This window comes from Miniopterus natalensis, chromosome 9 (assembly GCF_054644295.1).
Source record: "Miniopterus natalensis isolate mMinNat1 chromosome 9, mMinNat1.hap1, whole genome shotgun sequence".
In the NCBI taxonomy this organism is placed as follows: Eukaryota; Metazoa; Chordata; class Mammalia; order Chiroptera; family Miniopteridae; genus Miniopterus; species Miniopterus natalensis.
This window is the reverse complement of record NC_142089.1, coordinates 13377222-13449310: the sequence shown is the minus strand read 5'-3', so window position 1 is coordinate 13449310 and position 72089 is coordinate 13377222. Positions and strand designations below refer to the sequence as shown.

The window sequence follows — 72089 nt, the reverse complement described above, 5'->3', positions numbered from 1 at the left end:
AGGGGCACAAAGCAGCCTTCTAGGGGTGTTGGATTCAGCAGGGGTTAGATCCAGCTCAGTGGTGTGCCACTGAGGAGGACAATAAGCCCCGTATTGTAGCACTTGCCAATTTCCATGGTGTAAATATTCCTTTAGTGACTGATTTCAGGCGACTAACAACTTAAAAGCCCGTTTGCAAAATTCCTGAATATTTAACAATCATCCCACCACTAATCACAGATGTACATGGCTGTGGATAAAAACTCATCAGATATACTTAAGATTTGTGCATCTTATTATGTGTCAGCTTTAGGTCAATGTTTTTAAAAACACACGGAGAAAAATCTGTGTCACCAACACTTGCTGGCACAGAAGACAAGCGTGAAAAGCATGAGCATTCTCAGTCAAAGCTGGATTTTGAATGGAAAGAAATTTATTTTCATATACATTTTATTTCATATAAATTTATTTTCATATAAATATTCCTTGTATGTATGCACAAGAGTGAAATATATGATAGGCATCTGAGTCTAATAAAGGAGTTCTTTTATTAATAAAAATTCTAAATGATAAGAAAGCATTGTCTTGGTTTATTTGACAGTATTTTTATTTCCTGTGGTATATAAAATAGTGGCATGTCTATATCCAATGGTGTTGTAGATTTCTTGAAATACAGTAATTTTTTTTTTTTTTCAGTTTTATGACTATTCTCCATAGTTGGTTAGAACACTAAACTAAGAATGAAGAGATGAGTTCTAGGTCTGGATTTGCTGCTGTGTGACCTTGGGCAAGTCAGTTATCCTCTCTGAGCTTCAGTTTCCCTACTTGTAAAACACAGATAACAATACTATCGACCTCATAGGGCTGATGGGAAGGTTGCAGGGGATACAGTGTGTAGTATGGTTTAGCGCCGTTATAATAGGAGCAAAGCACCAAACAACCCTAATCGTTGTTGTCATTAGACTCTCCAAGTCTCCATCTACCAAATGGTCCCAAGTCCCAGATTTGTTGGAAAGATCCACTGAATTAATAAAAGTACTATGGAAACAAAAGTGCTCTGCTAACGAAAAGAATTGTTAAGAATAGTCTAAAGCCCTGGCCTGTTTGGCTCAGTGGTTAGAGAGTCAGCCTTCAGACTAACAGGTCCCGGGTTCTATTCCGGCCAAGGGCACATCCCTTGGTTGCAGGCTTGATCCCCGGCCCTGGTCAGGAATGAGTGGGAGGCAACCAATCGATCTCTCTCTCTCTCTCTGTCCTCTCTCTCCCTCTCTCTCCCCCTCTCCCCCCTCTTTCTAGAAAGGCAATGGAAAAAAATATCTTCTGACGAGGATTTAAAAAAAAGAACAATCTAAAGATTGTGGGCAATAGCCCTGGCCAGTGTGGCTCAGTTGGTGGGGCATCGTCCTGAGCACCGAAAGGTTTTGGTTCAATTCCCGGTCAGGGCGCATGCTCGGGTTTTGGACTCAATCCCTGATAGGGGGCGTGCAGGAGGCCCCTGGTCAATGTTTCCTTCTCACATCTATGTTTCTCTCCCTCTCTCCCTCTCCCTTTCTTTCTCTCTAAAAGTCAATAAAAATAAAATAAAAAATGAAAAGATGTGGGCAATAGACATGAAACACACCAGGGCAACAAGACCATGGCTGGACCCATCACCCGAGGGCAAGAGTGGAAAGGGAACCATGAAAACATGCATCAAGGCTCAAACCCCACTTCCACACGTGGAAACATCTGTCAATCTGTGGTTAGGCCTTCCGTCCCAGCCTGGCCTCTTGGTCATTTCAGAAGGGAGAAGTGGCCATGGGAACAGCCTCCTTGTCTGTAAAGGGCTGACCTAGGGGCTCGGACAGAGGGTCAGGGAGAGGTGCCTGGAGCTGAACTGAAAACGCTCCCAGAGAGTCACCTCCCGCAGTCCTGCCCAGTGCCCAGCTGTACTGTGGCAAGACCATGCGGCCTCAGGGCTAAGGACGTGGACTTCACAGCCAGAAGAAGCTGCGTTTCAATCCCAGCTCTGTCCCCTCACTAGCCCAGTGGCCTCGGGCACTCTGCTCTTTGAACCTCAGGTTCTCCTGCTGAGAAATGGGCATAATAATAACCTACTTTCGAGGTTGTTGGGAGAATTAAATTAGATAACGTATGTAAAGCACTTAGTAGGCCTAGCACATTGTAGGTGCCTCAGAGAACATCCCTTTGACATGGTGTCAGCACTGGGGAGGCAAAATCAGGTCCACCAACCCCCATGCCCCTGAAGAATCAGGTGGAACCAACAGGGAAATTCATGTTTCATGTGATGTCGTTTGGCTAATAGAGAGAAAGCGGGAGGTGCTGGGGAAGGACACATGGTACTGTCACCCCATTTGCGGATGCCAGGAGCTTTCCTGGAAGAGCCGAATCTCATCAGATGGGTAAAAGTTAGCTCAGCAGTGGAGGGTGGGAAGGGCATTCCTGGCAGGTATGACCACAGGAGCAAAGCCAGGCGGCAGGAAGGGACCAGCTGCCCTACACAAAGGGCTCATGCTCCAAAGACAAAGCTCTCGTCCTCAGGTTGGGAGTCCCAGGGAAACCACTGCTCTTTCCTCCTCTGAGCCAATGTTCACACCCAGCTGGCAGTGAAATGGGCTGTTGCTGCTCCCTCTAGAGTTAGAGAGTGAGCTTCCCAGCCCCAGAAGCATTCAAGCACTGCCACAGGGCCAGTCCCAGGCCTCTCGCCTCAAATACATTCCCTCTGTTGCAGGGGCTGATGCCTGCTGGCTGCGTTTCCCAGGCTCCCTGGCCAGCAGGAAACACCCTGGTCTTCTTTGTCCCTCAATAACACTGGCTCTTCCTCTCCTCCAGGCTTCAGCTCACTGGCCCCCTCCAGTGCTCCACTGCCCCACCCGCATCCCCACCATGAACCGTCTCACTGGTTTCCCAGTTGATCATCTGGCTCTGACCACTGGAAAGTCACCTCCAGGGACCAGGACCTGGCCTGTCATATTTGCTGCTATACTCCCAGACCCTTGAGAAGGGCTTGGCAAAGCTGCTTATTTCAGGAATGAATGAGCAGCACTTTACAGTTTACAGGGTGTTCTCATGTCCACAACACACACTCAGTCCACACCAGCGTGTAAGGCAGGTGGTTTCTCCCCGTTCTTGAAGGTGAACAAACTGATAGCAGTCAGGGGACCGGCCTGGCATCACATACACCTTGTCCCTCGACACGACATCATAAATCCTGTCCCTGGTAACACATTCCCTGGCCTGTTCCTCCCCTTGTATGAGTCCCTGTCCTGTGGCCCAGTGGCTGCTGTCATCAATGTCATTTAGGAGCTAACAATTCCCCACAGGGCATTCGGAGTCTGCATGGGCCATTCCTCACCTCTCTGGGCTTCGGTTTTTCCATCTGTAAAATGGGGATCGTAATAATCCTCATAGCTTGCTGCCGAGTCAGAGTCCAATAAACAGAGACTATTGTTAATGCTATCTTATTTACATACATGTATGTTAAAACATTTCCAACCCAAAAGTAAAACCTCAGTACATTCTTGTTATAAAAAATTAAAACATTGCAAATAAAGCCAAAGAGCGCCTGGCAACCGCTGCTGGTTTGGTGAGTCATTTCTAGACCTTTCCCCCCTCATCTGGAGAGATAAATGGGGGGCATTAAAATAAGCAGCAGCATCCCACGTTTTCCCTCCTGCCTCCTACCCTGACCTTCACTGGTTTGTGATGGGAGCTGGCAAGCAAGATCCCCATTTTGCAGATGGAAAAACTGAAGTTCCAAAAAGTAAATGACACCTGCCCGAGGTCACACAGGAGGAAGGGGTGGGCCACATCCCAAAGCAGGACTTTTGACTCCGATTTGGCTGAAGACATGTCTTCTGGGATGAACTGCCCACTCAGGGCAGACTGCTTGGCATAGCCTCATGCTTTTCATTCATTCATTCATTCGTTCGTTCGTTCGTTCGTTCATAGCTAAGGCCTCCTGCTCGGGGAGAGTTCAGAACAGTGGCCTGAAGCCACTTACATTCCAGAAGGGGGATGGGAAGTCTAGAGCTGCTCCCGAACTTGCAAGTCACCTTCCTGCCAGATAGATTCAGGCAAGAAGAGGACAGGATCTTCATGTCTGCGCTGTTTGCAGCTTTACGGACAGACAGACATATCTTTTGTTACTTCAAAGAAATAACGCAAAGCCAGGAAAGCCCAATGAGAAACGGGGGACTGAGGGCTTTTCGACGTGGCTCCCAGGCTCGCTGGGATCTCAGGCTGTGAGATGGTAGAAGGGGAGGCGTGGACCTGTCAGCAGCTCAGGCCCCATTTAAAAGGCCCCCGAACCCAGAGGTCGTTTCCTCCTGCACAGTGGGTGTATTTATTTTATATTTCTGGCCAAACGGAGGGGAGAAACCCAGGCTACGGAGCGGAGGGGCCGAGACGGAAAAAGGGGGAAAAAGAAAACAACGTGAAGTGGTGTTTTACGAGCGGCACTAAATCCCCTCGCACAGTGAATCACAGGCCGCCAACGAGGAAGACTCCGCGAGGCCTAGGGACCCAGTCGGGAGCTGCAGGAAAGCAGTCAGGGTGGGCAGAAGTGCACGTGTGCCTGTACACACGCAGACACGCACGCGCACACTCACATATATACATACACAAACACACACTCACACATACACCCACACACATACATACACTCACACACACTCACATATACAAACTCACACCCACACATATACATATGCACAGTCACACACATATACATACACACGCAGTCTCACACACACATATACATACACTCACACACACTCACATATACACAAACTCATGCTCACACACATACACATGCACATACACATATACAAACTCACACATACAGCCCGGCTGGGCCTGGCTCAGCGGTTAAGCATTGACCTAGGATCCAGGCGATCAGGGTTCAATTCCCAGTCAGGGCACATGCCTGGGTTGAGGGCTGTGGCCGATCAATGACTCTCTCATCATTGATGTTTCTCTCTCTCTCTCCCTCTCCTTTCCTCTCTCTGAAATCAATAAAGATATATTTTTTTAAAAAAACAAAAAACTCACACATACATACACACACACATGCACACGCACACAACACTAATTTCTTTTCATCGGGGCGGGAGCGGGGGACTGGTGAGCACCTTGACCAACCATCAGAATCATCAACAGGTGCTCCGCGTTTTCCAAAATTGCCAGCCCCGCCCGGCTGCGGGAGGAGATGCTTTTCCCGCACCTGGTGGTAGAAGGCCTGTGATGCCTGCACGCACTGAGCAGTGCCTGCTACACATCTTGGCAAGTGGGCCGCATTTGTTCCCGCGTCATGTTCCCATTAGCAGGGACCTTGGGAGGGCCTGTGCCAGGGGTGGGAGGGAAAAGGGAGCGAGGAGCTGGAGCGGGAGCACAGGGAGGGGCACATCAGGGTCCCAGCCCAGACGCAGGCGCCCGCGGGGCTGGGAGGGAGGGGCTGCCACGGGTCAGGCCCCTGCAACTGAGGGAGCAGGTGTGGGGCCTGAGTCACTCGGTCACCCAGATGGGCAACAGAAAGGAAAGCGGGATGCGGATGAGAGCGGGGACAAGGGGGACAGCACCCTCACCCCTGAGTGGGGGAGCGGGAAAGCGCAGGTCTGTCCCCAGAAGGACGGTGGGGGCGGCCTGGAAAGATGCCCGTGTCCACTCAGTCGTGCAGAGCAGCTTGGTCGCAAACTGGGTGACTCGGGTCTCGCTGCTGACCCCTCTGAGCCTCAGCTTCCTCCTCTGGGAGCCTGGGGATCCCATCTCCCCACAGGGCAGTGGCTCAGTCTGTCGCTACCCACTGCACCTTCGCCCCCCGCCGCCCCTCCTCACCTCGGAGCCTCCACGGCTGGGCAACAGCCAACAGTTTCTACAAACTGCCTCTCCTTCCAGAACAAACACGCCAGGAGCCACAGCCTAAGTGTCTTTCGGGTCCGCCGCCTGACCTGGGGAGGCCCGGCCTGGTCTCCTCCAGGCCCAGTTGCGCAAAACAGGCCGCAGCTGACGGGGGTCTGGCGCGTTTGTTCCGAGGCAGGTGAGCCCGGTAACGGGGAGCCTCCGCGCCCCTGCCCTCCCGCCGGGAGCTCATCGGCCCCTGCGCGCCGCACCAGGGGCTGTCGCCGGACCTGGGGCTGACATCCAGCAGCGGCCACTGCTGAGCCAGGCGGGCCGCTGGCGTGTGGCCGCGCCCACGGGAGCACGTTTCTCATCTGCCCAGAAACACCACCCAGGGAAGGACGGGTGCTGGGGAGCGCGGCCAGGCTTGCCCGGCCACCACGGGTCAAGGGACCTGGGTCCGTGTTTACGCAGCTCAGCCACCCTGAGCAGGTGGTGGCCAAGGTCTGGCTCCCAGCCCCTCCCTAGCAGGAGAATGCCTGTCCCCAGCCCCACCGCACACCTCCACCTCCACAGGGCACGCAGGCGCCCAGACTGTGTCTCCACCTGACAGGGCTGCTGCCGTCGATGGGAGTTGCGGGTATAGGCTCAGGTGGGGAGAGAAGGGAATGGTGATCCACTAGGTTTGTAAAGCCGCGTGTGTGTGTGTGTGTGTATTTGGAGGACAACTTGGGAAATTTGAAAATCAATTTATTATTAGATGATAGTAGGAAATGATTGTTGATTTCCTTAGGTATTGGGATATATAGGAGAATCCATATTCTTAGAAGACAGATTATTCAGGGAGATGTGTCGTGGTGTTTACAACTGACTCTGAAATGTTTCAGCCAAAATACAGAGGTAGAGACGGAGATGTGAAGAGATATACAATATAGAAAAGTAAAACAAATATGGCCAACAGCTATTACACTGAGATGGTCGGTGTACAGATATATGTTGGACTATTCCTGCCTCTTTTCTGTATGTTTGAGATCTTTCATAATAAAAACATTTAAATAATAATAATTTTTTTTTAATTGATCTTTATTGATTTCAGAGAGAGGAAGGAAGAGGGAGAGAGAAACATCAATGATGAGAGAGTCATGGATCGGCTGCCTCCTGCAGGCCCCACACTGGGGATCGAGCCCGCAACCCGGGCATGTGCCCTGACCGGGAATCGAACCGCAATCTCCTGGATCCTAGGTCGATGCTCAACCGCTGAGCCACACCGGCCGGGCAATAGGGACCCTGCCTCCTTTGGGAGTGGGGGGTCCTCGCAGGGTGACACCTTAGAGCCACGCAGAAGCCAATGCCCCAAGAAGGGCGGACCATCACCCCCGGAGCAGTGACAATGCAGCTCACGGCACCCACCCCCTCACTCTCAGGTTACTCCTTTTGGGGTGAGGGCTCCAGAGGAAGATATTCTTTGCTGTATTTTGCATAATAAAAAATGGAAATAGCCTAACTGTGCATTGGGAGGGGGTTGGAGGCATAAATCTCACAGCTGGCTGTCTGCACGTCCTGACACGAAGGTATGGCCATGCCATTCTGAGCGAGCAAGCAAGCTACAGAATAATACGTACAATCTGATGTTTTTAAAAGAAAACACTAGGCATTCAAGATCATGGTGTATTTCCAGAGAAGGATCTGGAAGGGGTCCACCACACGGACCCCAGAGGTGACTTCTGGAGAGTGAGAGTAGGTGGGGGAGAAAGTTTATTATACCACAGTGAGGCCCAGGGACAGGAAGGGCCCAAAGTCTGGGTGAGTTTGGCCAGGGACTTGCTGGGGAAAGGGGGAGGGGAAGGGCCAGGCCTGCCGTTGGCGGGGTTCCTGGCCCTGCCACTTGCAGGTGGCGAGGACCGAGCCTTGAAGCCCTGTCCACTTCACACGGTCAGCAAAAGGTGGGTCGGGCCCAAGACCCCAGTCACAGCTGGGACCCATGGCCCCAGGGCTCACCGCATCCCCAGCATCGTTGGGGCCTGGACGGAGGTGTCACACGGCCCGAGAGCCACACCTTAGAATTCTGAGAATACGAAGTGGCCCAACACCCGAGGAGACACGCCCATGTTAGCAGTGGCAGATCTGGGGCGTGAAATTGCGGGCAATTTTTATTTCCTTCTTTGCACTTTCCCACAGTTTCCAAATTTTTATTCAGTGAATATGCATCACTTATGATTAGAAAAAAAATTAATGTACGTTTTTTTCTCAAGGACATATCACAGAAAGTATTTCCATCAGTGAGTAAAATGTTTGACCCTTGTTAAACCAAGAAGAGGGAATGGAAGAAGGCAGAGGGAAGGAAACCAGCGTTGGCTAGGTGCCTACTTCTGTGGAGAGCGTGGGGCCAGGAACGCTGCCTCCGTGATCTCTTTAATCCTGACGACTGCCCTGGGAGTTTGGTGCTATAATACCCATTTTACAGATGGGGATGCTGAGGCATGTAGAGGGAAAGTGACTTGCTTTTTCCACTTACCATGAGGTCTTTCCACAGGTGGCAAAAATGCAATTTCAAAACCAGTTTGGTTTAAAAACATCCAAAGGACCTGTGGTCCAGGGCCCCTTAGAGAAGAGTCGCTGGGTCTTCATGGTAAAGCTGTCCCTCCAGACATCACGTACTATAGCCCAGAACAGTGGCTGATGACTACTGTTTGCCATTTTATTTATTTTAAGTTTATCTTTATTGTTGAAAGTATTACAAATGTCCCCTTTTGCCATTTTTTTTTTTTCTTTTTACGACAGAAGATTGTTTTATGTTCTATGTACAAAGTTTCGTCTGGTGGCATTAATGCCTAATGTAGAGAAAAGTGAAGTGGACTCCGTCTGCCATTTGGTTGCCAGTAGCACTGAAAATTGGCACAGTCTTTTGGAAGCAATAGGTGACAGTGGAGCAAGAGCTGTAAACAGATCGAGATCTTTCAACTCAGGAATTCCATTCCCAGGGATATATTTCTAAAAACGACTTCAGCAGAAACAGGAAGCTACATGGGTAAAGATGTTCGTGTCAGTATTAACGACAATAGCAAATAACTTATAATGCAGCAGTGTGATGGGAGGTGCTACTAAAAGTGACCTTGTACAATGGATAGTTTGTCCATACGGGGTAGCCAGCCTCCGAGGCCCCCATGATCTTTGCCTCCTGACAGTCACACCCTTGTGACATTCCCTCTCAACACTGAATAGCTGACTTGGAGGGGAACAGGACACTGTCAACGTGACCGCGTGTGACTTCCAAGGAGAGGTCATAAAAGATTTTGCAGCTTCCACCTCGGTCTCTTGCTCACTCATTCTGGGGTAAGGCAGCCACCATCTCGCAGGCAAATTCAAGCCACACTGCGGAGGCCCGCGTGGGGACACTGAAGCCCGCTCCGTCAGCCGTGTGAATGAGCCGCCTTGGAAACAGACACCCCAGCCACAGTCGAGCTCGCGGGTGACGGCAGGCCCGCCTGACATCTCCAGCGCCATCTCATGAGGAGCCCAGCTAAGCTGCTCCTGAAATTCTTAACCCAGAGAAATTATGAGAGGCGATCAATGTTACTGTTTTAAGTCACTCGGTTTGGGGGTTATTTGTTCCACAGCCAAGAACCAATGCCCCACACAATGAATGGACGCCACGCAGTAACGAAAGTGAGTAAACTGCTGTTACAACAATATGGGTGAATCTCACCATCGTAATGTTAAGCAAAAGAAGCCAGATACCCTTGAGGACATTTTTTTGTGACTTTATTGATACAAAAGTCAAAAAACACTCAAAATGAATGTATGCTGTCAGGGTAGTGGTGCCCTTTAGGAGGGGAGGTTAGGGACTGGGAGCTGTCAGGAGGAGCCTCCAGGTGCTCATAACGCTCTACAGCTTGATCTGTTTAGTTTAGATCATGTGTGGGTTTCGTTTGCAAAAACTCGTGAAGCTGTACATTTATGATTTGTATGCTAGTCTGCACGCACACTATGTTTCAACACAAAATACTTTAAAATGATCGTTTTACACGCACTGTAGAAAATCTAGACACCTATGATCATCTCTGGTTCATGAAAAGGGCGGAACCTCTGGAGAGCCCGTAGGATGATTCGCAGGCCTGTAATCTGCACCCTGCTCTGGCCACAGTGGGCCAGCGGTTGGGCGTCGTCCTGTGCACCAGAAGGTCACGGGTTCGGGACACATGCCTGGGGTTCAGGCTGATCCCAGCAGAGGGGCATTCGGAGGCAGCCAATCAATGTTTCTCTCTCTCCCCCTCTCCCTTCCTCCCTCTCTCAAGTCAGTAAAAAATATATATTTAAAAATAAAATAAAATGCACACACTCAGGGAAGGCAGGATGGAAAAAAATTGAAATGTTTGTATTGGGAAGCAGGAATTCCAGGTCATTTAAAAATCTTTAAGTATTTCGTTTAAGAATGTATCACACCGTTCTGTCGGTGAGAATGAAAAAGAGGGCTAGAGGTATAGTGCGTTTCCACAGGGTGTCTAACCAGAAACAAAAATACAGTCCTCCGAGGAGTAAGCGTTTCACTCACCTACGGTTCGGCCACCCAAACAGCTTCCCAGAGATTCTGCAGATTGTTCGGGTGTGGTTTCTCCCCAGGATCGGTATGGAAACTACAGTTTCCGTGCAAGCAGAAAAGTGGAGGCCAGCGCCCAAGGTCCCCCTGGCTGGAGGGAAGCCACCCAAGCAGAGAGAGAAGGTGTCGGCGACATGGTGGCAAACAGGGCAGTAAGTGTCCACTGGCTGTGGAGGGAGAAGGGAGTTTGGGTCAGGAGGATCCAAACAGAATCTGAACAGAAGCATCACCCTCAACTCCCCAAACGGCTGCAGGCTCAGAAGGACGTGGAGAGGATCCCCTAATAGCTCACCAGAGTGGATCCCACGTTGTTCTGGGCAGCACTTAAACATCCCAATATTCAGAAATTGTCCCGAAGACACAGAATCTGTTTGCAGCCCCCCCACAGGCCGTCGGCTCAGCTCACAATCTGTCAGCGGCTCCCCTACTTGTCTCCCCACAGCACGGCCTTAAAAGGTGTCCCTGATCTGACCCCCAACTCCAAGCTCAATCCACGCACCCGAGCCTGGGTCACCCCCGGCCTCCAGGGCAAGGTCCCAGCGTATCCCTCACCTGGGAACTCCCGTCACTGACTGATCTGTGGCGGCGAAGGGCTTTCTAAGTTTCAGAGCTGTGGAAGAAACCACAGAGGAAATGTTTGACGGTTCTGTGCTACAGAAAAACGAAAAATTCCGGTGCGATTAAAAAATACAGGCAAAATTAAAAGACAGACAGCTGGAAAAAGCATTTGCAGCTAATACCACAGACAGATGGTTAGAACCCTTAATTTATAAAGAACCCACATAAATCAATAAAAAACACACACAACGATGCCGATGGATAAAGGGGCAAAAGGCATAATTAAAAGCAAATATAAGTGGCCAAGAAACATTTGGGGGAAAGAAAAGAGTGCTTAGTCTCTCTAAGGACCAAAGAAACGCAAAAGAGCAATCAGGTAACATCGGGTCAGCAAAGAGACTGCTCCCCGCCTGCTGAGGCACAGAGAGGTGACACCCACAGGCCCTGGGGGTGCGAAAGGGCGCCATACGCCTCAGCAGCTGCTTAACGACGTTCACCAAAAGCCTGAAAAATGTTCCTGCTTTTTGTCCACCTATTTTTTTAAACCATCTCCTTAAAAACTTTCTTGCAAATAATTTGGTGATATTTTTCAATCTTCAGATGTCCATACTCTGGGCTCCCATTCGGGATTATTTCCCAAGACCGAGACGCTGAAACGCGCCCGGGGTGTATGTGATGCATGTGCGGAGACGGCCACTGCACCCTGAGTAATGACAAAAAGCTGGAAACAACCGAAAGGCCCGTCGCCAGGGAAGAGGTGAGTCAATCACGATGCGCCCCTGCGAGAATCAAGAATTCTACATGAGGAGGGAAAATGCTTATCATATAATAGATTTGTAATGGAAAGAAAGCTCTAAAATTCGTAAAGAAAAAAAAAAAATCCTAGCCAATAGGCTGACAAACACAAATGGGTTGCCTCTGGGTGGTGAATTTGGGGGGAATTTGTGTGTGCGCTTCTTTACTCTTTTCTGTACTTTCCAAATTTTCTACAATGAGCAGAATTACTCTGATGAACAGTTTTTAAAAACTGTAAAAAAACACACAAAACTCTCCTCCTTGCTACATTGTGGATATTCCTAGGGACAAGCAAAAGCCACCATTCCCTTTATGAACTAGCACAAGGTTGGCTCAATAAATACTTGTGAGTGAATGACTGAATAGAGCTTTTAAATCTTTTGTGAATTGTTTCTGACCTTCTGCTTTTATTGCCTGTTTATTAGTGTTTATGTCTTTTCTCCCTTGCGATCCTGGAAGTTCCCAGAAGGCAGAAATCACACATCTCCATTTATTCACATCCAGCCAGTGCCTTGCACCCAGGAGGTTGCTCAACAGTGTTACTTTTTAATGAATTAGGCATCTCATTTGGTTAAGTGTGTTTTAACATGAGATAAAGATTGTTAAACCCATTCTTTATGAGGTCAGGGAACTTCCTGAAAGCCAAGGAGAGGGGGTCAAGATGTGGATCCAGTGGCCACTCTCCCCCTACCTGGTGTTCATTGCATGTTTGTGCCAAACCTGCTGTCTGATCCTGAGAACACTATCCTAGGAGTCCCCATTCCCCAACTGCCTACCTACCTGCCCTTGGGCAGGTCACTCACCCTTAGTTCCTTCATTGATGAGCAACGGTGCTGGAGTGTTTCTAGCTAGCCGTCACCAAGATTTCTAAAAAGCACCTGACAAGGAAAGTTGATTTAGAATATCACATTGAAAAGTCTCTTTAGAATATTGCAGAATTTTTCTTTAAAAAACACACAACTCTACCAATAATCAAATCAATGCTGTGCACCAGTAAATTGGGCTCTACTTCACTTTATTTACATTTTTGTTTTTATCCCCAATTTTTAAAATAATTAAAATAGGCAACCTTGAGGTTCTGGCAAGCACCATGGAATTCTTGGAGCATCAGCAGAGATTAGGAAGAACCCCTCTGCAATAAACTATTTAAGACAAGGAGATGACATCATTGAAACAGCGGTTTCCAATGAAGGAAGGGAGTGGAGAGGGACCTGGGCTTTGCTTCTACGGCCCCTTTCTTGATCTGGAAACTTCCAGTCCATCCACAGCCGGAAGTGTTTCGCTGGCTTACAGTGACCTCTGCAGACAGCAGGGAGTTGCATGTCTCAGCCTACGCGGTGCAGAGGGCCCTTCTGCTCCGCCTGGCCTCTGAGGGTCCCCTCTCACCAAACAGAACCCCGTCTGGCCAAGCAGGATCCCCCCATTACACAGAAAGAGCGCCAGTGCCCTTGGCTTGAATCACCTGAACTTCCCGTTAGAAAAGTCTTCGTGGGGAGCTCCGGGCTGCTCCACTGCTGGGCCACGAAAGCAGCCTTCCAGAGTCTCCACGGAGCCCCTTCCAGCACAGGGGAGGTGACAGCATGGAAGCCAGTGTCCTGGTGGTTAAACTCTGCAGCCGATGGCCTCACAGTTCTTTGGGCCTGTTATTGAACTTCTCTGAGCTTAAGTTTCCTTATCTAAAAAGGGGGGAGGGGGGTGTAAAAGTTATTCCTACCTCAATAGATTGCTGACAAGATTAAAAGACCTGAAACATTCATATATTTTAAAACTATATTTATAATATAAATATAAGCTTAGTACACATTAACTGACACACAGTGTCTAATGAAAATTATTTATTCTTATTTGACTGAGGAAACCAGAGAAAGAGGGAACACCTGGAGACACTGAAGTCTATCCGTTTACACGAAATGGGATCCGAAAGGCGTCACTGGCTTTCCCTTCTTTTCACCAAAGGACCCCCAACGCCAGCGGGGCTCACTTGGTGCCGCTCCTCCCTCCAGGGAAGTCTGCAGAGGGGACCTTGTTCCCTAGAGACAGTTTCCGCCCGCTTTCCAGGCGGCTCTTGGTCTGGCCCCGGGGCGACCCGCTGGGGGCGCGCGTGGCCCACCTGCGGGCGGTGCACCTGCGGGAGCTCGGGCCCGCACCTGCGCGGCGGCGGCGCTGAGGGGCTGCGCGCCCGCTGGGCCCGGAGGCGCCACCGCGCCCGACCGCGGGCGGCCCCTCGCTCCCCCTCCACCCAACTGCCACCGGCCCCGGCGGCTCCCCCCGCTGCCCGCGAGAACCAGGGTGCGCAGAGGCGCGCAGGGGCCGCAGGGGCCGGGCGCACGCCGCTCCGGGGGGAGCCACAGCCCACGGGCGTCGCGCTCGCAAAGCCAGTCCCGCGCCCCGCCCCTCCAAAAAAAAAAAAAAGGGGGGGTGCGAACCGGGTGTGTGTGTGTTGGGGGGAGGGGTGCCGGCCCTGCCGCTGGCCGGCGGCGGGAGCGAAGGTGTCGCTGAGAGCTGCGCCCGGGCGCGTCGGTTCGACACAGGAAGGAGGGAAGGAGGCCGAGGCGCCCGCACAGCGCGAGCACCCCAGCGATCTGATAAAGAGGAAGGAAGCGCGCGACGCCGCGGAACCCAGCCCGCAGCTCCCCAAACGGACGGGCCCTGCAGCTGCCAGCGCCCAGGCTGCGGCCGCGGGGCTGGGAGGACCGGCGCCCCCTGCTGGTCGCTGCGGAACCGCCCCATCCTAGCCGTGAAAGCGAGCACGGGCTGCGGCGACCAGGACAGGCAGAGCCTCCTGCAGCGGACGGCGGTTAGGCCAGCCTGGGGGGTGCAGCCTTGGGTGCGCTTGGGCCCTCTCGGCCTTCGGCGCCTGCAGGATAACCTGCCCCAGAGGACAAACACAAGGATGTGTTTGCTCCCGCTGCAGCTCTGCTTGCCTGGCAGTCCAGTCCCCGCGGCGGTCAGTCGGGGGTCAGAGAGCAGGTCCACCCTAATGAGAAAAGCAGCCGGACTTCTAAGGATCGCAGTGCAGGCTCTGTACTGCTGCAGGGCTCTGATCTTGCCTCTGCTACTAGCTGTGTGACCACAAGCAAGTTCTTGCCCTCCCATGCCTCAGTTTCCTGATCCCTGAAGTGGGAAGCATAGTCTCTCTCAGGATTGTTAAGAGACCGAGTTATGCGTCGAGTGCTTAGAATAGTTTCTGGCTTTTGCACGTTTGTTAAAATGTTTCAATTTCAGTTTAGGTTGTGGGCTTGTTGCATTTGCTATAACCGGTTCCTTATTCTGGGGATTTTCTTGCTTTCAATCATATCTTTCTAGTTTAATTCCACTGTGCTCGGAGAACATGCTTTGTATGATTTCATTCCTTTGAAATCTGTTGATGAATGCTTTATGGGCCTGCATATGGTCTGCTTGCTAACAGTTCCGTGAGCACTTGAAAAGTATGTGCGCTCTGCAGTTGTTGGATACAGTGTTCCAATGTCAAGTTAAATTGGTTAACTGCGTTTTTCAAATCTGCTATTCCCCGCTGGGGGGGCGGGGTCCTGCTTGGTGGATCAGTTACTGAGAGCTGTGTTCAAATATCCAATTATGATGATGTATTTGTCTAAATCCCCTCTTAGCCTAACTTTTGCTGTATGTATTCAAGACTGTGTTAACTAGATGCATATAAATTTAGGGCTATTGCCTTCCTAGTGAACAAAGCTTTCATCATTATAAAAGGACGTTATGAATGTACTATATAATGTCCCTCTCCAGGAATACTTCTTGCCTCGAAGCCTGCTTTGGATGATAAACACTTAACATCTTTCTTTCGTTTACCGTCAATGAATAGCCTATGCCATCCTTTACTTCAACCTTTCTGCGTCCTTATAAAGTTTGTTTCTTGTGGATGTCATATGCTGGGTTTAGCTTTTTTCTTTTTTTTTAATCCAGTTTGACACTCTGACTTGTCATAGAATTGTTTAGTGCACTTACACTTATATAATTACTAATGGTGTGGGGTTTATATCGAACCTTTTGTTTTTTCTCCAATTTGCCCTATCCTTAGTTCACCTAGTCCGCTTGCCCTGCTTTCTTTTGGAGTCATTAGATATTTTTTTAAATTCCATTTCCCCCGAAATCTTAGATTTTTAATTATGGAGTCTTATAATTCTTAGTAGTTATCCTAGAATTACAATACTTATGATTTCCTATAGTTTTCTTAAATCAGTACTTTTACTTGCCAAATAATGTAAGGATCACACAAGTACTTAGCTCCGCGTGCCTTCCTCCCACCCTTCCACCAGTGTCATGCATTCCACATTATATATTTTGTAACAATGTATGTCTTCAAGACATTATTGTTGTTTAAATAGCCAATATTTTCATATTTGCTTATCTACATACTTACCCTTTCCAGTGTTCATTCTTCCTTCCAGTTCTATACTTCCATCCGGGTCACTTTCCTTTGGGCTAAAATACTTCCTTTAGTATTTTTTGTAGCACAGGCCTGCTGGGGCCAAATTCTCACAGCTTTTGTCTGTCTGAAAATGCCTTTATTTTGCCTTCACTTTTGAGAATGTTTTCACTTAAGTATGGAATCCTAGGTCGACAGATTTTTTTTCAGCACTTTGAAGATTCCCGTTTTCTGGCTCCCAACGTTTCTACCGAAAAGCCAGACATTGGTTTTATTGTTACTACAAAAGTTATGAGGCCTTTTTCTCTCTGGCTGTCTTTAGAATTTTCTCTGGTTTTCAGCAATTTCACTATGATATTGTCAGGTTTGTTTTTATTCCATATGGACTTTGCTTTTTTCAATTTGTGGGTTGATATGTCAACAATTCTGGAAAAATCTCAGCCACTATTTCATCAATTATCACTTCTGCCCCAATTCCTTTCTGCCCGGGACTTCAATTACACATATCTTAAGACTGTGTTCCATGTGTTTATTCCGCTCTTTTCTTGTAGTATGTGTTGTTGTTTTTTGCAATCTTTTTACTATCTTCACTTCAGTTTGGATTTTTTCAGTTGACCTGTCTTCAAGCACTCACCGTCTTCTGCTGGGTCCATTCCTTAAACCCATACAATGAACTCTTCATTTCAGACTTGTGCTTTTAAGCTCTTTCTAAAAAGAAAGCTTTATTGATATATAATTTACAAACTGCAGAGAATTTGCCCATTTTAGGTGAACAAAACGAAATTATTTTTAGTAAGTGTATAGTGTTAAACAACCATTAGCACAATTCTTTTTTTGCTTTTTCCCTTTTAAGAATATATTTTGGGTGACACTTAATTTGAACTTTAACTCAAACACATCACTAACTGTGCCAATCAACCTGTCAATACACTGATTTATCCAAAACTTCAGCAGGGCAGAATTGCCCCCTTGCACGTTTGTTTTTTTATATAATATATATGCCATGCGGGTCACCCTTTCAAACTATGCACGTTAGCAGTTTTTAGTATATTCACAAAGTTGTGCAACCATGGTTATTTAATTCCAGAACATGTCCACCACTCCAAAAAGCAAGCCCATCCTCACTAGCAGTCACTCCCCATTCTTCCCTCCCCCAGCTCCTGGCAGCCACCACTGTACTGTTTCTCTCTATATACTTGCCTCTTCTGGACATTTCACATAAATGGAATCATACAATATGTGCCCTTTTGTGTCTGGCCCCTTTCACTGAGCAGAATGTTCTCAAGGCCCATTCACATTATAGATTGTATCTACTTTTTTTGGCTGAATTCCATTTTTTGGATATATCACTTTGTTTACCCATTCATGAGTTAATGGATATTTGGGCTGTTTCCACATTTTTGGCTATTACAAATGATGCCACGAGCATCCATGTACGAGATGTATGGATGTAAGTTTTTAATTCTCCTGGATATAAACCTAGGAGAGGAATTGCTGGATGTTTTAACCTTTTGAGGAACTGCCAAACTGCTTTCCCAATCAGCTGCACCATTTTACATTCCCACCAGCAACATGAGTTCTAATTTCTCCACATTCATTGCCAATGCTTGTAATTGGTCGTCTTGGTTACAGCCATCCTAGAGGGTGTCTTCGTGTGTGTGTGTGTGTGGTTCTGACATTTCCATGACGACCAGTAATGATAAGCTTCTTTGGTGTTTATTAGTCATTTGTATACCTTCTTTGGAGAACTATCCAAATCCCTGCTCATTTTTAAATTGGGGTGGCTTTTTATTATTGAGTTGTAAGAACTCTGTATGATACTAGACCCTTATCTACAATCCATATTTAGAACAGTTCCGTCATCCCCAAAAGACCCCTCATGCCTGTTTGCAGTCAATTCCCACTCTCATCCTGTGCCAAGCAACCCCAAGGCTGCTGTTTGGGGAAGCCCCTCCCTCTCCTGAAATTTTGTCTCCTAAATATTGTGATTGTGGGAGATTTCACTCTGCCTTTCTGAAGCCCTTGGCTTAGTTTCTAGCATGTCATGTACAGCTCTGGAGTTCAGCAAATGTCCTGTAAGAAAACCAGTCATGTATTTGGGGTGTCTCAGGTTTCCAGTGTGCCCTATAACCAAAGAACTTGTGGTTTTCCTTTCTCCAGTAGAGGTCCTCTGCATGGCCCAAACCCAAACCTCAGTTCCAGGCCCAGAATCAGCAAATGCCTCCAGGGAAGAAAATGGCCAGGCAGTTTGCCTCATATGACTTCCTCCTCTGAAATTCCAGTTCAGTTAGTCTTTACTGCTTCTAGTTTCCTGGTGTTTAAAAATATTATTTTGTTTTAAATCACTTTTTCCCCTGGTAGGTTGCAGCAGGAGTGTTGTGTTGCTGTGGCCTACTATATCCTAGCCCTTAATTACTATAAGCTTTTAAGTCTTTGTATCTTCAGGCAAGTCTCCTTTCCCTCCCCTCCCCCCAAATATGTTATTTGGCAACATAATTCTTCCATATGAATTTTTAAAATCCATTTATCTAGTTCCCTCCCCCCCAAAAAAAACCCTATTTAGATTTTGTTGGAAAATACATTGAATTTATAAATTACTTGAGACAGAATTGAAATTCTTATGCTTTTAAGTTACACATCCATGAACATGGTATATGTATCCATTTAACAGATTCCTATTTGGTCCTTTAATATTTTGTGCTTTCCTTCATAAAGGAACTGTACATTCTTTGTTAGACAGCCCTAAGTATCTTAGAGTTTATCTTTTTAAAACACTTATTTTTTAGGGTAATATATTTGTTACAAATATTAAAAGTTCAAAAAAGTATACATGGACACTTTCCCATCCATTTTCCTCAGTCACCCAGTTTTCCTCCAGAAGAAACCAATGTTACTAGTTTATCCATTAATTTTAACATGGTAAACATTAGTATGTAGTTATATGATTCTTGTTCCTCATTCTTGTATCTAGTAATCTGGCTGAATTTTCTTATTTCTAATAGTAGGCTGTTCTGGATTTTTCTGTATGTGCACTCATCTGCAAAAATCAATCATTTGGTCAATTCTTTTCAGTGATTTTATCACACTGAATAGGATGCCTCTAATAAAGCAGCTATGGAAAATAGCTGGAAATATCTATGATAGAGGGCAATCCTGTCTTGTTCCTGACTTTAATAAAAGGGCTTCTGTTTCATATTTATACATCAAATTTGCTGTAGGCTCTTGGCAGATATCTCTTTCAGATTAAAATTTTTTTTTTTTACCTCTGGTCCTATTTTGCTAAGAATGAGTATCATGAAAGTTTTTATGAAGTTATTTTATGCACCTATTGAAATATGGTTTTTCCTTTAATGTATTAATTGTGCTAAATCACCCGCTTGTGGGGGGGAAAAAAAAGTCTCAAATAAAACACTTTTACCCCAAGTTGTTATTTATTTTCATGAAGGGACAGAAAAAAGAACCTTTAATGATAGTGAAAATATACTTTATTTTAATACAATAGCTGCCAGCAATATACTGGATCCAGAGACAAAAGAAAATACAAGCATTCTATAATAAGCTTTCATTTACCCTTTCAAGTAATTCTAAAGAAAATACTCCAATTCTGCTCAACATTATGACTTGGGTAGTTGAAATTTTTTTCCCATGATAAAAATATAATTTTGAAAGCCCCAATCTTGATAAATTTGTAAAGAATGGAATAAAAAAAAGCCTATATCGTATATCAATTAATGAATGCTTTCCTCGCTTTGAATCAAATACTATTATAACCGGTGTAGAAATTGGTTGATCAATAAACTTGATGAAATGTGTATCAAAATGTTAATGAAAAAATACATTTTTATTTCTTATTATTTTTACCTTGTAGATGTCTTCTAAATGGATATTTTAAATGCAGAGAAATAAAAGCTATCTACATGCAACTCTAGAGAGAAGTAAAACTGCCTAATTCTAGAGTTGATCAACTTAGGGTAAGAATAAATGTCAGAAATCTCTTAATTGTATACAAATTGTTCAAGGGCTTAAAGATAAGTTATGTAAGCCAAAGTTACCAAGAAATAAAATCTTATATGAATTCTATCACAACAATCCTAGTAAAAGATAACAGAACTATATAGAAAAATCTGCATTTACTTTTTTTTTAAAAAAAAAGAAGTCATCAACTGAAATTGTAGAGAGCTTTCCAACGTGGAACACAAAAACTGTTCCCTTGGAAAATCATGAGAGCTTCCATTCAGACTAATCTTGTTAGTTTAAATGAAGGGGAAAATGATTCAGTAGTTGCAGAAATAATACCAGACATTTCTGTTATATCAACCCATACACTATATGAATTTCATGCCATGAAAATTTTTATTACCAAATTTAAGCTATGATCTTTCTACAAATATAAGATGGGGTAAAAGAGTATTTGTTGGGATCATCCTATTTACTGGCTTTTGTCTATTTGATAATTTCAATTTCATTTGACTAACTTCCCTTATAAAATGAGGTCTTTCTACAGAGAAAAAAAATCATTCTGCCTTCATTGAAATCATAACAGACCTACCTTCCTTGGACATAGAGAGGGACAGGCAGGTGGAATCATAGGATAAATTTTTTTGTAGAAAGAAAATATCCAAGGTCAAAATATTTCACAATTGAGTTTCAGAATGAATTTTTCATCACTCTGTTTTAAGGAATGTTGCTCTTTCCTCATTAGCCCTCTGCTCCACACCACTTAGTCCACCATTCACCGGAAAGAACTGACACCCCTTCTTTGGATCTTTTTCACACTTTAAGCTCTGAGGCAAGGTTCAGCATCACCTGAATGCCAAGTTACCACTGTTTAAAAGTAGGTGAAAAGTGATGGCTGGCTGTGTACTGGTGCAGATCTGACATTTTTACCCACTGAAGCTACTGCTACAGAATGTCTCAATAGATAACCTGATAGTACTTCTTCCTGGAACCAGATAAATCAGCACCCAATCTTAATTACATAAAGGTGGGTGCTCAAACTCCTGATCCGCAATAAGGAGTTTTAAGGAAGGCAAAGCAAAAAAAAAAAAAAATCTCCCTGAGCCAAATGGATACAATATGGAGCTTTGTTTATCTTTGTATACTAATTACTGGTAGGTTAAAAAAAATGCAGAATGCTTATAAAAATCAGGCTGCTTCCATAAAGCCAGTGCTTACTAAATGTCAGCATATCTAAGGGAGGAAATCATTGCCATTTTAAAGCAATATACTTAAAATTTCCAAAAACAGCCTATGAGAAATAGCACTTCTTAAACAAGTTAGGTATAAAAAATTACCAAAAATGTATTATAGTCATAACCCCATCTTTGGAGTACTTAGAAAGTCCAATTTTAAAAAATGAATACATAGCAAACTTTTGTTTTATTTTCACCAAGTTCACCCTCCCTTGTTAGAGCTCATATAATTCCTGGTTTAGGACTTCAATTTAAAAACAAACAAGCATGCAGAGTGCTATTCCTCAGTGTGGCTGTAGAAAAATTTAATGGAAGGAAACACAATGACAGACATTAGGAAACATTGCAGTAAATACGCACTCACCATAACAACTATAGTTTAGTCCAAAAGGAGCAAGCCATCCTTTACCCAAAGTCCAACAGTGAATGGAGGTGGAATGGAAAAGCTGCTAATCTGTGTTTTATCTTATTTTCAATACAGGAGAGATAATGCATTCTTTAGATTACCCACATTAAATATGCTTTAGAAACAAAACTCTATTTGCTATTTTGACAAACCCACCCTACATTCCTTAGGTTAATTTCTGTGTTAATTTTTTCCTTACTAATCATTGTACTGCTATAGCTAAATCAGTATCAGTTTATGTAGTGTTGCTCAAAAGATCTATACACAGCGAGGTCTATGCCTACCTAAAAAGGAGCTTTTTAAAATCAAGGAGAAAGCAATAATGTTCCAAATGAATGGCACTGGGCAAAATACATACAGCAAACACCACATTTAAACAGAATATAAGGTGCCCATTGGTTTATCTTATATGGATAAAACGCTCAAAAAAGATTGAGAATATTATCCCTCCCTTTAAACTTTCAGCTTCTACATAGTGTCAGGTGTTATCATTGGTATAAAGGATAAATGCTTTTAGGAAAAGTAAAAATCCATGTACAAAGTAGAATAGCAAAATCTGTAGTGACTTTCTGCAGAGGCTCTCCTCTCGCGGTGACACCCTTGAGTACATCACCAGGATAGACTAAACTGAAACAGAGTATTTTGATACAGTAGCAATCCTCTCATATACTCTTACTAAATATTATAAAATTCCAAAAATACATAAATATTCCTTGTACCATGCATTATGCACCAGTTTGGGGCTGACTGATGAGGTCATGGTTACTTTTTGACAGTTAAACATTGCACCTCAAAAGTCCTGCCATCTACACACAGTGAACGGACACAATGGTGAGGGCTCTAGAGAGAGAGCAAACTACCTCTAAAGTAAAATGTTTGGGATGAAGTGTCTCCAAATTAGAAGAGAGGAGGATATGGGGTAGGGGAGGTAGGCAGGGTAAAATAATTTTAAAATAATACTGCTTAGGAGTGTATGCTTAAAGATAACTACTATACCTTATCTATCCTTTATCCTAATCTTGAGTAACTGCCATGTTCATGCAAAATAAAATTTCTATTTTATAGGAGGAAGAGCAGTCTGTTAGGAAAAGCATATTCTTAATCAGGAAAAGATGTGAAGACATCTCTCTCATAAGTGCTGTTTTACTTGGTAAGTCTTTTGGCTACATCACTATACGCAATTTCAACCTCCTTGTCACTGGGACAGGTGTTGGTGAACTCGTCCCTACTGTAAGCATTGGTTAAGTATCTCCAGATGCCAGTCATTCTTTTTGGAATGTCAAAATTGCGGTATTTTTTGGCCACCACCTGAAATACAAAAAGATCAAAAGTTAACATTTCCTTTTCATGTTAACCAAAAATATATCTGATTTTAAGGAAAACTGATTTTGTGAACCTCTGAGAACGCCTTCCGTTTGGAAGAAAGCTTAACGTCCTCTATGCCATTCTCATCAATGTCGTCAGAGAGGGGGAGAATGAAGTTAGAAGTGACCTTCATTCTAACCAGAATTTTAGATGACGATAAGGACTGCAAGCCACACCAGAGATTCGGAAGAGTGACGCTGACTGCAAACGCCTGCCCTGGCCATCCAGAGATACACCTTAAAACACACACTATTTCAGATCTCTATTTTTCTTGATCTTAATCTTTATTGCACAACTAGTGTTCATTACTATTCTATTTAGCAGTGTCTCACACAATAAATGCTCAATACACATTTTTGCCTTGAATAGAAAAAGCCAGGTGATCACAGAACAGAATTTGGTGATATGTTAGTGTAGCAAACTCCAATTCAAAGTTACCTGTTACATCTGTGAATTTTTATGCAGTCACAGAAAAAGAGAATATTCCTCTTTTTCATACACCTCAATTTTCCATTTAATTGTTTCACCTATGGCCTAAACAGCATTAAAATCCACTGGCAGATTCCCAGTCATGTCAGAAGAGTGATGTGACACCACATCCCACAGGCCTACCTTGACAATGTGCAGTTTGGGCAGCAGGTTGCAATCAGCCAATGTCATTTCATTGCCATCCAGAAATTTACGTGTGGAAAACTTAATGTCCTCCATACTGTTCTCATCAATTTCATCAGGGAGAGGAGAATTCAGATACTCATCCAGTTTCTGCAGTGTTTTCAAGAGGCCCCTCTCCAATGCTGAAAGAAAGATGGGAACACTGTAAGAAGGAAAACCCCCGGGCCCCCAAGTAGAAACATGACTCTTTCAGTCACTCACTGTCAAATGCTCACTCTGACACTAGGCACACGGAACAAAATAGACAAGGTTCCTGTTCTCCTGGCCTTACTTATATGGGGCAGGGGGTGAGACAAACAAATTTGTTCAAATAAATATAAAAACAAGCATGACAGTTTCAGATAGTGGTATCTGTAAAATCTTAATAACTAAATAGCCCACATATGATGAACACATTAGGGCCTAGTATAGTTGATGTTTAAACTGGAAAAAAAAACAAACCTCCCTCCCTTGTTAATACTGAAATAGGCCAATTAATAACCCTACAATGGCCTCTAAGTGTTCAAGTGAGAGGAACAATCACATTATTTCTCACTTTAAATCAAAATCTAGAAATGATTAAGCTTATCGAGGAAGGTATGTTGAAAGCCAAGGTAGGCCAAAAGCTAGGCCTCGTGTGCCAAACAATTAGCCAAGCTGAGAATGCATGCAAAGGAAAACTGAAGTTCTGCTGCCCATGGATCAAGGCATAATTCTGACTTTCAAGTCTTATTTAAGAAATCCATTTCGTAAAGTTATAGCTGCCATAAATCATGCCTCCTCTTATGGATCTGGGCAAAGGAAATTGAAAACTTCTGGAAAGGATTCATTTACCATTCTGGATGCCGTTAAGAACAGTCATGAGTCATGGGACAAGGTCAAAAATATCACCACTAACAGGAGCTGGGAGGAGGCTGATTCCAGCCCTCATGCATGACACTGAGGGTTCAGGACTTCAGTGGAGGAAGTAACTGCAGATGTGGTGGAAACAGCGAGAACTAAAATGAGAAGTAGAGCCTAAAGATGTAACTGAATCACTGCAATCTCATGATAAAACTTAAACGGATGAGGGGTAGCTTCTAACAGATGAGCAAAGAAAGTGGTTTCTTCAGATGAGATCTACTTCAGGTGAAGATGCTGTGGAGATTGTCCAAGTGACAATAAAGGATTTAGAATAGTGTGTGAACTTAGTTGATAGCAGCAGCGGCAGGGCTTGAGAGCACTGACTAATTTTGAAAGAAGTTCTACTGTGGGTAAAATGCTATCAAAGAGCATCAGGTGCTGCAGAGAAATCATTCAAGAAAGGAAGACTCAACCAACACAGCAGACTCACTGTTGTCTTCTTTTAGGAAATCGCCACCGCCACCCCGCCCTTCAGCAACCACCACCCTGACGGGTGGCAGCCATCAACACGGAGCCAAGACCCTCCGCCAGCAAAAAGGTCACAACTCCTAAAAGACTTGCACACTTAACAGACTACAGTATAAACGTAACTTTTCTATGCAACTTATTTATTATTTTTTAAATATATTTTTATTGATTCCAGAAAGAGAAAAGGAGAGGGAGACCGATAGAAACATCAATGATGAGAGAGTCATTGATCGGCTGCGTCCCGCACGCCTCCAACTGGGGATCGAGCCCGCAACCCGGGCATGTGCCCTGACCGGGGATCGAACCCCGATCGCCTGGATCCTAGGCGATGCTCAACTGCTGAGCCATGCCCGGCCGGGCGATTACTATTACATTTTAAAAGCTTTACATTTTTTGCCCGGCCGGGCGTGGCTCAGCAGTTGAGCATCGCCTAGGATCCAGGCGATCGGGGTTCGATCCCCAGTCAGGGCACATGCCCGGGTTGCGGGCTGCAGCTGATCAATGACTCTCTCATCATTGATGTTTCTATCTCTCTCTCTCCCTCTCCTTTCCTCTCTCTGAAATCAATAAAGATATATTTAAAAAAATATATTTAAAAAAATAAAAAATAAATAAAAGCTTTACATTTTAAAACTCAGGGCTGGTTTACATTAAACTAATAGTCTACTAACTCAAGAACTTATTCCTTCTAATTCTTGTTACTAAATTCAGGCCTAGCGCTTACTTCCCCCACCGTGCTGCGCTGTGGGGTAAAGCCCGCATCTTGCACTTCTTCTGCACCTCCCCTAAGCCACAGCACTTTCCCCACGCACACATCGGACACTTGGTCAACATCTGGTCCAGGCTGAGAAAGGACAATAATTAAGTAGAGAAGTGTTGATTTCTTAAATGTACGGGTATGGTTCAAAAGGAAATTAGGTAAAAATGTAGAACAGACACTTTTAAAGTCAGATGAGTGACAATATTTGTACTTGACTCTTGTATCTTTATGGAAAGCTGAGAGTGAGGTCGGTACTGCATATTGCTCTAGAACATAACAGCCACTTTAAAAATGCAAAGAACTGGTAATATTTCTTACTTAGGTGAATATCAAACAAACTGGAATGTGTTATGTCAAGTGACAGACAATATCAGGATGAAAGAGCTACCTATTTTATTAATAAAAAGTCACTCTAGCCACAGCCAGGATCAAGCTAGTTTGTTTCTTAGAGGAAACAGTTAAGCATTGGAACCCAGTAAAACAAAGTTGAGAAGTTAGGGAAGGTCAATTGAAACTAAAGGAGTGACGGGGAATCAAGCCATTAAAAAACAAAAGAGAAAAAATCCAAGGGCAGTAAATGCAACCTTTCCTTAATTATGTACAAGCTGTTGATAACGCATATAGTCAACTGAAATGTGACGTTTGTAAATTAACAAGAAAATGGAATGAGAGAACTAGTTAGGTTAGTAAGGAGACCAAGGCATGACAGGAAACTTCATGGTTGTGCTTTAAAGCGGAAAAAAAAGAAAAGAACAGTAGAATCTCAGGACTATAGACCAGCAAACGTAAGGATTCAGTATGCTTCTTATCAAAAGCTGTAAATACAGAATAAATACATATTAGTATCAGGATGCGGTTTTTGGTATGATTACAATGAACAGAAGCCTGGCCGGTAAGGAAGATAGTATTGCCTGAATTCCAACCCTGAAATAATGCCTGAAATGGACGTGAGTGGTATGTCAAGTTTGAGCCAGTTCGTAGTAATCTTCAACCTGTTCTAAATCAATCCTTTTTCTGAATTAATTCTCAAATGTATCCAATAGAAAAATAAAATATCCTAAACTCACAAGGTTTATACCATACGATGCTTATAATCCCAGATGTAAGACATGAACTAAAGTTAAGCTGACAAAACATTGCAATTACTGTTCTTTCTATCATTTTGGACTTAGCACAGCACCTGCAGTGAAGTTGAATTGCTGTACCTGACTAGAGTGTTAGGTGATTTTTCACAGTTAGAAGTGTCAGAATAAAGGGTATATTAGTGAACACAAAGAAAGCTGAGTTAGTTTGATACAATTTTTATGTGTCAATATAAGAATGGCCAACAAAACAAAGAAAAATATAAGTACCAAAAGGTACCAACGAGCAAGATTCAATAAACATAACAAGTTTTGAAGATAAACCATCAGAAAGGAATTTGAGGTTGGTTGAGACAGAGAAAATGTGAAGATTAACCACTAGAAGGCAGTAGCAGGCCACCAGAAAGTAGCTCCTCGCCTTTCGTACTTAAGTAGCACTGTTCCTCTCCAAGTAATACTCGATCCTAACAAGGTCTTTCGAGTTCTCAAAAAAAATGAGTAAGTACAACAGAAGCCATACGGTCAGTTTTAAGTTAATTATGAAAATCAAAACACCCTTTTTTGCCTCTGAGAACCCAGTTAAATTTAAAGGATTAACACACATGCACACACCAGGATCAGGAGTGTGGAGAAATGAATACATTCACATTAGTGGGAATATTAACTGGTACAGACTTTTGGAGAGAAAAACCTTTTTAACCTATTTGGAATCTAGTACAAAGGCATTCACTGGCAGCATTGTTCATAATAAAAAAACTGGTGACAATCTAAGTGCCTACCAACAGGGAAATGGTTAAATAAAAATCTGTGTTATTAAGTATTAAGCAGCATTTCTAAAAAATGAAGTAGATCTATACTTGGAAGAATTTCCACCACATAATGTGTGAAAAAGGCAACTGCATAATGTAAATATATAAATACACATTTACGTACAATGCAAAATTACATAGAAAAAAGGATGCATAGTGTTGGGGAAGAGGTTACATAATGTAATTAAAGAGCACCGACATTTTATTAAGTTTGTATTTATGCTATTTTAACTTGTGTAATAAGCAGGCATTATTCTGTTACCTGTATAATTCAAATGAGTAAATACAAGGCAGAAGCCATTCAATGTAACAAGCCCATATCTGTTGTAGAAAAACAATACAATTTACAAAGAAGAAAACAAAAATTATGAGCACTTACATGGATAAAACTATATTTTAAAGCTACTGCTAGTTTTAATAAAGGGCAATCTTACATAAACAATTTTTAAAGGCTAGGAAACACATGAGAGGAAAGCAGGGAGAGGTAGTGAGTATTTAAAGATGATTAAATATATAATGTGGTTTCATAGCTACAATGATGAAAAACCATCCTGATTCCCAACACTTTTCCAGAGAGGAAAAGAGGAAGGGAAGGAGAATGAATCTTGAATAAAAAGGAACTAGTTAGAACTTATAAATTCCACTCCTCCATTTAAAAACAGGAATTTGGACGTTAAGGACTATGCCTCAGAGCATATAATGGCAGATTTTCATCACTGCTAAATTCATGAATCTCTGAATATAATAAATACCAAACAGGTTAATAAATATCTATTAGTTATACTTGGGAGCTTAGTAAATTATATAAATTAATGAAATCACAGAACTGAACAAAAAGACAGGAGATCTGGGACAACTCGTACCTAACCCATCCCCATAAAAGGAATTACTCATAAATCTTTTTTAATGCTTCAAAAGATCACACAAACTCTTACTCAAAACCAACTTGGACATGTTACCAAAAGAATTATATATTTTATCAATCAATCTATCGTCAGTGCTTCCCTTTATTTTTTAAATCTTATGTTTACTATGTACCTCAATCTAAACATTAGCACTTCAGTTTCACTTTCACTAGCCCAATACTGTAGCATCTAGGCCTTTAATCTCTTAGAATGAGGTCTTAAAATTGTCCAAACCTTTGTAAAACATTGGACACTGTAAAATATTTCATAGGCTGGTAAAACTAAAAGACCTGTCTATTCTGATTTACCATATAAAATAAACCCATCTCTATGTAAGTTATTCGTTGTTTGGAGAAATGAGATGTGTTTCTTAAGCTGATTTAAGGCATTTAATTGCATGAAACAGACAAATAAGAGACTTGCAACAAATAAACATAAGGGAGGCCCATTAATGTCCAAAATGATTTTGGAACACTGTTTTCTAAAGTCTCACAGCAGTGAGAGGCCCTTGTGGGGAGAAGTTGCTTGGCAACTGGAATTCTTATTTACCAATAGGTAATTTAATATAAGGCCTTCTAAGTTATGCACTGTGTAATCCACTATGTTGTTTGTCCTTACTGGTTACAGAATTCTAAGGGCAGTGTAAGTAAGCATGGGTGGCTACTTAAGACACTAACAAATTGATAGGAAAAAACAGAATACAAGTTATACTTCAATGACTCACTTTCTCCGCTATTATCTCCTCCCAACATCATCTACCAAAGCAATTTTTTTTAAAGCAAACACATTTTATTTTCCTCTCCTCCTCACCAAGTGTCAAAAGAAATTCAACCACCCTCCAGCTTCCGAAAGTCACAAAGAGTAATAAAAACATTATGCCTTTAAGAGAATTCAAAGGACTATGCAACAAGAGCATCTGGTATGAAGACAGTTTTATGGAAAGAAAAGGTAGAACAGAATAGAAACTGTGGGTAGAAGGGGCTCCAGTGTAACCGTTTACTTAGTGCATAAAATGCTTAAACAGAAACATTAGTCAGAAAAAAAAGCCAGTTACTAAGGAGAAGACTTGCTCCCAAACCAAAGCAGCTTCTAGAACACATTTATAGGTGTAAGCCAGGCCTGAGCACTAATGTCCTTCCCTTTTCTCCCTTCTCTGTAGAACATTTCATGCGGTAAACATTATTCCAGGAACCATTGAAATTCAATACTGAATTATAAAATGCTGCAATTTTAAAATGTAATAATCAAAAGAATAATAGCCTGAAGCCTGAATAGCTTGGAAATCTGCCTAAATGATATAAGGAAATCAGCGACTGTTTCAATTTTTAAAAAAACATTTATTCTTGCTTACCCAGCACTGATTCCTCCCACCCCCTTTCGTATTCTTGGCCATTTGCTGCCATAAACTTCTACCCAAAAGAGCCCCTCTAGGCTGGTCAAGCACCTTGCTCATGCACAGTAGGTTAGGGACAGAAAACACCAAGAGGCAGATCACTCACTTCAGATCACCCTACTCTCAAGAGTTTCTCCCACATGTTAAATTTTGTAAGGTTGGCACTGGGCAACAGCAAAATAAGATGTCAGGAATTTTGCTAACAAGTGCTCTGTTGTGCTGTTACAAAGTTTTCCTGCTTAGAGAAGTCATTCCTGATGAAGACAGCTTTTTTTTAAAAAAGCACACAAATGTATATTTACATATTTAAATATCACATACTCATATATTATTTCTTCCTCAAATAGGAAAATATATGTGAAAAACACTCAACTGTCTAAAACGATGGTGGAGGCCCTGGCCAGGTAGCTCAGCTGGTAAGGTATCACCCTGATACACCAAAGTTGCAGGTTCCATCCCTGGTCAGGGCCCGTATAAGAATCAACCAATGAATGCATAAATAAGTGGAACAACAAATCCATCTCTCCCTCTCTCTCTCACAGATCAATACATAAAAACAAAAATTACAATGATGATAGGTTAAAATATCTTTTAGGAGCTGGCTTTTTGGTTATTGTTGCTACTGTTAAAATACTAATGCTCCCCTACAGTTTTCTACAGAGAACAATGCCTGATGTCTCAAAGGAAAAAAAGGGAAATTACTGAATGGTGTGGCCAAGACAAGTTCATTAAATGGGGCCTCTTTCAGTTGGTTGGGTGTTGTCCCGTGCACTGAAGGGTTGCCGTCTCAATTCCCGGTCAGGGCACATGTCCAGAGTGTGGTCTTGATGCCTGGGTTTTGGGCTTTATCCCCATAGGGGGTGTGCAGGAGGCAGCTGATGGATATTGCACTCTCACATTGATGTTTCTCTCTCTCTCCCCTTTCTTCTCTCTCTAAAAATCAATTTAAAAAAATTTTAAAGGGGGGGGACCTCTTTCAAAGAGGTTTCCCTCCAATATAACAAATATGAATGAGTGTCCTTTAATAAATAAAAGAAGAAAATCACATCCATATTATCCATATTACCTAAACAATTCTCACCATGAAAATATGATTTGAAATTAAAATCCTGGCCCGGCTGGGTGTGGCTCAGTGGTTGAGCATTGACCTAGGATCCAGGAGATCTCAGTTCAATTCCCGGTCAGGGCACATACCCGGGTTGTGGGCTTGATCCCTAGTCGGAGGCATGTAGGAGGAGGCCGATCAATGATTCCCTCATCATTGATGTTTCTATCTCTCTCTCCCTCTTCCGTCCTCTCTCTGAAATCAATAAAGATGTATTTTTAAAAAAAGAAATCAAAATCCTACTTTTAGGATGCACAGAAATTTGGAAGGCTGGAGAGTCTAAAGGCTCTCTTAGAGCAAATCCAAAAATTACTCTTTAAGGGTAATTAGCACAAAAATCCACCAAGGTCGATTTTAGAACATTCTAGCTGGCACCTAACAATAAACAAAAGATTTAGTAATGGTTTAAATTAAGCTATAGCAATCCCTTGTTTTTGACACACCGGTAATTCTTTGCATAGCTCCTTTCACAGTAACTTCTCAGAAGAGTATGAGGCCAAATTCTCTCAATAAACATTTTATCACACACCTACTGTACTGCTCGGCACTGTCCCATGAGCTAGAAACACAGAAAAACAGCAATTTAAGGACTTATCCTGGTTTATCCTCAAATCTCCGATCAACTCTAAAAGTCAGTTTTTAACACTTATGGGAATGTCTGGACTCCGAAGTATTCGTTTATATCACTGTCCTAACAGGGTTGCTGTTGTGTTTGTATGGTTGTTTACCTTCATTAGCCTCTGGCCTTGAATTCTTAATGTATGCAGAGAACTTGGCAAAGATGTCCATTCCAGCAGTATTTGATTCTGGGTGTTTCGGTGAAAGCTTTAAGTACCTAAATGGGAAAAGTGATAATGGATTATAGATCCTCCAAAGACACATTAGCATAAATCCCCACAATCCACAAACTACTGTGCTAGCAGTTACTAGACATCTTATAACAGTTATTAATCGAAGAAATACCATCATCTGTTTTCTATGATATTTTTAAGATGTGTTTTTTCCCTTTAGGAAACAAAGCTCTGCTCTGTGTTTTTGTTCACATATTAATATTCTTGGCAACCAAAAGGCATCCGCACTCCACCTCCATTTTATAAACTAAAATGCTGGGGAAATGGGTGTCTTAGGAAGAGAACCCTAGAGCGGCGCTAGGAGAACTTTCTGTGATGATGGAAATGTTCTTTATCTGAATCGTCCTACATGGGAGCCCATTAGTGACATGCGGCTATGTGAACATAAATTCAATTAATGACAATTAAATAAAGGTAAAAATTCCCTTTCTCAGTTGCACTGGCCACATTCCAACTGCAGGGCTTCCTTCAATAGGAATGCTAGCCCGGTGCTTGGTGTGCGGAGCACTGAACCAGCCCTGTGCTGTGCAGCAGCACCAGGGGGCCCTGACAGCAAGGAAAGTCCAGGCTCATCCACAGCAGGTAGGGACAGAAACAGCGGGAGGCAGATCACTCACTCCAGATCACCCTCCATTCAGGATTTTCCAAAACCTCTCATATTTTAAATTTTGTAAGGGTGGTGCTGAGCAACAGCAAAGTTAAGATGTCAGGAATTTTGCTAACAAGTGCTCTGTTGTGTTGTTACGAAGTTTTCCTACTTGGAGAAGTCATTAGTGACACAACAGCTTTTAAAAAACAACACAAGAACATGTATTTTATGTATTTCAATTTCAAACACACATATATCCACATAGTTCTTCCTATCTTGGAAAGTATATGTGAAAAAACTTAACACTTCACTCTTTCCTCCTGCATCAGTTCCAGGGACTCGGCTAAAGGAATTTGGACTGGTAGAACCACTTTAGGAAAGATTCGTCAGCTAAAAGGCCCTCCAAAATTTCACTGGAAAATGGGCTTTGGGACAGTAAGACTTTGGAAAAATAAACTAGTAATTTAGATTTATTTATATATTTTAAGGTGGTGTCTTACTGCTGGTTCTTTAAATTAAAAACGATGAGATATTTTTAGATAGAAATTTAGTTCAGTTGCAAGGTGTGGTTTCAGGTTAGTTTTCATAGTCATACTTTTTACATTTTACTATTGTGAATTCAAGAAGAGATATATCTTCTAAAAATTGGACATATGTTGATATTAGGTCTACTTATCCCTAACATAGTACTATATTGGTAAGAAGAAATAAAATATCTATTGAACATCTATATGTTCAAGTTATCTTTCTTTTTAATATCTCTGAATTTTTACGTATAAAGATTTCTCTTACAAACAAAATTATTTAAATAAGTTTTTCAGTGAACAATTATAGTAAATGAATTTCAGCTTAGTTTATATATATACTATGTAGGTATATTTTTTTCCTTCTATCTATAGAAAACTTTACACCCCCCCACACAAACACCTCTCATTTCCCTGCCTGAGCTCTAACAGTTAAGTCCTGCTTCAACATCCCTGGGTTGCCCTTGACTATAAAAACAACCAACCTCCAACTTAAATGTTTTCACCACTGGTAACACAGGACCTTCATTGACTCATTGCAACAAAAAATAGTGCAAGGAGTGTAAGTGCCTCTTCAATACACCTATGTCCTTCTCTAGCCAGTTTCCAGAATTAGTCTTCTTTCCCCAACCAATATTTAGCTGTACCAACTTTTTCTAGTGAAGTAAACTTTGAAATTCTCAAAATAACTTACAGGAAGGCAGGCTTTAATTACAGATCATTTATATATTCATTAGCCACACATATATTCCTGTATTCTAATTATTAAGTACCTAATACTTGTTCTGTGTCAGGCCTTGTTCTGTGTTGGGGATGTGACGGTGAGCATACAGAAGCGTACTTACTAGAGACCTAGTTTAATGAGCTGGTGAGAACGAAGGCCTGCCAATCAGAATATTCTTACTCATATGCAAAGAGATGCTAGTAAAATTTTTTTAAAAACACTGTTCTCTAAGGAGGTTAAACATGTCCCGGTGTTCCCTTCCAAGACAAACGATTAAATTTGTATTATCAATTTAATGCACACAATACTATAGTTACAAGGCACCATCACCTCAATCTCTCATTTTGCCTAAAAGGAAGTTATATTCCAGAAAGTTTACACACTTGGCTCCAAAATCACTGGATTAGGTAAAAGTATTGCCAAACTAAAACTCAGATGTCCTGTCCCCAGGTGCAATGTTGTTTTTGTTTTATTACAGATCAGGTTTTCTCTAAAATAGAATTCAAATTCTAAACCAGTAGGTCCTAAATTAGTTGCCAACTTTTTCTGCATTCCCCCTGCCCCAAACACTGGATTTTAATCATTCATCCATTATTATTAGTTTTAGCAGATAGCTGGATAAAGCAATAATTTTGAATTATTGTGAACATTCACTTTAACATTTAACAAAAGGCAGGCAAATAATTAATGAAAGGCTATGTGTCAACAATGGGCATGAGCATCCCGGGTATTTAGGCTTTCAGATTAGTCCTTTACTCTGTGTTACATTACAGAGTATTAATGGTAGACTAGCTAATAATATTTCCATCCTTTTAGGAAAGATTCGGTCATTTTCTCCTTTTTCGTACTAATATAAGAATAAAGCCTGCTTATACAGACTATTAAATTATCCTTGTAAATTTAACTTTCATTGCCTGTATTTCTCATTTTTTTAAAAGACTTTAAAACACTTTAAAAGACTTTTTTAAAACACTTTAGAGTTTTTCTCCAAAGTTATCTAGCTTTCTCTATCCTTCTATCCCTTTATCATATATAGTCCTGCTTCACTTAAAAATCCAAGCTTCAAAGCTTTTTGAAGGGTTTTTTTGGGGTGGGGGTGGGGGGATGGCGGCGTGGAGGAAGCAAAGTAGTTCCCTCATTTGAGCAAGGGGAACTAAAACAAAAACAAACACTTTCCCCAGGAAGAGAAAGTTTCTTCTTAAAACCTATACTTACACTGACCATCGAAAGCTGCTTGATTTAAGCTTTCGTTAGTCTCTAAATTCAAAACAACTCTAGAACAGACAGTTGCCTGTGTTTATATTTGTCATGATTAAATCAGAAGCGCTCATATGAAAACACTCTGTTCTCATTATCATCAAATGCCAAAAACATATTAGAAATGCTAGTTCTAGTCTCCCAGCTGCACAACTCTGCCTTTTCTCCGCACCCCATCTGGAAACAGGAAGGCTACAGTGAGCCTGAGGAGGGACAGCGACAGGGAAGGGCTGAGGCCTACTTGTTCTAGAGAGAAGACAGTGAGAGCCAGGGTGGTCCCTAAATGCAGCTGAACAAGAAAGGAACGGGAAAGGAATGCCTGCGACAGTCCCAGAAACCCGTCTCCCTCCCACTCCTCCTCTAGGGACAATCCTGCGTGGCGGAGACTATCCTGTTTGATGAGCATTTCACATGAGGGGCCGCAGAGCCCACTGACGGGAAGGAACTCACGGTCCAAACATGCTGTTGCGATGCATATAAATAAAAACTCGTCGTAATAAGTTAAGCCTCACTTATTTTAAAAGCACTCATGAAGTTCAGTTTGAAAAGCACCTTCAGTCCAACTTGCTCATCACAGTAAAGCAAGTTATCTTGGATTTCTCTTCTACCCTTCCTCTAAGCTTGGGCTAGCCTTCGATTTGGTAGTCTCTAAAGCACAATCTCAAAGACACATTTTACGTCTTTTATAAAAGTCAAACTCAACAAAATGAGAAACAGAAAGAAGACCATAGGAGAAACATAGGTTTCTGAAGTCATACAGACCTGGCTTTGAAAGTAAGTATGTCAGCTCTGCCATCATTAACCTTGGATAAATTATTTGGATTACTCATCAGTTTCTTTATAAAGTCTTTGAGAGGACTGAGATAATCCTCAAAATAATCCACAATGCACAGTATATGGCACATAATTAGTGCTTGAATGTTAGTTAGTAACAGCAGAGGCACTAGCAACATCAGAAACACTCCCTTCTAAAGCTATTTAGAAGCTCTCTTTAGATTATAACCTACAACATAAAAACAAAATTCCCCTTAGAGAGAATTTAGCACACTGTGAACCCTTTACAACAGAAAGATCTCTAAATTTTAAATTAGATTATTTAAACTGAAAGAAAAAACCATCTCTGGTTAAAGTATCCCTATAACCATGCCCAAACAAAATGAGGCTGAAATTTCTAAATATAAAAGGCAAAATGAAGATGTTTATTTTCAAGGTCCAATTCAAAAACCTATGATGTCTTACAGAGGACTGGACAGCAAGAAACCAGAATATGTTGGTATTAGGCCTATGGATCTTAATATCTATTCCCTCTGAGAAAAATAACAAGGAATAACAAAACTTATTTTTGTTGCTGTTTTGAAGAAGGCGAGGAAAGAATATAAAAAAATGTCCCTTTGACTGAAATGGCATATAATGTTATCAGCATACTGACTTCAAAAACTTAAATATCTTGGAAGAACTTACACATTTATTACTTCAGACAATGCTTTAAAACAAAATATAGTCTTTTCTTCCCAGAGAATGGCAAGTCATTCAAACTGCTCCTCTGTTTATACTTTAACGCTGATACAATGATCTACAGTTACAGAAGAGGAAGATCACTTTCATTACTGTCTGAGGACAAGCTGGCAAATGTGGAACTTTCCTCGGAGCCCACAGACTTTTAAGAATCAAAAGGGATCTAGAAGGTTCTATGATCCAACATTCTTTCGTGATTTCTACTAAGTTGAATACCTTTTTATAACAGTTCCTTACTGATGTGTGTATAAACCTACAATTCATATTTTACAAAGTCCCCGGCTTTGATGTATTGGTAGTCTACTAATACACAAGGCCTGGAGGAAAAATCAAGATATAGTTTTATTAACGCTGCTTTGAAGAAACTTTCCTGGGGATGGAAGGAAGGTTGGGACTCCTGGTAAGCAGAGATAAAAGAAATTTGAGGCTCTCAGAAAGACAGTACAGGAGGCAGAGGATAAGCTTTTATAATACAGGATTAAAAACAGGAAATTTTAAGCTTAGTACAAGGATGCTAAACAGAAGGCAATTCTGTTCACAACAGAAGATGGGTTAGCTGTAGACAGAGGTACACCTCCAGGCATACCTTCAGGTCCCCAAAAGAAACACTGATTCAAAATTATTCTTCTGCCTGGAATGATGGCCACTCCTTCGTTCACTTGCGGAATGCCATTTTTTTAAAACTGAAGTTTCATTCAAGTATCATCTCTAAAGCCTTTCCCGATTCCACTCTCTTTCTTTCTTCCTTTTTTTCTTTTTTTGCCATTTAATCTTTTATTTTCAATTACAGCTGATCTGTTCACTTTCCCAACCCGCCCCCCCGCCCCCCATCGCCACCACCTGTACCTGACTGTGCTGCGGGAACTGTGTCTTACTCACTATTGTGTGCACAAGGCTTTGCCGCCCAGTAACTGTTTGCAGAGTGAATGAATGTTGACTAATTAATTATTTTAGAACCCGCTGTCTGACCCAATGATCCCATTCCTGGAAAATTTATCTGGATATGGAAGATAAGTGATGTCAACTAGCAAAAAAGGCTTGGGCCAGAAGGAAAAAAAATTTCAGTTTTCAGGATAATGAAACTGGAAAAGCCTAAACAAAATCAGTAATGCTTTAAACCTATGCCAAGACTCCAGTATGATGCAGAACTGCATATGTGCAACTTAGATAACTGTCATGAGAGTTCATCTATTCTACAACTGTACCTTACATTATAGGAAATAGTACTTTAAGATTGCTAACCACGTGGGACCTGGGGATCTAGAACACCTCAAAGAAACACATAAATAGAAAATGAATCCCAGGGACACAGTCTAAAAAGTCAATTCCCTTGGGTGTCAGCTTCAGAACGTTACCTTTAAAATGACCTGATAGTAAATCCCCCAGCAACCTGCACCGCACACCTGCTAAGACATTCTGGCTGGGTTCAGTTTGAATCTCTTTCCCCATCTCTTCTCCTCCCGAAACTTTATTTGGAACCTATATCCCTCAAATAACCAGTGTTTCCCGACCTATCTTACATGCCGCAAACCTCTACAGCTTCCTACCTAATCAGATGCCTACCCTTCTTAGTGCGGCTAGTGGTGGCCAGAAGCCTCTGACCTCTGGGTAGAATCAGTTATAATAAATGAAGAGAAGTCCTAGTCATTCCATCTTAGCACTGTGAGAATTCAACTCAAGTGCTAAAGAAGACAAAGCTTTACAAAGGTGGCAGTATCTCCGGGCATTTTCCTTTGGTACTCACTTGGGAGGGCATAAGACTTCTTCAAGAAATTCTTCAATCTTATTTACATCTGTTTTGACTTCACTGTTGAAAGTTATAAATGGTGGGTGGGTCCCGGGAGCCAAGTTCTGCAGGTCCACAGGCTTCCTGTTAGGCAAAACAGTGGTCGAAATTGGATTATTTTTTAACTCTGAGAAGGCAATAATAACTTCATTTTCCCCCGGCAACTTTTGTAAGTACTCAGCTCCAAATGAGAGCTAAGGCTTTCCCACTTTCCGCTTCACTGGTTTCCTCGGTCATCCCTTTTCAGCCCTCGCCCTGCACGCCTGTTCTTTGATCATTAAAAGGTCCAGCACGCCCAAGACCACAGTCATCTTTAGACTTCAAGTCACCCACTCACATTTTCACTCACAGGTTCACAACCGTTCTCTTACTTACCTCCTTCCTCCTCAATTCAGTAAGAGTCCAGAAACCCTAACAGTTTCGCGCTTATATATCTATTTTCAAATCTTAACATTTTAAATGGAAAAGAAAAAGGTAGCACGAAGAAAAAGGACAACAGCATCTCATCGAAGCAAGTAGGGTTAATAAAATTTGTATAAAATGCACAAGAGAAAGAGAACACACGTCTCCCACGAGTGACACCGGGGTGAGTGGGAATGCTCTTTAATCTTGTCACGTACAAACTGTGATCATCTAGAAAACACTTTTCCTATTCCCAAGTTATAAAACGTATCCATCAACATTTTATGACCAACAAACAGTCCATTAAATGCCTAAGTGTAAAGTAATAACATGTCTATGTTTTTTCAAAATGATTTTTTTCATGAACAGGGTGGAGTAAGGTCAGAGGAAAAAAGGGGATCAATGCTTTATAATAACCCATGGAGGAGGGCAGTAAAACAAACAACAGTTATTACTTCTAGAATAAATTATGACAGCTTTCAAACTCTCCAAACACAAATATTTACTGGTGGACAGATAAAGTTGGCAGGGTAGAAAAGAAGAAAACAAAGACTGAATACAAAGAACCTGATTAAAATCTCAAATTGAGCCCGGCTGGACGTGGCTCAGCGGTTGAGCGTCGACCTGGGATCCAGGCGATCGGGGTTCCATTCCCGGTCAGGGCACATGCCCTGGTTGCGGGCTCGATCAATGACTCTCTCATCATTGATGTTTCTATCTGTCTCTCCCTTCTCCTTTCCTCTCTCTGAAATCAATAAAGATATATTTAAAAAAAAAAAAAAATTCTCAAATTGAATAGCTCTGCCACTCGCCAGCTACGTGGTCACAGCCTCTCTAGGTCTGGATCATCTCATCTGTACTATGGATCTAAGGCCTGCTTTGCCTGCATAGATCAAATCCAATAATGCACATGAAAGTTAACTAAACCAAAGTATGCACATGAAAGTCATCATGGCTCTCAGTATCACATTCACAAAGCATTTTGCAGATGACAGTGGCAGCTTTAAACTCTATTGAGTCCGATGGTTCAATACTGGTTACTTAGCATTCACTGATTGGCAATAAGAGATCTGATTAATATAGAGGCATTTAAGCGAAGTAAAAGCAGGCATATGATTACCAATTTTCCATTAATATTAGTAACTCGTGAACAGTCCATCTTGTTTCTGCTTCAAAGCTACATACATTTTTTAAAAACAAAGGTGAAGAAACTACTTTCCAGAATTTACTGTTAAGATGAAGGACAATCATGTTAGGTCCTTACTCTGAGTGAAAATAAGTTTGAGAAGAAATTTTAATGCCTCTAAATGGATTAGTAGACTTCAAATAAATGAACAAATTGTAAGCACAGAGGTGACTCGGAAGGAATATAAAGTCATCAAGCAAAACTGAACCTAAGAGTCTTCGGTTTCTAGTTCTCACCTGGCATTCTGAGGCCTCGGGTGTTTTGTTTGACCCACAAAGGGTCACTTTACAGATGCTTTACAGAAACTTAACATCTCAGAAACTGCAGTGTAAGATAAAGGAAACTGAACTGATAGGCAATGGCTAAAACTTTTAGGACATCTTTAGTTTATATCATGAAAGGCCTTCAATAACTACTCAACCATTCGGTCAAACGCATTCAAATGTTTTCATGAGTGACAGAGATCTAGCAAAAGCAAAGTACACAGAATTCATGCCTTGAGATAAGAGCATGAATGTACTTAAATGTTTTGGGGGTTTTTTCTTTCTCTTTTTATGTTTTTATTGATTTGAGAGAAACACTGATGTGAAAGAGAAACATCAACCGGTTGCCTCCCACATGCACCCCAACCAGGGATCGAACTCGTAACCTGGGTATGTGCCCTGACCGGTTATCAAATCCAGGTGACCTTTCGGTGCACTGGAGGGCTTCCAACCAACTGAGCAACACCAGCCAGGGCTGGGGTTTTTTATTTTTAATGTTACTTATTAAAGTAGTCCTTTTTTTCATAGTAGTCTTTTAGATTAAAAATATATTCTGTTCTCTCCCATTGTCTTCCCAGATGAAGAAAAGGAAATAAAGAGAAACAAACTAACAGTAAACAGAGAGGGAAAGAAAGAAATGAAAAGGAGGAACCTTATAGGAGCTAATACTTTAAGCAACTTAAGTGGCTTAACTTCAATTAAAATTTAATTCAGTACACTTGCAACAATTGGGGGCTGGTGGCTCAGTGCCAGCTGCTTAACATAAGAGGAGTACAGCACAGCCGTAGGACACCAAAGCTGGTTCTTAAAGATGACCTGTCTGTAACTAGCTGACTCACTAAATAGAGAAAAAAATACTAAGAATGTAGAACTTCTACTTCCCTTTGAAGGTGCTGAGTTTCAAGGCATAATATTAATTCACACAAATCAAGAGAATATTGTACACTAAAAAGCAAATAAGCAAAAAAAGTTAACACCACAAAATCCTTTGTTTCCATTTACTCCCATTAATTATTTTTCAGTAGATTTGCTATTTTCAAATACTAAAGTCGCCAACTGAATCAGTGAATCGTGGACTCGCCAAAACACACACCGGATCCTAGTTACTAAGCATCTGTCTATTTGTACCAGTTCAACCAGTTAAAGGATTTTATTTATTTTGATTCAATGTGATATACTGCTGATCTTTGTCTACTTTAATGTCAATTTGTGGAGCAATTGTTTTAAAACAAAATAACACCCATGAAAAGGTTTCAAATACAGCTTCTATAATTAACAGATTTTATTAACACAGTTTACAAGTAGAGTTTATACTAATAACAGGGTTAGAAAAATATTCACTAACATATTTAATTCAGCTCTTAGTGGCCTCACCAGGATTTTTCATCTTTGAAATCAACTTGAAAAAGAGCATAAAAACATGTGGCAGCAAAGTTCTCCCTGTCTGTCCGTGTCCATCTATCTCTATGTATTTCTGTTTCACACAAACACACGAATGCAAACATGGGGTACAGGTATGATTCAGAATACATTCGTGAGACATATATCTTGAATTGTTAGGATTGTTCTAGTAACTTCGAGTCAAATCTACAACAGGGAAGAACAGTTTATACTTCCCCAACTGGCGAGCAGCGGGAAATAGATGGTCTCTCTAAAAGGCTGGCCTGTTCCATTTAGTTTCTCTCTCTGTCTCACTCACACTGCTGCTTCTGAAGACCTACCTGGAAATCAGACTGATCTCTCAACTTGCGGAAAGCTGCTGAAAGCTGTTTTCAGAAGAGTGGGACCACAGAGACATGATAATGAAGGCAAACTATCTGAAGAACCTATTTGAAAATCAGATTTTGTTCACTGTTCATTTGTTCATTTCATTGTAACATCTTAAACTATTATAAAATTGTTGAAGGTTAAACTACCATAATCTTCTAAAACTTTATGCCACTATTATGGCAACTTACACGTGGGTCTGACTCACACAATGTGTTACAATTGGTATGCTGACACTTAAAACAGAAGAAAATCAGTAGTGACAGCGCAGAGGAGGAAACAGTTTCAGTGTTTAAGGTGAGAATGAGAAAATGGAAACACATTTCCCAGACTTTTTAAGGAGTGGTCTCCGTTTACTTTTTTTCCCTCAGAAAATATCATGGAGGGGGGTTTTTTCACTAGTAACATAGCAGATATCACTGCTTTCACAATAAAAAGTTAATTTCTTAAAATTATCAATTCTACTCTCATTTCTCAAAACCAGATATGTTTATCCCAGCAAGTATGTGATAAAGTATGCCCACACCCAGCTACATCCAAGTCAGTGTCTCAGTTTCTCTTTCTATTTCTTTCTCTCTCTCTCCCTCCCCCCCAGTCCTCATACTTTCTTTTCTTCCTTGCCTACCTCTCAGGCTTATCTGTTCTCTAAAGATGCTGACCTCTGATTTAAGAACTTCTGGGACAGTAGAAGTCTTCAAATAAAGATCTTGATTGCTGCCAGGAACCTGTCAGCCCGAAAGGCCCTATAATACCAGTGTGGTAAAACGATTCTATCCAATATTAGGTCTGAAAATGCTTTAATAAGAGTAGTAAAAAGTACCCTGAACAGTGGGTAGCACATAATAGACACTGAAGAAATGTTAGTTAAGGCATCCATTCCTTTTTCCTGAATTTAAAAATGAGACAACTGACCTCCCAGATGATGTAGCTTGCCCAAGGTCACAGGGCTCTCTCCAAACAGAACCAGGTCTCTACCCCTAAAACTTTCTACTATGCACGGTTGCTCCCCTTTGATGACATGTAAAAATATCTTTAGATATGCACCCCAAATTTTAATATTTTCACTTATCTGAAGTTTTTGTTCAAATCGTAGTTGATGTAAAACCCAAAGATCTTCTGAAGCTTGGGCATTTTTTTTAATCTAAAAGATCTGTAATGCAGTTGTAGCATGAACAGAAAATTAGTTTTAGAAATGACTCCCACTAAAGCATTAGGGCAGCACTGGCAGGCAAGCAAGGGGAGGCTGTTCCAGGTTTCACAGGCACTCGAATACCAGCAGCAGAGTCATTAACACCAACTGCGATTCGATGAGAACGTGGCACCCAGTGCCAGAACTGGCTTGTTTTTTATGGATGAAATGTCACGTAACAATCATTTTTTCAGAGCACAGAGTGGGTTTCTAAACAGTTCTCGGGAGAGTTCTATTGCTCACCACCAGTTTCTTCTGGGATCAGTACTTTTCACTGAGGAATTAGGCAATTATAAGGAGAAGCAGGAAAACAAGCACTGCAGGCATGTCTCCCACACAGCTTTCCAAAAACAGCCACAAAGTTAGGGCTGTATTGTAGAGAGGTACTTTTCACTACAGGATGTTTTAGTCCCTGTGACAGCTTTATTTTATGCTGGGTTTCGTTTTGTTTTGTTTTTTTTTTGAGCCAATGTTCACTTTCCTGGAGCACCTTCTCTTTGGAATCTAAAGTTACAAAAGACCAGAAGGGAGTAAACTCATAGAAAAGGATTGGAAGGATAAAGACCAAACTAAATGCAATGACATCTGTGAACAGGATGCTGAAGATTAGCGGTGGAGGGGACTCATTATCATGTAGTTTTATTGCCCTTAAGGAGCTTTTTAAAATATATACTGTAGACCTAAGATTTCTAAAGAAAATTTTTAAATAGAGGCTCCCATGTTAGTGTTCTCTGTTGATTTTACACAAAGCCGTAGGAAATAAACATACATTTCTTTGAGTGGTAGCATCTTCTAATAGAAGGCCCTGAATCTTTCATTGTACTTCCCATGTGTCACTTTTAAAATAACTGTTTTTTTAAATGGATTTTAGGGGGGGGGAGCATCAATTGGTTGCCTTCCCATACACACTCCAACCCGCAACCTGGGTATATGCCCTGACCGGAAATCAAACCCGCCAACTTTCCTTGCAGGGATGACACTCCAAGTGAGCCGCACTGGCCAGGGCACATGTCACTTTTGACATGTAGGGTAGGTACATTACCCTTAAACATATACAAATACTCAACTTACAGGAACAATGCCTTTACAAAGTGTGTAAATGAAAAGTGAAACTGCCCGGCCGGGCGTAGCTCAGCGGTCGAGTGTCGACCTAGGATCCAGGCGATCGGGGTTCGATTTCCCGGTCGGGGCACATGCCTGGGTTGTGGGCTTGATCAATGAGTCTCTCATCATTGATGTTTCTATCTCTCTCTCCCTCTCCTTTCCTCTCTGAAATCAATAAAAATATATATATATATATTTTTTTTAGAAGTGAAACTGATGACTTTAAAATAGCCATTATGTGTTAATTTTCTTTTCGGAACCAGACTGTCATCATTTATGGCACCACTACTGGTATGTACCACAATCAAGCACTGTATTGAGCTGTTGAAAGGATTTCTGGAAGCATGGTAGTCAACTCACTTGCTCCTACCCAAAAATGGAATAGGAGAAATACATGTATTTTAAGACACAGTAAGGGTGTGTGCCTGGCGGCCTGGTCTATTTTTAGAAGTTATATTCGGAAACTTCCTTTGTGAATACATGTAGGAAAAAAACAGTAATCGAAGGATAACTACATGAATTATTTCATTCTTATGATAGCTCCGTCTGATGTGAGCTAGGTCTTCATAAGAACCTGTAGCTTTAACTCGTACTATCCCCAAAGGCTTATCTGGACACTCATATACATAACTAATGGGGTTCCTGGAAGACTTCATGGCTTATTTTCAATAAATAAATTCTAAGTATGCAAAATTTCAAATATAAGTGCACTAACAGAAATAAAGAATAAATTTTAAGGAACTGACAGAGGTCCCAGGGTATGCTAACCTAGAACCGGGAATATAATCACAGCTCTCATGCAACTCTCACTCTGTGGCACCCAGAGGGATACCATACACGAATTCTGCCATCCATCAGGGAGAGCTTGTCAATCTTTTTTTCTTGAACACTGTTCATGACTGAGATGCTTAAAAAACAAGCAGCAAACCATGTTGTGGCATTTGTGTCAAGAGGAATCCTAGATTTTCTTTTGGTATAACTTTTCTTTTTAATATATCTTTATTGATTTCAGAGAAAGGAAGGGAGAGGTAGAGAGAGAGAGAAACATCAATGATGAGAGAGAGTCACTGATCGGCTGCCTCCTGCATGTGCCCTGACCGGGAATCAAACCGCGATCTCCTGGATCCTAGGTTGATGCTCAACCGCTGAGCTATGCCTGGCCGGGCTGGTATAACTTTTCTGTACCCTTGATTTAAATCTTTTTTTTTTTTTTCCAAGTATGAATGGTCTTCACCTTAGGAGGAATAGAGGCTCCTGAGTAAAAAGAGCTTACTACTTATCAGGGCTCTTCTCAGCCTTCCCCCTCCACACTATGGTCCAGAGTGAGAAAGTTAGAAACAGCTTTTCAACAAGCAAGACCAATCACGGCCATAGCGAACTGCTCCTATTTTACAATCATATTTAAGCAAAAATGGTTAAAATTGTATTATTTTTAAAATCCTGTTTTATTTCCTGAAAAGAAACTTAAATAAAATAGCCCACACCATATTTACCCTCCTAAAATCCCATTCTTGCTTTAAGGATCCAGCTTAGATAGGCCATGTGTTTAGCAAACTTGAGACCAAGAAGCTCTCTGCTTGGAAAGTTCTTCACAGGCCCATGTTTACACAGGAAAGGCAAAAATTTCACTGCATCCACACTAAAACTTAGCTCCTGGTGATGCTCTTAAAATTTAAGGTAAACATACAATAAGTTCCTAGAAAGACTGAGTGGCCACATGCAATTTACTGATATTGTGAGTTACCATAATGCTTAGTATATGTTAAATATGTCCATACAGCAGCTGAACTTTAATACAATATATTTTCTTTAGAGAACATATGGCAAGCAAAGTGAGGGGTGGGGAGAGCATCAAACTGAACACTGTAAGGTATATACTCAAATAAAGCCGACCCCAAACTGCAACTAAGTCTTACCTTTTCAGGTCAACAGTTGTGACACTAAATACAACTCCTTTGAGCCACAGAATCATGAAGAGCCTCTGGGAAAAGGGGCAGTTTCCGATGCTTTCACCATCACTGCCAGCCTGGGAAACAGAAATAAACATTAAAAAACAAGGTCAAAGTGATGATACTCAACTTAATAGACCTTTTTCTGAATTTTAACCAAGGGAACAAGAAGACAGGAAATGTCACACTGTGGAAGGGTGGAAATTCAGGTATTTATTATTTTGCTCTTTCATTTGTCTTTCTCTCCTTTTAAAAATGGCCAGTCTAGTATAGCACTGCCCAAGAGAACTTTCAGCAGTGACAGAAATTATCTACATTACCACTGTCCAATATGGCAATCATTTGTGACATAAGGCTAATGAGTACTTGAAATATAGCTAATTCAACTGAACTAAATTTTTAAATTTTTATTTACTTTTAATTAAAATGTAAATGGTCACATGTGGATAATGGCTATCATACAGGACAGCACAGGTCTAATCAATCCCTAGGAGATACATATATCCTTGCCCCAGGGCAAAGACAAAGTCTATAATGGGTTTTATAAAATGTAAATCACTTTTTGCTTATAGGCAACAAAAAAGGGGAAACTTGTAGGTGTGCCCGAAGAGTTAAATAATCGCCAGCCTCCCCCCATTCTAAAAGCTATTCATTATAAAAATTACATATCCTGTTTTACACATCCCTTCAGGGAGAAAAGAACAAACATAACTTTACAATAAGCTATTTGTAATCCAATTAATGAATGCAGCAGTTGACTTCCCTGAGTTCAACATGAGGTAGAATTTTCCTAAAAATCCAAGTGGAACAAATCTTAAATTCCATCATGTATGCCTCAAGTTTAAAAAGGAGGGAGGAGGGGAAGCGGGAAATGGCGGTTGAAGGGAGCCAGCTGTTAGAAGAGAGCATTCTGACACTTGGTAAGGCCCAACAGAGGCCTCTTCACCATGAAGTCTATGGAGAAAGCCAGAAATAACTTTCAACAAGTCTTCAAAGATGCTGGTTAAAAGTACTGTTTATTATTATTCTGAAGTAACTCTCAAAAAACTCAGAAGCCATTTCAGTAAAATGCTATATCCAGTTAAGTCATTAATTCCTAACTAATGGCAAAATAGGGAAGGGGGAGTAAAAGCCGTTACCTGATTACACATAATATAATCAGTAAAACACATGGGTTATAATTTAGATGAACACACTGAAAAATTATGCTGCCCGGCTGGGCATGGCTCAGCGGTTGAGCGCCGACCTAGGATCCAGGTGATTGGGGTTCGATTCCCGGTCAGGGCACACGCCCAGGTTGTGGGCTGCAGCTGATCAATGACTCTCTCATCACTGATGTTTCTATCTCTCTCTCCCTCTCCTTTCCTCTCTCTGAAATCAATAAAGATATATTTAAAAAAAGAAAAGAAAAATTATGCTAAGTAAAAGGAGCCAGTCACAAAAGATGACACAGTACGATTCCATTTCTTTCTTTTTTTAAAGGTACTTTTTATTTTTGAATGAAGTTGCTAATTTAGCGTTAGAATTTTTTTTCTTTTTTATAATCCTCACCTGAGGATATGTTTTTATTGATTTTAGAGAGAAGAAGGGGAAGAGAGAAACACTGGTTGCCTCTTGTACACGCCCCAACTAGGGATCAAACCCCCAACCTAGGTATGTGCCTTGACCGGGAATCAAACCCGCAACCTTTTGGGGCACGGGACAATGCTCCAACCAACTGAGACACCCGGCCAGGGCTATATAATTCCATTTATAAGAAATGTCCAAAAGAGGCTAATCCATAGAAACAGAAAGTAAGTTAGTGGTTGCCTAAGGTTTGTAGCAGGGAGAGAGAGAGAAAGAGGGTTAGGGAGTAACTGGTAACAGGTACAAAGTTTCTTCATGGAATGATTAAAGTGTTCTAAAATTAGACTGTGGTGATGGTTGAGCAACTCTGTGAATAGACTAAAAACCACCGAACTGTATACTTTAAATGGGTTCATTGTATGGTATATGAATTATATCTCAATAAAGCTGAATCAAAACTATATAGACACAAATTACAAGTATAAATATGCACGTACTGAACAAGATTTTAATTTAGAATATATAGTTTTAAAATTATGATTTCATTATCACACAAAAAATACATGTCTATAATGTTTTCTTAAGAATCAGAAAACCCAGCCCTGGCCAGAGTGGCTCAGTGGTTAGAGCGTCGGCCCATGCACCAAAGGGTCGAGGGTTAGATTCCAGGTGAAGGGCACGTACCTGGGTTATGGGTTTGCTCCCCATTGGGGGAGGCAACCAATCAATGTGTCTCACATCAATGTCTCTCTCTCTCTCTCTCCCCCTCCCTCCCTTCCACTCTCTCTCTGAAAAGCAATGAAAAAAATATCCTTGAGTGAGAATTAACAAAAAAACAAAACAACAACAACAAAACAAATAATCGGAGCAAGAACTTGAGTAATCCCACTGACACAGAAATAACCACCAACTGCCAGGTAAAGGATGAGTTAGCATTCATTTGGGTTTTGTTCTTATAAAAGGGGTAAGTTTTATTTAACTTGCTATCTGGGGTTCCTCTCACACACTCAACTATTCCTTGCCCTCCTCCCTCAGGGCCTCTGTTGTAATTCTTGAATTGCCTAACACCAGTATTTAATCAGAAACTGCTGGATTAACTGCTACATTGCAGAAAAAGGGTCAGTGGTAGATGCCCTAAATATTTTAATGTTTTACTAATTCAAGGTTAAGGAACTGCTCGCTTAGAAAACCTAGCTTAATCAGTTTACAGAAAGTCACATCTTAAAACACCAAAGAAGAGGAGCTTCAAGTTCGTTCCTCTCTATTTCTTTATGGGACTGGGGGTGAGGGGTAATGACAACCAGGGGGAAGAGAGGCTTCCTCTAAAGGTGCGAATGGACTCCTGACCATTAGATCATTTCCCTTGACACATTTTCTACGAAATGTATAAAACAATGTGTTGCCAAAAGAATGCACTCAAAAACTTAAAGACCTCATTTAACTTTTAATGGATTCTATCTAAATTAGCTGTCTGAATACACAAAATGGCTTGCTTTGATTTAGATTAAAAGTCACAAAACAGCATGATAAATGGGCAGTTACCTGGCTTCTATTATCTATTTCTTTGATTTCTGCTACACGCACGCTGGAGCCAAGGTCTAGAGTCTAAAGGTTTGTTTAATAAGCTGTTATCCTTCTACAGGGTCTGCAGAGTATGCAGGAAACATCAGGGTTTAGGATCAGACAAACCTGGAGTTGAATCCTGACTTCACTACTTATTAGCTGTGTAGTTTTCAGTGAAATGTGGCCTGGGTTAGGCAGAGGCAATGGAGATGAAAAGAAATGCATGGATTAAACTGAATTGGGAAAGTACAATCCTAAAGACTTGTGGATGGTCTGGATGTGGGAAATGAGGGAAAGAAAGAAATCAAGTAACTCTCAGATTTCTGGCTTAAGCAACTGGGTAAAGGAAAGCCTCAAGATGGGGGTAACTGTGCCTATACTTTGCTGGAAGATAAAAAGGAAAATCCCTGGAAGAGGTAACAAACACAGAGCTGCATGTAGCCTTGGCTTGAAGATATTTCTTAGGTATGGAAGGCTACAAACCAAAATTAACACTGTTTACATGTCAGGGCAAGTTTGGAAAGAGGAAGGGACAGGGATATTAACTTTATACACCTCTGTACTATTTGTCTTCTTTTTTAGATTTAAGAAAATTTTTAAAGAAAATATTCCAAATGTTTACACATGATAATCTTCTTGTATCTAATTACTGACAAAATAGTAAACTGCTTAAATACGACAGAACTGCTTTTTCCTTCATATTGCTTTAAAAAATGCTGGATGCAAGAGAGTCAAAAACTACTAACTGAAATAACGACAGATGAGAAAGAGTCTATTGAATATTTTTGTTCTGCTACATATTTGAAGCATATGCTGAAAATGAAAATGGCTCTAATCTGTACTAAAATCGAATCTGAAATGTCTCAGCAGGAATACCTTGTTAAAACAAAGTGTCAGATATACAATGACCAGACTTTCCATCTAAGTACAACAGAACCATAATGAAAACAAGTTCTGGAAAGTTTACATTCAGTCCTCAAAAGCCTAAAATAAGAGGAACAAAGATTCTTCAGAGCAAATTATAAACCATATAATTAAAAATACAGAATGACGGCCCTGGCTGGCTGGCTCACTTGGTTGGAGTGTCCTCCCATACACCAAAGGGTTTCAGGTTCTGTTCCGTCGGACACGTACTTAGGTTGCCGGTTCAATCTCCAGTCTAGGCGTCGACAGGAGGCAACCAATCGATGTTTCCATCTCTCTCTCCCTTCCTCTCTCTAAAAATCAATGAAAACATATCCTCTGATGAGGATTACAAATATACATATATACTGAATGACAAGAAAGGGGAAAAATGCGCGGCAGGGCATGGCTCAGCGGTTGAGCGTCAACCTGGGATCCAGGCAATCGGGGTTCGATTCCTGGTCAGGGCACATGCCCGGGAATTGTGGTCTCAATCAATGACTCTCATCATTGATGTTTCTATCTCTCTCTCTCTCCCTCTCCTTTCCTCTCTCTGAAATCAATAAAGATTTTTTTTTTTTTAAAAAAGGGAAAAAAATGATGGCCAGCCCTGGCCCGCGTGGCTCGGTTGGTTGGGTGCCGTCCCATGCACAGAAAGGTTGCGGGTTTGATTCCCGGTCAGGGCACATGCCCGGGGCTGCGGGCTCGATCCCCGGTAGGGGGTGTGCAGGAGGCAGCCGATCAATGTTCCAATCTCGCATGGATATTTATCTCTCTCTAAAAATCAATTAAAAATTTTTTTGTTAATCCTCACCTGAGTATATTATTTCCAGTGATTTTTTTTTTCTTTCTTTTTTTTTAAAAAACATATCTTTATTGACTTCAGAGAGAGGAAGGGAGAGGGAGAGAGAGAGAAACATCAATGATGAGAGAGTCATCGATTGGCTGCAGCCCGCAACCTGGGCATATGCCCTGGCCGGGAATCGAACCCTCATCTCCTGGATCCTAGGTCCATGCTCAACTGCTGAGCCACGCCCGCTGGGCTCCATTGATTTTTTTTTTTTTTTTTAAATATATCTTTATTGATTTCAGAGAGAGGAAAGGAGAGGGAGAGAGAGAGATAGAAATATCAATGATGAGAGAGACATTGATCGAGCCCGCAACCCGAGCATGTGCCCTGACCGGGAATCAAACCCTGATCGCCTGGATCCTAGGTCGATGCTCAACCGCTGAGCCACGCCCGGCCAGGCTCCATTGATTTTTTTTTTAAGGACAGTAGGAGAGGGGGCGAGAGAGAGACAGAGATGTGAGAGAGACACATGGATTGGCTGACTACGGCAGGCACCCCGACCGGGGAGGAGTTTGAACCTGCAACCTAAGTACTGGGAATAAACCTGCAACCCTTTGATATACCAAGGGACACTCCAATCAAGTGAGCGACCCAGCCAGGGCTCTAAATCAATTTTTTTTTAATTTTAAAAAGATGGCCAAAGGTATATAACCTTTTTCCTATCTGGATCAACCCTGAATCTACTCCCTGTAAGAATCAACTACAGTAAATGAAAATGTCACCAAAATTGCCCAGGAACAAGTTAATAGTTACCATTTAACTTAGCAATTCATTTCTTACTCGATATGTACCATATGAAAGTGATTCATATATAGTAAATCCTCACAATAACTGTATGAAGTTAGTTTATTTTTTCCTCATATTTCAGATAAGGAAACAGATTTAGCAAAACTAAATACCTTGCCACAGGTCATACAACTGAGGAGTGGTAGACTGAAGTCTGAACTCTGAGGTCCATGCCATTGACCACTTTTACAGTTTCTTATAACAAGTTAAGAAAGAGATGCTGGAATCTCACAGGCTCAGCCTCATGATTCATATGGTACAACCACCATCTAACTCATATGGACATGACCTATCAAGTAAGATAAATTACCTGAACTACAACCATTATAATGTAATCCACAAATGATATTTTAAATTTTCTGGTAGTCCTATTTTAAAAAAGTAAAAAGAAACAGGTAAAATTAATTTAAATAATATTTTACCTAATTCAACATATCTAAAATATTTCAACATGCAATCAACAAAAAAATGTTATTACATTCTTTTCTTTGTAGTAAATCTTTGAAATCTGGCGTATATTTTATACTTATAGTACATCTCAATTCAAACCAGACACATTTCAAGCTCTCAATAGCCACATACGGCTAGTGGCCTCTAAACAACCAACACCGATGTCACCAAGACCATGTACTAAATACCTGACCCATCAACTCAACATTCAAGCTCTCAGAAATTATTTATTCTTATTTCAAACAAATTTTAACAAGTCTGCTTATCTGGCTTAGCAAACCACAACAAATTACAATAGAAAATTAAAGGAAATGGGCTGCATCAATAGAGCTGGCAAAGGAAAATATAGAAAACACACACAAACATACACACACCCATACATGCACACACACAAAGGTGATCTAGGTTCAAAAAGCATAACAGCTGAGGCCACTTAGCAGAAAGGCAAAAATAGTCTTACCCAGCTCACTAGCTCCCGAGGCGATTGCTGCACCATTGAATTTGTATTCAGAATGCTAACATTAATCGGCAGTTAAATTCAGCATTTTATGAAGTCAAGCAAATATTAATATATCTTAGAAACAGTTTATTTTAAAATAAATTTGAGAACTCTATGTACTATTTTTGTAACTTTTCTATAAATCTAAAACTATTCTAAAATTATAAAGTTAATTTTTAAAAATCAATTTGAGGCTTCTAGTATGACCAAGTAGATCCCATAGGATCAACCTTCTGCCCCTAACAGTGACAACTTCTAGACAAAAAAAGCCACTTGACAGCACTATAGAATGAACAAAAGCAGACAGATGTGGGAGGGGAGTGGAAAGGAAATAGAGTGGACAAGTTTCCCCAATTTTTATCTTTTAACCTTGTGCCATGCAGGGCAGCTAAAACTCCAAAAGAAAATTCTCAGTGCTGCTGGCTTGAAGAACCAAAGAACAGAGTTCAGAGTCACTATCACCACTGGAAAATAAGGTAGAACACCATAAAAAAGAGAGCCAGAGAGAGGGAGTCCTAAAACCTGCAGCTTGAGTTAACTACCTGCTTAAAAAAGAAACAAAACCAATATTGCTCAGAGGAAAATAACAAAATCCAAAGTTTCTACAACTTGTCATTTGCAATATACAGAATGCAATCCAAAATGGTTCAACGTAGAAAGGAACAGAAAAATATCACCCATTCTCAAGAGAAAAAATAATCAGAGACACACCCCTAACTGATCCAGATGCCGTAATTTGCAGACAAGAATTGTTCAGATAGTTATTATAACTATGCTCAATGATTTAAAATGAGAAAATATGCTCATGATAAATGAAGACAGGAAATCTCAGTAGAAAGAGCCCACAAAAAGAACAAAATGTGAATTCTAGAACTAAAAAAATACACTACCTGGACCAGCCAGGCGTGGCTCAGTGGTTGAGCTTCAACCCAGAAACCAAGCAGTCACAGCTGGATTCCGGGTCAGGGCAGATGCCCAGGCTGCGGGCTCAATTTGTGCAGGAGGCAACCAATTAATGATTCTCTCTCATCACTGATGTTGCTGTCTCTCCCTCTCCCTTTGTCTCTCTGAAATCAATAAAAACATATTTTAAAAAATATTGAAGAGATAATGGCCAAACTTTTCGCAAATAAGTGTACAGATTCAAGAAGTTTCATGAACATCAAGTAGGAGTGATATAAAGAAAGTCACACCTAGGTTTATTATAATTAAAATGCTAAAAAGCAAAGAAAAAATTAAAATTTTAAAGTAGCTAGAAAAAAGCAACAAACTGCATACACAGGAATAATTATCTGAATGGCAGTTTAATTCTCATCAGAAATAATGGGGACCAGAAAACATGGAACATTTTTGAAGTGCTGAAATAGAAACAAGAACAAAAATCACCCAAAACCTTATATCGAGCAAAAATATCTTTAAAGAATCAAAGTGAAATCAAGGTAATTTCAGATAAAACTGTAGACTCTAAATGCTTGACATTTAAAGAGTTAATTTCAGGAATAGAGAAAACCAATATGTGTTCATTATATTAAAGCATGATTATTACATTATTGTGCCCTTTACAATTAGTTATCCTCATTTTGGTCACGTACAAAAAAACGTTACCTCAAATTTTTCACTAAGTTTCATTCTTTTAACATCTTCTAACCAAAGATAAATTCACTGCCAGTCTTCCCTTGTGTATCAGCTGAAGCCAAATACATTGGGAGTGGCTAAAAATTCTCATGCAGCCCAGCTGGGCGTGGGTCAGCAGTTGAGCATCGACCTAGGATCCAGGTGATCGGGGTTCGATTCCCAGTCAGAGCACAGGCCCAGGCTGTGGGCTGCAGCCGATCAATGACTCTCTCATCATTGATGTTCCTATCTCTCTCTCTCCCGAGTCTCCCTTCCTCTCTCTGAAATCAATAAAAATATATTAAAAAAAAAAATTCTCATGCAAGTCAAAATCCAGCAGCCCACTTTCCCTAAAGGCAGTTTAAAAATATACATGCAGTAGTATAAACTAGACTCAGGAGTCCTGAGAGTGAAAGAAAACAATTAAGTGTTCAAAAAATACTCCTCTTCCCTGATCTGTGCTATGGCAGCTACCTAACTTTAGTGGGTAAGAGCTATTTCTCTTCATAAACAAGTTCCCAGACCTAGAAACTCCACAGAGTTCAGCAGTAGAGTCAAAATCTGATTTCTCCTTTTGTAAAAAATCTAAATTCTCCAAAAAGTTTTTTTTTAAGAGATTACACTTTTGGTAAAAAAAGGAAAGGATTCAGAGGATAAATGAGATATGTGAGGGACTTTAAAAACAGAACTACATGATATGATTATGTACAAAAAATTGGCTATAAAGATACACATCACAATATTGTTTAATAGCTAAATTTTGGACCTCTAAATGACTACAAACAGTGGATTAATAATGATAACAACAAACAATGAAAATCTGCAATCATAAAAATGCTATAGAATATTTTAATATAAAATATTAGCACTCAATAAACATGAAAGAATGAACCTTTGGTATTTTATTTCGAATTATCCATGTTCAAAATTTTCATTAAAATATACTACAAAATAAATTTCTTTTAAAATTATATACTCAGCAACATGTTGCAACGGTGAAAAGTTAACATTCAAAACTCTTCTCTTTGGCTGTCCTAAAATAAATATCAAGTATCTGAATAGTACAAGATACCTTGCTTATTATTGAAATTTTTCCTTACCATTTCAATGCACAGCTGCCTTAAATATGATAAAGGCAAATTCTAACTGAGAATAGTTCTGTATTTGTTTTATTTTATACACAACAAACAAAACCTTCCCTTTATCTTTCATGTTGTTCATCTAGAAACTTTATTTTCTAGTCAAAGAATTCACTTTTGAAATGGTTTTGATTTTTCTGGTACATTGCCCCCACTGTCACTGAAAATTTCTATCGGCATCATTTATATTTGTTGTCTAATAAACTGCTTCTAATTGTGAGAATTTAATTATCTGGATCTGACTCTGAAATTTCAACTTTGAAGCTGAAAAGGTCTCAACTTTCTGTCTGGGCCTAAACACCCAAGACTAAGGCTACTTTAGTACATAAAATAAATCTGGACTAGATTGTACATCACTTCTAAGACACACACCCACTTTACAGACGAGAACAACTTGAACCTGGTCCTCAGTTATACAATCTGAAGGTTCTAGACCTCTAAACCAATCTGTTATTAAGTTTAGATCAATGGCTATCTAAGTAAGCGGCTACTCAAAAAACCCAAATTACATGTCTCAAGTTCAATAACTGAATATTATTTTTATCTCTGGTATTTTACCATGATATAATATAGAACATGACACCAGAGACAATCCTCTATGTGTTTCTATCCCCAGACTACGCATACCAATTTGCCCAAAAACAAACACTAAGAGATACTTGCTGAATTAATGAGTTATTTCCTGTATAACAAGATTTGTGTTAGGTGGGAGATATAAAAGATAAAGAAAATAGTCCCTGATCCCTGATTTCCTGGAATTCAACATTCTAGCCTGGAACAAAGATATGATGAAAAAACGATTCGGAGGCGTGGCAGAACATGCAAACACACAAAGTGCTCCAGAGGGAGGAAGGATTAGCTCTACTATGGTTCAGAGAAGGAGTCAGAAGCTATTTGAACTCAACTTAGGAGGGCAACTTTTTACAGTTAATTGTGTTCCAAAATATTTGTAGTAAAACATGCCATAAAGGCATCTATCTCCTCCTCCTCCTCAGAAGCACAGCACACTCCTGAGAGCCTGAATGTTTCAGGCCCATTTGCAAAGGGCTGTCTCTGAGAAGGAGGCACAAAAGCTGAAAACAGTTACTTAACAACGCTTCTGGAGGGGTTTTTCAAAGTCCTTATTGGAGAACATGTGCTTTGGCCATAAACAGATTTATTCCTTCATTCTGTTCTACAAGATCTATAACCAATCAATTAGAAGAATCCTATTACCACTTGACCACACTGAGATCTGACTTAAAAACAAAATAAACCAAGAAAATACTAAGTAAAACATATGTTTCTTACACTAGACAACAAGAGTCTAGCCTCACAGTAGTAAAAATGTGTGAAAAAGATTTAGGGACAAAAACAACTTTAAAAAAAAGAAAGAAAAAAGAACTGGTGATAGGAAAATGACCACAGGGTCAAAAAAACTAAAGAAACTAACATTGACAACCTGCTTCAAAAAGAGGAAAAAGCAACTGCTTATACACAAAGCAGATTTTTTTTTTAAACTTGTTTGTTTTAAAGAAAGATTCCTTGTAAATGGTTTGGGATTTTTGAGGGACAATGGAACGGAGACCATAGGACTAAACAGTTTGGTAAGTGTTTAAGTGAGCCAAAAATTAAAAAAAGAAAAAAGAAAAAAGGAAGAAACAAAAAAACCCAGATCCTAAAGCACTGGCTGATCTCATTAGCTCTGCTTAAGAAACTTTATAGATATGACTTCACTCCTGGATTACACGTCTATATTTAGTTTATACCTAATAAGGATAAAGTCCTGAGCTAACAGCCATTTCCTCTCTCCACAAAAAGAAACTTCCTTGCTTTTTTACTATCAACAATGCAAAGATTAGTAGTATAGGCTCCTCTGAAGCTGAGGTTACACACACACAGAAAAATATTAACAATTTAGTACCTTTTTTTTTAAGTTGGATTGCTCTGACACTTCTAAATTGGAAAAAATCTAAATCAAATATGTGATGGTCAAGTTCCTTAACAAGTTTATAAATAACCCTTTTAAAGTACTTTATAAAATACTAATTAACCAGGCCCCAAAAATGCACAGAGGTGAGGTAATGGAAATTTTACAGTTTCCTTTCCAATGTAACCAAAAGAACTGAAAGCAATCAAACTCATTTAAAGAACCATCTAGGCGTACTGGTTGTTAGTATGTTTTAGAAATATCTTTCAACAGTCACAGAATTTTTTTTTCAGGGTGAATGAAAAGAGAAAATAGTAAAAACAAAACTCTGGTAGATAAAAATTCAACTTTCAAATAGAGAAAAAGAATATACATATACACATAAAAAACCTCTTAATGGTTAAGTTAGGCCCCAGATCACAAAGGCCTTGGTGCAAATTCCAATATTGCTACTTACTAGCCCTGCGACCACACACAAGCAATGAGCTCGGCAAGCCTCATGTGTAAAATAGTATTGACAGCACCTATTTCGCGGTGTATATGAGGATTAAATTAGCTAACATACGTAAAGGGTTTGGCACATGTGTTCTGGTGCCTGGACCACAATGTGCACTCAGTACTACCTATTACCTTATGATTATTATTCTGACTTTAACAGAAAACGTACTATTCATTTTTATGTATCAATGTACTCTTATATAGGAATAAATTAAGTACTTTCAAGAAGCTTATAACATTATCATAAAATGAAGGATTTTAAAGTCATTTTATGATCCTTACATCATCTATCAATTATAGCCATGCTCAATTTCTAAATTTATCATCATTCCATTGTGGATTAAGGTGAAAAAAATCTTTTCACCTTAGAAATAAATTAGGGTCTAGAAATAAATTAGGAATTAGGAGACTTCAACTCTTCCTACGTTTACCCCTCAAAAATTACTAAGCATAAAACCTATAAACCTACACTAGTTCAATTTCTTCTGCTACAAATTAAAAAGAAAGAACCTAATCTCTCCTGCATTTCCCCTAAAGAAGTCATTACATAAATGCCCGTTAATATATGACCAGTTCAACTTTATGAGGGAAGGCCATAAAAATCAAGGAATAGTGAAATGTAGTAGCACAGGGAGCTAAGTGAAATATATACGCCAAAAACTGTAATTCAAAAGAACTTCTACAGCCCTGGGTGGTGTGACTCAGTGGATAAAGCATCGGTCTTGGATTCGATTCCCAGTCAAGGGCACATACCTGGGTTGCGAGTTCGATCCCTGGCCCTGGTAGTTCATGCGGGAGGCAACCAATCAATGTGTCTCTCTCATATCTCCCCCCCCCGCCTTCCTTACTCTATTGGAAAAAATATCCTTGGGTGAGGATTAACAAATAAATTAAATTAAATAAATCTTTTAAAAAAAAGTCTGCAGAACCACTAGATCCTACATGCCATAGATTATCAACTTCTTTGTGATCTCACAAAAAAGTAGGGGAGGGGAAGTTGGAAAGAAAAAAGAAACAAGAAAAACATTCCTGTTAATAATGGACTCTCAGCTTTAGCTACAAGTCCAGAAAGAGCTGCTGAGGCAGATGGTCTAAGATGGCAGAGTCCAACCCGACTATCCTTTAGTTACCTAATAAGTGTCAGATGGATCATGGTTCACTAAAGTTAATTCGGGAATAAATTCAGGTCTAATCTTGGAATTTTTTTGCACTAAACCTGCTCTTTTGATAAAAAATGGAAAGTTCCCCACCTGTTTGTAGGGACAGCCTGGCAGATGCTTCTTTTAGTTCCACTTGGAGACTGAAACCACATATATTGAATATATAAAATAATCATGGGCCAATAGAGTCTTAACTCAGCATTCCAAAAGGCCCATGGAATAATAAGAAAACAATGTTTACTATATGCCAAATGCTAAGTACTTCTCTTATATTAACTCTTTTAATCTTTACAAAAACCCAAGAGGTAGATACTATTACCCCAGTGGAGACACTAAGGCAGCTAGTGAAAGGCAGAATCAGGATTGAAACACTGTGTACATGGCTCCAGGGACGATGCTCTTAGCCACTACTCTATGAAAAAATGACACTAATATCCACTCTTCCAAATGACAACTCAATTGCCTATTGAAATATTAATTCTAACCATCTTCAACTCTGAAATAGACTATTTAGTGCCTTACACGGGGAATACAGTGACACTTCAAGTGAACAATCATCCCCTGGTTGTGACTTTGGAACCTTTACAAGCAATACCAAGGCAACACCATAATCTAGCACAGGGATCCCTGCTGAGTCTTCAGGCCAGACTGCAACTTTTCATCCTAGTGGCTGTGAAGACACATCCTCAGGGCCAGAACAGAGTTGTAGATTCTATTCTCCCTTCAATCTTTTTTATCTTGCAAGAGGGGAAAAAAAAGTAAATCTGTTCATTTCAATCTAAAATAAGAGTCATTTTCAGGCACCAAATCAAAACAGCAAATATGAACCGAACCTAATGACTTACATCACACTTTCAGCCTATTTCTCTGGCTTCTTATATGAATATTTCTATGAATTTAATCAGCATTTGCTTTTCCCCAATCATATGATATTTTATTTCTTCTTTTCCCACCAGCCGCCTCTGGAATCAACCCTGGGGGGGGGGGGCGGGTTGGAGGTTCTGTATACTCCTTCAGCAAACATTTGATTAAAGATCAAATGAATTAACACAAATAATGCACTTAGCATATTGCCTGGCCCATAGCAAGCACCCCATAAATATCCATGTTATTTTAATTAAGTATGAAATATCTTCTATGTATTTCTTTTATCTCCTGCATTTGGGAAATGCAACAAAAATGTAAGTCAGTGGGACTAAGCATCAATTCTAAATATACAAGCCAGATCTCCCCATCAGTGAATTATGATGACGCATGGGAAATATTTTCCCCTCTAACATGATGGTGTATAGTGTTCCTTCCAACATTATAGCTCTTATGGCTCATACTTTTTTTTTTATAAAAGCCTTTCCTTAACATACATCACCTTCCAGCTACCAGTGGGTTTCTTCTAATTAGCCAGGTGTCCTGTTAGAGTTGGCTTTATTTACACAGTGACCCTACTCTTTCTTCCTGTTCACTCTTCCCCCCCACACACACTCCACTATGGCTTCCCCAGCACAGTCCACCAAAGCCGTTACTAGTAAGGTTCCCAGTGACTTCCAGGCTAATAAATCAAATAGACAGTCATCTCACTTGACACACCTGGCCACTCCTTCCTTCTTAAAACCCTCTCCCAGCTTCTTTGGTACTTCACTCTTACAAGTTTTCGTCTTCTCATTATTGCTCTACCACAATTCCTCCTTGTGCTCCTTTCCCAGCTTCTCCTCCATTACCCAACCCCTAAGTGTGGAAAGTTCCTCAGAATTTGGTCCTGGGTATTTTCCCTACTCTTCTCTCATCCACACTTTAAATACTATGTATCAGCCCAGATAGCAGGGCTCAGCGGTTGGGCATCCACCTATGATCCGGGAGATCACAGTCCAATTCCTGGTAGGGCACATGCCCAGGGTGCAGGAGGCAGCCGATCAATGACTCTCTCATCATTAATGTTTCTCTCTCTCTCTTCCTCTCCTTTCCTCTCTCTGAAATTAATGATAAATAAATGATACTATCTATCAAATCCCAAATTTCTCTACTCTCCCTAGACTTCTTTCTGTGCATCAGATCTCTATATCCAACTTTCTAGTAGACATCTCCACTTGGCACCTCAAACTCAAGTCAAAAATGGAACACTGTCTGCTCCTCCTCTACATTAATAGGAGGCTTTTCCCCAAAATATGTCTTTTATTGATTTCAGAGAGAGGAAGGGAGAGGGGGAGAGAGAGAGAGAAACATTAATGATGAGTCATTGATCGGGTGCCTCCTGCACGCCTCCTACTGGGGATCGAGCCCACAACCCCGGCATGTGCCCTAACTGGGAATCCAGTCTCGATCTCCTGGATCCTAGGTCAATCGATGCTCAATCGCCGAGCCACGCACAGCGGGCAATAAAAGGCATCTTTATCAACAGGTGATTCTAAGTAGAAACCTAAGTCATTTCTCACATGTCTCTCTCACACAAATCCTTCTTTAATACCCTCCCAGTGACTCCACCTTCAAAATTTATCACAAATCCTTTCTCTTCTCTCCATCATCACCCTAATCCAAGCCACCATCATTTCTTGATTGTAATGGCCTCCAACTAGTTTTCATTGTTTCCACTCTTGCCTCTCTTTAATTCATTTTCCACAGAGTGGGCAGAATATTCATCTTAAAATGCAAATCAAGCCATGACGCTCCCCTCCTTAAGCCCTGTTGAGAAATGCTCTTTATACTAAGGATAAAATTCCCACACACACAAGGACCTCTTGTGCAGCCCATCTACTACTCACTCTACACCTCTCTACTCCAGACATACTCTCAATTTGGTGAATTTATCTCTGGCCTTTACATATGCCAATTCCCCCAGCCTGGAATGCTCTACCCCTCATTTTTGTAATACTAGTCATCCTGCATGTAATTTCTCAAAGCCCCCAAGAGCTTTCATCTAAATTGAGATTCCTGCCATTCTGTATCAAGACACCCTGTTCTTGCCTTTAATGTAATTACATACTGTCTTTGTGTATTTCTTTAGCTTAAGTCTCTCCTACTAAACAATTGGTTCCGTGAGTTTGTTTTTTCTTCCCTCAAAAAATTGCACCAAGGTAAAGCAGAGCTCTAGTTGATGCGAGTGTTGTTTAGGAGTTAGCAGCACTGCCCTTACTACACTCTCATTGGACAGTAGTGCAACCCCAAGAAAGGATAGTTCCATGAGTTCTTAACACGTTCAAATTTAACATGTCAAAAACTAAAATTCTGATCGTCTCCCCACCAGAACTAGTTCTTCCCAGCCTTCCCATGTCAGTTAATGGCAATTCCATTATTCTAAGTTGTTCGGAACAAAAAAAATCTCGGAATCACCTTTGACTCCTTTCTCTCATTTTCCACATTCAAACCATCAGGAAACACATCTCCATCTTAGAAATATATCCAGAATCAGACTACTTTTCACCTTAGTCCAAGCCACCATCATCTCATGCATGAATAAACAGCCTCCTTAATTAGCCTCCCCACTTCTGTGTTTGCCTTCCTATGTGCTGTTCTTTGCAAGGCTACCAAATGTCCTGTTAAGTTCTCTATACTCCTTACCCTGCCTCATTTTTCTTCATAGCCCTTATCACTAGTAGACATACATTTATTGTTTGTCTCCCACAATTGCAAATGAACGCCATAATGTTCATGAATATATCCAAGCCACTAGGACAGTATCGTTAAATGACTGCATGAAAGAATATTATTCTAGCAGGCAGAAACTAAAGGCGGGGGGAGAGATTGAAGCAGCCAAAAATATTTCACATGAAGGAAACACCAGCAAAAATCTTCCATGAAGGCAGAGGGGTCCAGGGCATGTTCAGGACCAAACCAGCTAGCACATGAAGTAAATCTGCAGCTGTAGTGGGGGTAAGACTGGAAATACAAATTGGGATCATAATATGAAAGACTTCTAATTCAATAAAGAACTAGAGAAAATAGGGTCCATTTAAGATTTAAGACAAGAAGTATCCAATTTATTTTAAATAGATTAAAATTATAGAATGTGACACATAACTAATTATTGAGGGAAAAGATGAAGTTGTTTTTTACATAAAGGTGATGAAGAGCCATCCTAGCTCATTTTTTAAAAATAATTTATTGATTTTAGAGATAAAAAAATAGTGATTTGTTATTCCACTTATTTATACATTTATTAGTTGCTTCTTGTATGTGCCCTGACCAGAGATCAAATCCACAACCTTGGCATATCAGGAAGACACTCTAACCAACTGAGCGACCCAACAAGGACTGAAAATTTTTCAATTCAGTCTTGGGCATATGTGTATTCAAAGCCAAAATTTCATTTAAGTAACCATCTACTTTTTCTTTTTAATTTAGAGAGGGAGGAAGGGAGAGGGAGAGAGAAAGAAACATCAACGTGAAAGAGGTACATCGATCTGCAGGGACTGAACCCAAAACCTAGGTCTATGACCTGAATGAGTCTCAACCTTCTGGGTGCACAAGATGATGCTCTAACCAACCAACTAAGCCACACCAGCCAGGGTACCACCTTCTTTTTCTCAATTAGACTATGTAGTCTGGTCTCACAGCTACCACGCTTCCCTTTCCCTAAGTAGCACAACAGACTAATTTGGCTGTCTCATTTTTAATGAACTTTCACCCTCATAACCTACTACTTGGTCTCCATGTCCAAAATACAGTAACTGGCTGTTAGAGGAAAACATGCATTAAACTCACAGATCTTTAAAGTTCTTAATTACCTCAGCTCTCAACGAATTGTTTGATATTATACTCAAGGTCTGTTCAGATTCTTTTCTCCTTTCACACATACCAGTAAATCGCTATGCTGCATGGTGGTAAATTTCAGTGCTTAAATTATTACAGATGATTGACATTTTTACAACTCTATTACAATGAAAACTAAATCCTTTTCATAAGAGGGAATTATATTCACATGTAAAGTTGGAAGTAATAATTTTATTACAAAAAAGGGGGGGGAACCTGTTCTACTCCTTGCTTACTTACAATCACACTGCATTCAGCTTCAAGCAAAGCAAATAAATAAATAAATAAATAAATCTATGAGACAAAATATATGCATGATGAACCTGGCCCTGGTTCTAATATCGTTACTTCTTCAAAATATTACCGTTAAAATTTAAGATGCTCCAAGTCCAAAAAAAAAGGATGTTCCTAGTCCGTCTTTGGCATAGCTATCAGATATAGTCTTATTTACTTACATTGAATTGCTATTTTCAAAACTAACTAATACAGTCTCCTGGTTTTATATTTTAAATAAAGGAAAGTAACAAACCAAATAAGGGTAGTTGATATCCTTTGTACCAATACTTGGTACTTAGCATTGAGGGACAGAAGTCAAGTCTCAAAAAAAGACAACAGGGTTAAAAGTTCCAAGAACATTCACAAACTGATGCCCTGAATTAAATTTAGATTTCTGTTAAATCATACTTGGATGGTTTGTAATCATGACCTAAATGTTATTTTCCTCCAGAAACTTCCTTTCCACTCTACAACGGTCCCTAAAACGGGCAAACGCATCCTAACTCACTCCCTTACTTGATCGAAATCTTAATTCCTGTCTTAATCACACTTGCCATCCTGCCTAACGTATTTCCCTTTTATGGACTCGCTAATTCCCTATTCAGGAGAACCAGTGAGGCTCCCCAGCTCTAACGAAACAGGAAGGGGGAAAGTCTTGCTCATGAACCTTTAACTAGCTTCCAGGCAACTCCGTAAGCATCCTTCCAACCACATGTGACTTTTAGGGACAGCCAGCTCCTCCACATTGCCTCTTTTCTATTATTATTCAGACTGTGTTAGGCTTCTCATGTGCTCATTCCCTTGGCTCAGAAGTCTCCTGTTTCTTTTCCATTTTGGGTCTCTTTCTCTCAGATTTTTACATTTAACCAAAATTATCATCTTCGCCTTTGTTAAGAGTAGCATCGTTAGGTCTTTACACAAAACTTAGCAAGAACAGAGTTTTCATTAACTTCACATTTTTACATTCATTTCTATCTGCTGAATTTTCCTCTCTGAGAACCTCAAATCAAGAGCAAACCAATTACATCCAAGGTAATACTATGTTAAGTTAGTTTCTGTTCAATTATTAAAACAAAGTTTTCAGCATTATTTCCTATAGAAAATTTATTTCATTTGTCTGTGTTTTTTAAAAAGAGGAAGTTGAAGCCTACTTGAAACAAAACATGGAGAATTCTCACTTTGTACTGACAAAACAGTAAGCGTTTGCCCATCTGTATGATCCATTCACACCTTCCCAAATCCACTGGGAAGTTATCGGACAGCTGTTGAATAGGGAAGTGTTCGGAGAATAAACAAGGCTAGGAAAATTTTATGTATTAGCAAATATCTAAGTTAGGTTTTAAAAGTCTCATTCTCGACTTTTAAATAATTTGTCTCCCTGGCACTAGGAACTTAATTCATTCCTGGTTCCTTCTTCCTTCAAAATATCAATCTACCTATTGCTTCCCGGCATAAGGAGTTTACAAATGATGTCACAACTAACACTGTCATTCTTGGCTATTCCCAATCCACCTACATCATCCACTTTTTCAAGATCAAGTTCAAACCTACTTCCATCTTTACAAACCACCTCTTAGCTCAACTTAATGTGAACCACACTTGATTCCTTAAGCATGTACCATCTCATGTATTGTTTTCAATAAAATTTATATACCTAGAGATAGGAAATGTTTACTAATTTCTTATATCTCCCATAGTACTTAACAGTATTATGCACTTAGCTCATGCCAGTAAAGTCACAGATAATCAGACAGAAGTGACTTTAATGATCATCTAGCCCAAATCTTTCTTCTATACCTTTCTTATGTGAATTATGCTTGACAACCAGAATGCCACCATTTACTTTATTTAGAAAAATGGTTCTTAACCCTTGGGTTAGGAATCTGGAGGGGAGGGGGGAACACGACTTACAGAGAACTTTTATGTAATTTCAAGAATTTATAGAATCCCTGAATCCTATTATAGTAATGAAGCCTTTTTTTTAAATCCTCACCCAAGGATATTTTTTTTAATTGATTTTAGAGAGAAAGTGGGTGGGGGAGAGAGAAACATCGATGTTTGAGAGAAATATCGATCAGTTGCTTCCCAGGGCACCTAGATGTGTGCCCTGATGGGGAATCGAACCTATAATCTTTTTGGTGTATGGGACAACGCTCAACCAACTGAGCCACCCAGCCAGGCGGAGCCCACATTTAAGAATAATATACTATCATCCACAACAAAAATAGGTGTTCATTGTGTGCCAAACACTATTTTAAAGCTTTACATAGGGTAGTACATGACTAGATCACGTTTTCCAGCATTCCTTGCAGTTAGATGAAACTATGTGATTAAGTTCTCCCCAGTGGAATATGAAAGTAAGTGACAGGCAGAACTTGTGGGCTGCAACTCTTAAGAGAAATGTGCCTCCTCCACACTCTCCACCTCTCACAGGCTACCACCAGGACTTCTCAGCCAACCAGCTTTGACTACTCAGAAGACTGATGTAAAAACAAGCTGGAAAGAGCCTTAATCCCTATCAACTCTGAGGAAAGCCACCCCAACATCTAGGACATCTGAACTGGACTGCTAGGCAAGAAAGAACATAAACTCCATCTTATTTGAACCATTGTTTGGGGTGGATTATTTAATTATAGCATCTTAAACTCCCCTAATTAATACATATAGATTACCAGTTAATCCCCTCAGCAATCGTACAAATTTGTTATTATTATCCTGATATTAGAGGTCAGGAAAAAAAGGTACTAAGAACTTATGAAATTTGCCTGACACTCCTGGAAGCCAGATCCAAGCCAAGCAATCTGGCTCCAGGGTCCAAGCACATTAGAAACCCTGCCAAATATCTCAAAAGAAACAGCTATTCTTAGGTGTTAAGCCACTCTGCACAAGATTTATTTTTTTTACAACCACCTCCCGAATTTCTTATTGACTAGTAGGGGGATGTGCAAATAAATATGTACATTCAAAAATGACACATAATTAGCATTTACTTGCTTACTGTGTACTAGTCACTGTTCTATGCCACATATATTAACTAATTTAATCCCATGACGTTGGTTTATTAATATCTCAACTGTGCAGATGCTGCAGAGAAACATTTAGGCAATATGTCTTGAAACACACAATTAGTAATTGAACAAATTGGATTAGAAACCCAAGCAGCAGTCAGACAAGACCTTAGGCCCTTACAAGGGTCTGAACTTCACCCTATTGGTTGGTGGTTCCCAAGTGGGGCTGGTGTTATCAAAATATATGTACCTACCAAGTCCCTCAGGGTTGAGGAAGTGGGTATCCCCTCTGTTGAGGATGACTGCCTTTGTAAGTAAGCCTCTTTGCTACTGGAAAGGTTCCTAGCCTATCAGTGTTGAGGTAAACGAACATACAAAAATAGACAACTGCTATTATACAGGAGATGGGGAGTCACTGGGCTTATGGGCAAATAATTCCAAAAACAATACTCCCCAGGAAGGGAAATGTAGCTTTGAGTCCAGTCACACTAGTTGGAAAGGTCCTAGCCTATTTCTCTTAAATTTAAAGCTACCTAAACAAGTAGGCTCAATGTTTTTCACTCATGTGCTTTAAGTTGAGATAATAGTTTTCTGCTACAGAAACCTTTTAGCAGAATAATTAACACGGTTTAAAATACTACACTGGAGAACCATGGCCTCTGCCCCCTCACTACTTTCAAAATAACTATATTTACAAGGGTATTTCCCCCATTTGCATTTTCCACACTGTTTTGAGAAGAAATGAAAAACATTCTTTATAATTTATCTGCCACCCCCCCCCCCCTTTTTTCCTTTGAAACAACTATCTTGGTTTACATTAGCACAAAGTTTGCCTAAACTGAATCACAGGGCAACAGAAAACATTTCATCTCATACCTCAGAAACAAGGAAAATAAATCTCCAAGAGGTAAAACGACTTGCCCAGAGTAACTAAGCCAGTGAGTAGAGAGCTGTGACTTGAACCCTGGTTCTCTGCCACCAGGGCCGGTGACAAAGGCTTACAACTAGTGGTAAACGGATGCTTTTAGCTCATTCACAAACATTTTTTATCATTATAAGGAATATAATCTCCACATCTAATCCATAGTTTCACAGCTATTACTACTTAAAGATAAGCTGTTTTTTAAAAAGTGACTTGTAGCCCAGCCGGGCATGGCTCAGCGGTTGAGCATCGACCTAGGATACTGGCGATCAGGGTTCGATTCCCGGTCAGGGCACATGCCCGGGTTGTGGGCTGCAGCCGATCAATGGTTCTCTCATCATTGATGTTTCTATCTCTCTCTCTCCCTCTCCCTTCCTCTCTCTGAAATCATAAAGATATATTTTTTAAAAAAATAAAATTAAAATAAAAAGTGACTTGTAGAGCCCTGGCTGAGTGACTCAGCTGGTTGGAGCATCATCCTTTACACCTAAAGTTGCAGGTTCAATCCCTGGTCGGGGCACCTACGGAAGGCAACCAATCGATATTTCTCTCTCAAGTTCTCTCCTCCTTCCTCTATCTCTAAAATCAATTTTTTAAAAAAAACATCCTTGGGTGAGGAGTAAAAAAACAAAAAAAGTAAGTTGTATTTAGTAAATAATATCACAATACCCATCTAACACAAATATGGAAAGTTGGGAAGGGGGTATGCAAATGACTCAGATTTGCAAAACAATGCTTCTTGTGCCTCTCCTACTAATTTAAGGGTTGAATTAATAGTAAGCAGGGCCCTGGCCAGTGTGGCTCAGTTGGATGGGCGTCCTCCCATGCACCTAAAGGTTGATGGTTGATTCCTGGTCAGGGTACATGCCCAGGTTTTGCCCCCAGTAGGGGGCGTGCAAGAGGCAGCCAATCAATATTTCTCTGGCTCCCTCTCCCTTCCTCTATCCCTAAAAATCAATAAAAATATAGATTTTTTTTAAATTAGCAAGCAGGTCATTAAGGATTAACCTCTTCCTCTCTAATTCATATACTTCATTTTTTCTTGTCTTATTGTATTGGCTAGGATCTCCAGTACAATACTGAAAAGAAACCATTACTGACAGTATCCTTATCAGATTCTAAATTTAATGCTACTTCTAAAGTTTCACCATTAAGCATCATGTTTTTTTAGATTTTTAGTAGATACACTGTTTCTGAGTAATGGAAATTTCTTCCTATTCCTAGCTCAGTAAAAAAATTTTTAACACTAATCTCTAACCCACCCTTCACCATTCTCCATGCCACCTTCCACTCCTCTTCCTTTCTCTTATTTCAGCTTCCTTTCTACATTCTCTGCACCTCAGAGTACTCTACCTGCCACCCAAAGTAACTGAGACTCTTTTAAAATATTCTGGGTTTCTATACCTATCTCCTGTTTCAGTTCCCTAGAGCAAAATGTTTCTAAAACTGATAACCTAGAGAAAAATCCTAAAACAGACACTATTTTGATCACTTACAGACCAGTTCTCTCCATGCCTCAAACACAACCTTCAATGTCTTCCCTTAGTTAAACTACTCAGGGGGGAAAGATGAACAAAATTGTCCTGGATTTCTGTTAACTTTTCTTCAGAGCATGGCTCTGAATGAGTCTGCTGAAGTAAGTAACTAAGAGAACCTAGAGGATTTTAAAGAAGTTTTGAGGAACGCAGCTGGATCCAGATGTTGCTAACTTCTACTCTCTCCTTTGCGCAAATAATATTAAAGAAAAAAAAAGGAAAGGGACAGGGGTAGTATTTGTCAGCAAATAAAGCAGTTCCAGGATATAAAAACTGAAGAGACCAGAAGGGGAAATCAACCCTTTAAAGCCCAAACAAGTTATGATTTCTTTCCCTCATCAGTTTTTCTTTCAAAACAAAAGAGCACACACAATCTTTCCCGAGGCAGCGACCGAGGGGAGCAGCCAAAATGTTGCATCATACAAAACATTCCGCGTTTGAGAAACAAGAAAACCAGATGGTGGTAAAACACCTAAAACAGGAAAACCCAAGTTGGGAATCTCGGGCTTTTCCGGAAGCCCAGGAATGTCTGCTTTTTAAAAAAAAAAATTAAGATTGCATGGAAAATGAAAGTTAGCTTCATCCCATCGGGGAGAGAAATGTTCTTTCAGAAAGCGTCCAAAGTAGTTCAGTTCATCTCACCACTGGCTCGAGCTTCTGCTCCCCGGCTGGGGGTGGGACCCGAGGGCCGAGGGGTGGGATGGGGGCCCGGGGCCCAGCGCCCGGGCGGGGATGGGTGACAGGACCCACCCCCGCCCTGGTCCTGGGGACCTCTGGGGCCGGAGGGGGACCACGGTGTGGCGTCTGCCGGAGCCCGCAGGGCTGGAGGCGGTGACCGCCGCCCCGGAGTGCTAGCTTTCGGGGGTCCCGGTCCCTCCCTGGCTCCCTGGACCGACCTCGGCGGCGGGAAGGCGCGGGCGGGCCGGAGACAATGGGCCGGGGGCGCGGGAGCAGCCCCGGGTGCTGGGCGCCACGCGGGGGCGCCGCGGGGGCGTGGGGGCTGAAGAGCGCCCCGCGCCCGGGGCCGCCGCCCCCCGCAGCCCGGCGGCCGCCCGGGACTCAGAGGGGCGGGCCGGCGGGCGAGCGCTCACCTTGACGAAAAGCTCAATGATGGGCTCTTTGTCTTCCTCCTTCAGCCCGTTCAGCGGCATCGACAACGCCATGGCCGGGTCGACTAGGCTCCGCGGACACCGGTGGGGCGACTGCTTCTGCTCCGGGGATGCTCTGGTGGGGACTCGCCGCGCCTTCCCGGACAGTCCCGGCGTGGAGCTCGCCTCCGCCTCGGCGCCTCAGCACTTCTTCACGCCTCGAGCGCGACTCTGGGGCGGCCGCAGCCGTAGCGGCTTCAAGCCACGGGGCGGGGCCCGAGGGCGGGGCCCCGTTGGGGGCGGGGCCAAGGCCCTGAGTGATCTCTCAGGGAGGAACGAGACCGCCGGGCCTCGGGGGCGTGGCCTCGGGCGGGAGAGGAAAGAAGACCGCGCGGGCTCGCGAACGCAGCTCAGAGGGCGTGGCCCGGGGCGGGGGCGTGGCCTAGGCCGGGCTGGGGCGGGACCCGGAGCCACGCCTCCCGAAGCGGTGCAAAGGAAAGTCCCGCAGGGATCGGAGCCTGACACCGCCTCCCGCCGCAGCGCGGGCGGGGCCCCGCAGCTGCTGCTGGCGTCGTGCCAGGTGACCTCACGCCTGCAGCCCGCCCGGGGAGCGGAGCAGGCGCTTCCTGCCGCCTCCCTGGCTGCAGCCTCAGGACTCGTTGCCCTTTCCCGAGGCGACCGCGTCTCCAACTCGCTCTTAGTTAGAGCTGCCTTTTCCCCGACAACTTTTTGGGAAGTTTTCTTCCCCTTAGAAATCCTTTTTTTCGCCTCTCCTATCGACGTCTTCGTTTTTCCCTTTGATTCTCTTGTCACTTCCATGTGGGGAGCCAGCCTAGCACTGAGGAGAATCTGATGACGACTCAAGTTTGCCAGGTGAATACATCTCAGATAGTTAGGAGGCCCTACTGTGGTCCGGGCCACGGGTGATAAACTGTACGAGCAGGATTCCTCTCCTCCCAGAACTTAGTCTTGAACTGCAGCCGCAGTGTCTGCAGGCCACGAAGGACTCCCAAACCGTTGTCCCTGCTCTTCCTCCTGCGGGGACCAATTTCTTCCCCCCATTCACCTGGCAAACGAGTGTGCATCAGCCCCACCTGGGTGCTAGTCCCAGACCTGCGTTATTCAATTCTCTGCTTCTCCAGAGAAGGGAGAAATTCACATTTTAACAAGCACCAGGACTACTTTGGTGTAGAAATATTGCACTAAGGACAGGGGCTAGGATACTTTGAGCCAGTCACCCAGTAACACCAAGTCCAGGTTTGCTGTTGTTGAATGCCTGGGCAAATG

The 72089-nt window shown here is 41.3% G+C and overlaps 1 protein-coding gene and 1 non-coding gene across 2 annotated transcripts; both read right to left on the bottom strand.

Annotated features, from left to right (window-relative positions):
* Positions 1–19563: 19563 nt before the first annotated feature.
* Positions 19564–70951, bottom strand: CLIC4 (CLIC family member 4). Its single transcript, XM_016216291.2, has 6 exons — positions 70806–70951; positions 46264–46373; positions 38395–38520; positions 31919–32025; positions 23727–23908; positions 19564–23057 (listed from the first exon to the last, which is right to left on the bottom strand). Exons 1-6 carry the CDS (start codon positions 70875–70877, stop codon positions 22893–22895), a joined length of 762 nt encoding a protein of 253 aa, XP_016071777.1. The 5' UTR covers positions 70878–70951; the 3' UTR covers positions 19564–22892.
* On the bottom strand, positions 62278–62400 carry LOC148092351 (U4atac minor spliceosomal RNA). Its single transcript, XR_015715117.1, has one exon. It is a non-coding gene; the product is annotated as a U4atac minor spliceosomal RNA (small nuclear RNA).
* Positions 70952–72089: the final 1138 nt, after the last annotated feature.

Excerpts from the sequence above, each read along its gene's own strand:
- CLIC4 (XM_016216291.2), bottom strand. The coding sequence starts at position 70,877 with ATGGCGTTGTCGATGCCGCTGAACGGGCTGAAGGAGGAAGACAAAGAG. Across the intron at positions 38,521-46,263 it reads ACAACTGTTGACCTGAAAAG|GAAGCCTGTGGACCTGCAGA; the intron begins GTAAGACTTAGT and ends TTTGCCTAACAG. Across the intron at positions 23,058-23,726 it reads CCAAACTGCACATTGTCAAG|GTGGTGGCCAAAAAATACCG; the intron begins GTAGGCCTGTGG and ends TTTGTATTTCAG.